General features: G+C 43.0%; 2 protein-coding genes and 1 long non-coding RNA gene across 4 annotated transcripts; 2 read left to right on the top strand and 1 right to left on the bottom strand.

Moving 5' to 3' along the window:
• Positions 1-2,241: 2,241 nt before the first annotated feature.
• On the top strand, positions 2,242-24,391 carry LOC311040872 (thiamine transporter 1-like). 2 transcript variants are annotated; one of them, XM_084051244.1, is made up of 7 exons: positions 2,242-2,463; positions 5,435-5,761; positions 6,788-7,018; positions 11,629-11,878; positions 14,193-14,385; positions 16,512-16,653; positions 17,764-24,391. In XM_084051244.1, the coding sequence occupies exons 1-7, from the start codon at positions 2,317-2,319 to the stop codon at positions 17,944-17,946; spliced, it is 1,473 nt and encodes a 490-aa protein (XP_083907370.1). In that variant the 5' UTR covers positions 2,242-2,316; the 3' UTR covers positions 17,947-24,391. The 2 variants fall into 2 exon arrangements, with proteins under 2 accessions (XP_083907370.1, XP_083907369.1); XM_084051243.1 differs by having other exon boundaries at positions 11,620-11,878.
• Positions 24,392-24,499: 108 nt separating this feature from the next.
• LOC311040944 lies at positions 24,500-25,646 on the top strand. The gene is made up of 2 exons (XR_014600342.1): positions 24,500-25,171; positions 25,207-25,646. It is a non-coding gene; the product is annotated as an uncharacterized lncRNA (long non-coding RNA).
• Positions 25,647-32,573: 6,927 nt separating this feature from the next.
• Positions 32,574-60,672, bottom strand: LOC311041074 (uncharacterized protein; the record flags this gene model as incomplete). Its single annotated transcript, XM_084051512.1, has 5 exons — positions 60,586-60,672; positions 59,545-59,644; positions 34,104-34,385; positions 33,504-33,875; positions 32,574-32,578 (listed from the first exon to the last, which is right to left on the bottom strand). The coding sequence occupies exons 1-5, from the start codon at positions 60,586-60,588 to the stop codon at positions 32,574-32,576; spliced, it is 762 nt and encodes a 253-aa protein (XP_083907638.1). The 5' UTR covers positions 60,589-60,672.
• Positions 60,673-62,211: the final 1,539 nt, after the last annotated feature.

The following is a 62,211-nucleotide window of genomic DNA, read 5'->3' as shown; positions in this document are numbered from 1 at the left end:
AATGGGGCACCATAGGACCACAATGGAAATAAGCCCCCAGGGCTTCTTGTGTTATCCTTTTAGCATTATTGTTTAACTGTACCTCTGTACTTTTTTTTGGCAAACTGTTAATAAAGTATTCAATCAATCAATAAAACCATTTCAATTATTTAACTTGTTATATATTGGTTCCTCATAAAAAAAAACATGATTTATTACGGTAATTATTACACCTAAAGCAGTGGTTTTCAACCTGTTTTTGCATCAAGGACCCCCAAATTGACACACATTAGCCCAGGGACCCCCATTTAAAAATATATGCCAGGGACCCCCAATAAGAGACGATTTTTACAGCTCTATACCAGTGATTCTCAACCATTTTAATTTCAAGGACCCCCAGTTTAACATGCATTAGGCTACGGACCCCCATTTAATGGCATTTCTATCTCTGGGACCCCAATTTATATTGTAAAATCAATGTTAATTTAACTCTCAGAGTTACAGACCCATAAGGGTCCATTTGGTTCCTATCCATCATTTAGCTGGGGACCCCCTGGAACTCCCTCAAGGACCACTGGTTGAAAACCACTGACCTAAAGGAATGGCAATGATCACTATTAAGTCGTGTTATATTATTAGAGTGTGAAGTGATAGCAAATTAAAGCCTATATGTAAAGCCCTATCGCACACACACGTGCGAGATGTTTCATTATTATGCAATAAATCTGACTGATAATTATCAGGAAGGTGAAACATAAGCCTTGAGGACTTAACATTAATACATTTGGGATGTGTGGATTAATAAAGTCTGGAGTGCTGGCAGGTGTGTGCCTGGCCTGGCACCCTGCAACTTTGTTGAGTTTGTGTATGCTCCAAGCAGCAACACTGGTGGAAAGATGCCACATTTGTCCCTTCAGGATATATAATATCTGATCTACAAGCTTAAAACGCACCTCACCATGACACGTTGTGAGCTTGTAGATCTGCTATTTTCTTTGTTTGTGACATGCCCAAAGTAAAAAATGTAATCATTTAAATGTATTTAGTTGGATTAACTGCTGCACTCCTAGATGGATGTTCTGGTCTCTACAGGTCAGGAAGGTCACATTGTACTGTTACTGTATAGAAACAATGGACAGTACCCGAGACCAACAGTGGGGGGCAGCAACACGCCAACTGGCGTCTAAACAGACTCTCTGGCGTGTTGACTGACTGTGTTGACTGTGTGTTGACCGTCTGTCACGAGCGTCATTGCTGAATTTCAACCTGGTTGTGGCACTTTCTCCATTTACAACCCGTGCATCTACCTAAACGTTCAAATTTCAAATATAAAGTGCTCACCCCACGGTCACGGATGTTACAATGTTAACCGGGTGGGTCTAAATACCCGTATCTTACGTATTGTTTAATAAAAAGCATTTTAATTTGATTGGCGGTCCTTTTTCTCATAGAGTTATAATGTATTAGCGTGCAATACACCTCCCAACCAATAAAGTCGCGTGGTTGAAAGCATAAGGAGACACTTCGAAGAAAATGGCCACTGATCGGATTAAAATCCTTTTTATTGAACACTACAAACAATACAGGTACTTAGACCCACCCGATTCAAATTGTATCATCCGTGGCCATGGGGTCAGTTATTTTTATTTGAAATCTGAACGTTTATGTAGATGTACGGGTTGTGTTAATGGAGAAAGTGCCAAAACCAGGTTGAAGTTCCGCCATAACTGTCTGTCATGATATGACGGTCATGTTTCAGGGCTATGTTGTCATACAGTTCACACAAAACCGTCACATTTGATTAGCCAGTCGGAGCGGAAACAACTCTACGTCATCAGGTGGCCGGAACCAACGACCCAACTACCAGAACCACGATTCTTCTTTCCCTTTTTTCTAAACCGGATCACACGGCTAGTAGTTTTAGAACGAATACCAGGCTTTCCTCCGGGGTGGAAAGTCTGGTCAGGAATGTAGAAGAGAGAGTAACGTCACGCTTTGATCTCGCCGCAAAGCGGGCCACTTTAGGGCTATAGTTCCAAACATTGGAACTATCTAATCGAGATTGAACGAGCATTTCCGCATTCCATTCTTACAGAGTGGGAGTCAACGCTAGTGTCGTGTCGTCACTCTCATATTAAATCACGCTGGTCTGGTCTGGTGACGCGAGGTTGCATTTGATTGGCCTGGTAGGAGAGGCGTGTCGTCAGCTCGTCATTTCGACGCGACGGCGGACGGGTCAGACGGAGAGGAGTGGACTACAAACACAAGGAAGAAGCAAGGTGGAGGAGGAGGTCGTGAATGAAAGATGAGGTGAAGAGACAGAGGACAGAGAAGTGAATGAATGTGTTGTGTGCCGGCATGTCTTCATGGCTGTGTCCCACCGTGCTGCTGTGTGTGTACGGCTTCTTCTCCAGCCTCAGACCCTACGAGCCTTTCCTCACCGCCTTCCTCCTGGAAGAGGACAAGAACCTCACTCTGACACAGGTATTAAAAATACTAAGGAGAGGACAAGAGCCTCACACTCACACAGGTATAATAATAATAATAATAATTATAATAATAATAATAATAATACGAGCCTTTCCTGAGGAAAGAGCCTCACTCTGACACAGGTGAGGTATTATAATAATACTAATTAATAAGGTGAGGACAAGAGCCTCACACTCACACAGGAATAATAATAATAATAATTATTATTATTATTTATAAGGAGAGGACAAGAACCTCACACTGACACAGGTACATTTATAGCCTTGGAATCAAGACTGTCATAGATGTATTTTATCGAGCCTGACTTTAACTTTCATATTTATGATATGCGAATGTACAAATCGATAAAATACACCTATGACAGTCTTGATCCAAGGCTAATACATTTACTAAGGCTGCGACGCGTCCGCCTGATAAGTCAGGGCATCTCAATTTTAAATTGGCTATTTTGTTTTTCCTAAGAAAACTAAACAAAAACAATATACATGCTGTGGAAAATGGTCTGAAGTAGCCTTGGATCAAGACTATGATCGATGTATTTTATCGAGCCGATAAAATACAGTCTTCCATTTGCACGTGTATCCTGTATGATGAAATTGGTATCCCGACTTAACAATGTATTTTGTGTATTTATATGAAGAGCTAGAGCGATTGGGAGACCCATTACTCAACACAAACACTTACAGCAATTATTACTATCAGAATATAGAGCTATTTAACCCTTTAAGACCGGGAACGCATCTGTTTGTCATTTTAAGATTTCTTTGGGCTATTCAAAAAATAGCAGATGTACAAGCTCTACGTGGCACCGAGTGCCAGTGCTACGAGCTTGTAGATCTGCTATTTTTAGAAAAATCGTGAAAATTCCATAGCCAATTGAATAGCCAAAGAAATCTTTAAAATGACACACAGATACGTTCCCGGTACAGGTTAACATGCATTTTCCAAGTAAGTCAGTCCTGCAGTGCGTTGGGACTTGGAGGTCAAATGTCTTCTCATGTCCTCATCCGTCCATTTTAGCGAGAGTTGGTGATGTTTCTGTGTGCAGTTCTTCACACACAGGATCTACCCAGGCCGGGTAATCCTTCAAGGAATGTCGTCGGAGCCCTTGAAATTGTTAATCCCCAAATAATGAAGTGCTCCATCAAGTCTAGCCTGGTAAACCCTCCCTCCAGAAATCTCATTTCCATTTGATTTCTGGAGTGAGTCTGGCCTGATCCGCCTTTCTGCAATATTGGCTCTGTACGCCAAAGGGACGAGCCTATCAGCGTCGTCGCTCATTGTTCTGTGATTGACAGCGACAGTTGGCCAATCAGGTGGCGAGTTCGAGTGAGCCCGAATGAAGCCGAGTGCAGCCTGAGTGCCTCCGACAAAAGAAGAACGGCAGCCATTGTTGTTGTCCGAGTGCCTTCACGTCTTACTTTCGTTTTTAAAACGGTCTCAAACTTCTTTTTTGAGGCACGGAATTTACTATTAAGATATCGTTTGGATAGAATTTAGTTGTTTAACTTCATATATGTGGTCAATTAATCATGACAGAGCCTATTTAAAAATATAAATTTAGAGAACCGGCAGGGGCGGGGAGTGACACGCATGTATCCCAATAAGGCAACCTATTTTGGGCATGGCCGTCTCAAAAGTCCCGTTGCGTCTGGAGGTGGTAAAAATGAACTGCTGATTGGCTGAAGGGGAAAAACGATCATTGGTTGAAGGGGTTGTCAGTCAACGGTATTACTCCCGCCCAACTCCAGCCCACAGCCAATATTGCAGAAAGGCGGATCAGGCCAGACTCACTCCAGAAATCAAATGGAAATGAGATTTCTGGAGGGAGGGTTTACCAGGCTACATCAAGTCATCTTAGCCTGGTAATTATTTTAGCAAGCACAAATTGTCACGGGGCAGCCCGTGCCCCGTAGACTAACACGGACCAACACACACAAGGGGAGGGGAGGTGAACCGGTGACCTTCTGATTACGAGACCACCACTCTCTCTCTATCCACTAAACCAGTGGTTCTCAAACCTTTTCATGTCAAGGACCCCCAAAATGACACTTATTTAGTCCACGGACCCCCATAAGAGAAGATCTTTACGGCTCTAGCAGTGATTTTTCAACCATTTTAATTTCAAGAACCCCCAATTTGACATGCATTAGGCTACGGACCCCCATTTAATGGCATTTCTATCTCTGGGACCCCAATTTACATTGTAAAATCAATGTTAATTTAACTCTTAATGGTTCCATTTGTACACTCTCAGAGTTACAGACACATAAGGGTCCATTTGGTTCCTAACTATTGCTCATTTTGCTGGGGACCCCCTGGGACAGGCTCAATCACCCCTGGGGTTCCCCGGACCCCACTTTGAGAACCGCCACACTAAACTACGGCCGCCCCCAAATCTACTTTTTACCCATAAATGCGTCCTGTCGTGTGTGTGTGTGTGTGTGTGTGTGTGTGTGTGTGTGTGTGTGTGTGGTGAAATTCGTCCTCTGCTTTTTACCCATCCTATAAAGGATAGAGGAAACATTTGGCATAAATGCCTAAATTAAGCCTAAAAATATCATTTATGAAAAGGCTACTATAGGCTACAGTGAAGTCATTATTCAGTCCGACTTCACTGTAGCAAAAGTAGTAGTAGTAGTAGTTGTGAATTAGCAAACTGGACATTTAGACTGAATGTTTCCTTTATCCTCATCTTGCGCTGATGCACGCAACTGTTTCGCCAAGTTTTATTTTTGTTGTTTCTCATAAGCGTGCATCCGTTGTCCGTCCAACAACACAGTAGTCTGTGTCTTGACTTCAGTGCGCTGACACTCTCCCCAACCCACCCCCCCCCCCCCCCCCTGCCCCCTTGCGCTTCAACAATATGGGATAAGGCAGTTCGCAGCCACGTTGCCACTCAGCTATGGCCGCCCTCACGTTACCACCTGAGAAATTAATTCGGTTTCCCTGTCGTTTCTTTCAGGTTGTGAACGAGATCTACCCGATATGGACGTACTCCTACCTGGCGCTGCTGTTCCCCGTGTTCCTGGCCACGGACTACCTGTGCTACCGGCCCGTCCTGCTGCTGCAGGCGGCCAGCCTGGTGGCCACCTACTCGCTGCTGCTGGCGGCCCGCGGCGTGGCCGCCATGCAGCTGCTGGAGCTGTTCTTCGGCCTGGCCACGGCGGCCGACGTGGCCTATTACTCCTACATCTACAGCGTGGTGGAGCCCGGCCGCTACCAGAGGGTGACGGGCTACTGCCGCGGCGTCTCGCTGCTGGGCTCGGCCGCGGGCTCCCTGCTGGGACAGGTACGGTTACAGTACGGTCGGTGGGACAATGAATGAATCAGGGGTTCCCCAACAGTGGTGTAAAGTAACTGAGTAAACTTAAGTACAATTTTGAGGTATTGTTACTTTACTGGAGTATTTCCAATGCTCCCATGGAAAGATGCCACGTTTGTCCCTTCAGTATAAAGCTGGTGTTCCGTTACGCATAGTGGCAGCATTAGTTGGTGTCAGCCCTGGTACCATTTACAAACTTAGGACCAAGTGAGACTTTCACTTCTGTGAGACTGGTGAAGACAAAGGAAGACAACACCCCAAGAAGACCGGTTCCTCACCCTCGCTTCACTGAGGAACCATACGTTTTCTTCCAGAGATTTACAGGCAAGATTTGCACAACAACGGTACCAAAGACAGAAATTTGCCGGGCCCATGCTCAGGTGCCAGTCACACACCTGTGACTGGCACACATCTGCCTGCAAATGGTACCAGGGCAAACACCAAATAATGCATAATCTGCTTAACGGAACACCAGCTTCCACTTGCTCTATTGCACAGGCCTTATCCTGAAGGGACAAACGTGGCATCTTTCCATGGGGGCAGTGTTGCTGCTTGGAGCATCAACACAAACTCAATAAAGTTGCAAGAACCATGCTCAGGTGCCAGTCACTCACCTGTAACTGGCACATACCTCTCAGAAGGGCAGGTGTGTGCTGGCAGGTCGCTCAAAACGAGAGCGATTACCAAGAGAAGCATATTGGGGAATGTTGGCAACTTTTTGAGAGGTGCTGCCCACATGTTTAGCTGTGTTGCTCATGCCACGAATGCCAGATTATTCCAAGCTGTACCGTAGTCGTTGTAAAGGTGACTAATCAACGATAAAAAAATGATATAAAACACAATACCAATTGATATTATTGAAGGGGACAAATTATCGACCGAAGTTAAGTTTCCGAAAAAAGAAAAAAAAAACGTTGTATGTAGTAGGATCAGTAATGGTGTAGTTCATGGGCTTTTAATGTAACCCCCCCCCCTCCCCTCCTCTCTGGACAGGTGCTGGTGTCAGTGCTCCACGTTCCTCTGTACTACCTGGTCGTCCTCACCCTGGCGTCGGCCGCCACAGCCTTCCTGGCGCCCTGGTTCCTGCCCGTGGCCAGCCAGAGCTTGTTCTTCCACAAGGGCCCCACGGGGACGGGCGAGGGGGCGGAGCCTCGGGGCCCCGGGGACCACGTGGAGGACGAGGAGAGTAAAGTGCCTCTGAGTCTAGAGGACGGCGTGACGGCGGTGAGTCACTCGTTTGTTAAAGAAATGGTGCCATGGTTTTGCACTTTTTCTGTTTTTCATGTGTCTATGAGGTTGATAGAGCTTCATTAAGCCCCCTGGTGGTGTTTTTTTATGGTGTTTTATGTCTTCTCTGACTATTTTGAGTTTCTACCTGGAGGCTGAAACCTTGAGGGTCAAACGTGCCAATAGAAAAACAGCACTTTAGTGACACAGAACATACCCTCCCCCTCATTATCATAACCAGGGGTGCACATAACTGGTGCGCAGGTGCGCATGCGCACCCAAAATAAAAAATGCGCACCACATCAGGCGACGCGAGGCGCTTTTGCGCACCAACAGCTGGGACAGGAATTTCCAAGCTTTTATTTTTTAGCAAAAATAAAAAATAAAAGCCTGGAGATCGAGGCTAGGAATTTACTTCCTGAAGCCACACTCACACAATCACTCTAAAGCACCCGTCGGCCCCATGTACAGCCATTAGGCGAAGGGGTAGAGATATGACTCGCGTCGCCTCGCATCGCCTCGCATTGCCTAGCTGCGTGCACGCAGCCAGCAGCGGCTGTTAGAGGCACTCGTCACCGATGATGAACGCACCGTAATTGTGCAAAATATGCCGTGAACGTCCCAATCTGGCGGATAAAATCAGCGCAGCAGCACAGGGCACCAACCTTGGGGGCTTTATCTAACAGCGTGAAAAAAAACGGCGAAAATCGGCGGAATTCAGAAGCAGAGCGTCCTTTGTTTTCTCGCCCCCCCCCCCCCCCCCCCCCCGTTGACAAATCTGTCCGGTGGGCACCGTGCTGAACTCCCCCCCCCCCCCCCCCCGTTGACAAAACTGTCCGGGCTGACCCCCCCCCCCCCCCCCCCCCGTTGACAAAACGGGACGGGCGCCATGCGCACCAAGTCACATGTCCAGGTGCTCTTCTGCGTACCAGACCTAAAAGGTTATGTGCACCCCTGATCATAACACAACAGGTGTGGGCATGAGGAGGAGGAGGGACTAGGACAGGTGGGTGGTGCTAAGGTGAGAATTAGGTATAGAGCGTCGCAGTTCCCGCCCACTTCCAGTTGCCGGAAGTAAATACTCAATGCATTTTTCCCATTGACTTTTCCGAAAATATTTATATAAATTAATTTAAGCCTAGAATCAAGCTATCCAGGATCCTGGTGAATCATGACCATAAAACGTTTGATTCTGTGAAAAAACTTTTTTGAAAACGGCAAAACAAAGGGTATTTATTAAACATAGTATATCATTAAATATAAAATTTTAAAAATCACAGAAAAAAAGGTTTTATGGTCATGATTCACCAGAATCCTGGATGGCTTGATTCTAGACTTAAATTCATTGATATAAATATTTTTGGAAAAGTCAATGGGAAAAATGCATTGAGTATTTACTCCCGGCACCCGGATTCTGCGCAACTGCGATGCTCTATACTTAATGAACTGGAGGCGTGTCCACATAAAAACATAATTTTAACAATTTCTGTACACTTTTTTTCTTCATCCTAGTACAACCATAATACCTGATGATCATGTTTTAGGGGGGGGGGAATCACGGCACCCCGTCTTTAAAAAGTGATATTTTTCACTGCTTCACAATTTTTTTTCATGATTTTTATGAATTCAGGTTTGACAACCAGTGATCTAGGAATAAATAAAAATGCCATTAATAATTCTTAATGTGCAGCCAGCTACAAATTATAATTTAAATAGTACAGCAAGAGTATAAAACAGTCGTGCAACATCAACTGAAGCGATCAAAATATGTCTGTAAATTAAATATCATTATGTGATGAATTACGGGGGATCGGATTGCCAGCATGTTAGGCCAGGGGTCTTCAACAGGGGGTCCGGGACCCCTAGGGGGTCCTCAGAGTTACTACAGGGGGTCCGCCAAAATCTGTGTGTGATATATTGTTTTTTTCCTTAACCACTTGAACCCTAGCATCCCTATTCTGAAGAGAACTTTAGCGAAGAGGTATAGGTGTAGTGGGGAAAGAAGAGCAGACCAAGTAAACAAAAAAAAGTTTAATCTGAAACAAAATTTGATACAATATAGAGCAGGGGTTCTCAACCTTTTCAGGCCGCGACCCCCAAAATAATGATATTATTTCCCGCGACCCCCCACGTGCACGCGTGCGGTCCCGTTCGCGCGTGCGAGCGGTCCCGTTCGCGCGCGCGAAGGTTATTTAATTATAATAGGTTATTTGATAATTGTTTATTATCAAAACATTTTTGCAAAAAGTGGGTAAATTGAGTAAATTAACTGATAAAACATGAATTAATGATAACATAAAAAAATATTTTGTAAAAAAAAAAAAAAAAAAAAAAAAAATAATTCATCAAAAAATCTGGCGACCCCCCCCAAATTATTTGGCGACCCCCCTGGGGGTCGCGACCCCCAGGTTGAGAACCACTGATATAGAGGGGGTCCCTGCTTCATCTCTCTTTCTCAACTAGGGGGTACTTGGGCGTTGAAGACCTCTTTTTAGGCAGTTTCGGCAGCTTTTTAGATACTGGTATCGGAACAACTCTAATGATTTTTTTCTCACTTGTACCCGCTCGTTCACTATGCAGTACAATGACGTCACATGCCTGCTGATTGACACATCATCAGAGTGACAACACTGGAAGCTCTTGCAAAACCTCCGCGAGGTCAAAACCAGTTGCTCCATTGCTTTACAGGAAGTTGCTTGTTAAATTTCGGTTTACAGTTGCCCAAGATGTAGGAATGTAGATGAAGCTGACCGAAGGACACACACACACACACACACACCGGAAGAAGCACAAGTGAAACACTGTTAACCGTTGTTGTTCTCTGAGAATGAACCACTTTGTTTGTATTCAATGTTTTATTAATGTGAACATTTCTTATGACACATTGATTTGAAATGGTGTGGTGTGGTGTGCTCAGAGTAGACAAAACAATATAGTGCAAGTACACTATATCATCATAAACGTAGCAAATACTACACAGCAAAACCAGGCCTGAGGCCTGACCGCCAGCTACATTGCTGCCAAGTCACAGTTAACCCATTAAGAACTGAGATATACGATTCTACAAATGTCTTCTAAATCCTAACAGTTTTCTGAAAACACTTCTGTTGCTATATCAGTGGTGATTAAACTTCAAGGACCCCCCCCCAAAAAAAATATTTTTTGGGGGGGACCCCCATCTCAAAATATGTTGTTCCAGGGACCCCCAAATATATATATATTCAAAGATTTGCACAAATTGTCAAGATTTTTCAAAAATAGCAGATCTACAAGCTCATAGTGAAAGTATGATCATAGTGAAAGTATGAAGCTTGTGGATCATAGTGAAAGTATAAACTAATGGTTTAAGTGGTTACACAGATGCGTCCCCGGTTTTAATGGGTTAAAAAGTGTTGCTCAAACAACCACTGCGTCACTGAAGGGTTGAATAGCACAGTGAACCGATGGCGGCAAGAACAAGGTTTTCTTCCTTAGCGGAACGGAAGTGTGGAGAGAAAGAGAAGGGGAAACAAATGGTGAAACAAAAACGTATGGTTTAATTGATGCTTCACAGCATCAGTGGAGCACTTGGGGAAAAGAAGTTGAAGCCGTGCTCAGCTATGTTATATATGTGTATGAGTGTCATGCCTGTGACGAGTACATTTGTCACCATTACAAATTTAAAGGAGTAGTTCACCCAAACAAGTGACACATTTTCTATCAATTACATACCCCATGAAGCCTTGAATTCATGGTGAATTCCTGAGCCATTCATTTGATGACCGGCGTTTGAGAAAAAAAAAGTGATTGTTTTGGGTGAACTGCTCCTTAAGTTGACAAATATGTGTCACTCAAATAATTACGATTAACTATTTAATTGTGTATAAAAAACATATTTTCTGTTTGCCTTTTAGGCTTCATAATAACAAAAAATGCACACAGGGTAGATATGGCAAATAACGTAAATAATAGTACGTCAGGCATTACTGACATGTAATATTATACTTTCAAAAAAATGTTTTAAAAAAATTGCAGAAATAGCTGATCTACAAGCTTACAACATAACATGTTGTGAGCTTGTAGATTAGGCAATTATGTAATAATTGTGACAGACCTACTGTAGTAACGAGTGTCCGGTATCACTTGGTAGCTCCATGTCGCTTCCAATGAAAATGACTTGAAGCCTGTTGCTTTGTCGCTGCCAGTGTGAACACAGCATTACAATGTGGATGTTCTAAATAATATCATCACTGATGCTATTAAGCAAATCCTGACCAAAGGTTTTTGATGCTGCTTTCTTTTATTCATGTATGCTTAGTAAGCGCCTTCCTGTTATAATTGTTCTAGTAGTGGTTCTCAAACCTTTTCCTGTTGAGGACGCCCACATTGATATGTATTTGGCCGAGGACCCCCATTTGCACACATTTTCACAATTTTTCCAAAAAATGGCAGATCTACAAGCTCGTATCGGTGCCACGCTACGAGCTTGTAGATCTGCTATTTTTGAATAGCCAAACGAATCTCACCGATGCGTTCCCGATCTTAATGGGTTAAATAAAGTTATTATCATTATTATTATCTGGCTTGTTTTGAATAAGTCCTGTCGTTTCCCCCCCCAGGTCCCCAAGGCCAGTCAGGCCACTAGAGGGAGACAACGCGGCGGTGGCAGGCTGGTGGACGTGCTCCGCCTCCTGTGGGAGGACTTCCTCCAGTGCTACTCGAGTCGCCCCCTGCTGGCCTGGTCGGCGTGGTGGGCCCTGTCCACCTGCGGCTACTTCCAGGTGCTCAACTACGCCCAGGCCCTGTGGGAGGAGGTCCTGCCCTCGCAGCACGCCGACATCTACAACGGCTACGTGGAGACGCTCGCCACGCTGCTAGGTGAGGCTACACGTGTCCCTGTTGTCATTTAACCCATTAAGAAAGTAATTTTAACATTTCTGTGGGCTATTCAAAAATAGCAGATCTACAAGCTCTGTGCCGCGCTATGAGCTTGTAGATCTGCAATTCTTATTGAAGAAAATCGAGGAAGATGGGTGCAAATCTTTGTGTATATATATATATATATATATATATATATATATATATATATATATATATATATATATATATATATATGTTTTAAAGCGAACACTCTTAACTCCGATCTGTATTTCTGGGGGATCCGTGGCCAAATACATCATCATTTTTGGGGTCCTTGACATGGAAAAGTTTGAGCACCACTGATATAGCAACATACTGTGAGGATATAGAAAACATTTTTAGATATGCATTTGGCCGCGGACCCCCATCTCAACATGTTTTGTTCCAGGGACCCCCCCAGAAGCAAAGATTTGAGTTACAAATATATATATATGTATCGCTTTAAAAATATATATATTTTCAAAGATTTGCACAAATGTTCAAGATTTTTCAAAAATAGCAGATCTACAAGCTCATAGCGCGGCACTCGGTGCCGTGCTACTTGAAGATCTGCTATTAAAGAAATCTAAAATGACGCAAAACATCTAGACATTCTAGACATCTACAACGGCTACGTGGAGACGCATTTCCTCGACAAACTGGGACGATAAAATGCTCGTCGACTACCTTTTTTTTTTCACTGGTGAAAACTAAATCAAAACTAAGCTATGATGACTAAAACTAAGATTAAATATATTGACAATTTCGTGAACAAATAAAAACTAGACTAAAAGGTTAGTGAGGGACTAGTGGAGAAGAGAAGAGATCCAGTAGAACTAAAAGGCAAGTCAGCTTTTTATGTTTGGTTGCACTTGGGTGTTGCACTCTGAAAATAGCAGATCTACAAGCTCACAACGCGTCGCAGCATGACACATTATGAGCTTGTAGATATGCTATTTTCAGAGTGCAACTAGGAGTAAAATCAGTCATAACGACGCCATCACGGTCCGGCAAAATATTTTTTTTGTCGACAATCAACTGTAGATTTAGTCGTATTATATTTAGTCGAGAAACTTCTCAGATGACTAAAATGTGACTAAAATTAAATGACATTTTATTCAAAATAAAAAAATGAACTGGAGGCTACGTGTCTTTTGATTGATTGATTGATTGATTGAATACTTTATTAGTCTGATTAGAAATGTAAACGGCACGAGGTACAGTTAGACAATAAGGCTAAAAGGATAAAAAAAAAACAGTCAAGGGGACTTGTTTGTTTCCATTGTGGAAATATATATTCAATTTTCATTTTTCACTAAAAATAAATAACGGTATGAACTTGTATAGAGTACAGAAGTCCTGACGTCACTCGTTCATCCCCTGGTCCGTAAAGTCATGTCTCTATGGAGAAGAACATTGGGTCACATCATAGAATCGTCTCATATAAGAATTGTGGTCCAAAAATAAACACACTGTCTCTGCGATATTGTCAGGGAGGAGGTTCTGTATCGTTTATGATAGTCAGTCACTCATATTTGATACAGTCTGTTTCTGGCGAAAATTTTACCAATTCGTCGGAAGTAACATTATCGTTTTCTCACCGTCAGTTGATGCTTCATATCCATAAGAGTCAAACCGCCGGGGTCATTTGTTTATTTTTGGAACACAGTTCTTATTTGACGCGATATTAAACACGTCTATGGGAATTCAGAACGGGGGGGGGGGGGGGGGAACCGCGACCCAGGTAGGATGTGTAAATTACGTCAGACTTCGGTGCTCTATATCTGCTATTTTTGTACAGCCAAAATATAAAATATGGTTAAATACCTAAGGAAACGTGAAATCTTGTCGGTGGCAGGCAATGAGTTAACCCATTAAGACCTGGAACTGTGTCATTTTTAGATTTGAGCTAAAAAGCTTTATTTTACACTTTTGGCTATTCAAAAATAGCAGATCTACAAGCTCATAGCGCGGCACCGAGTGCCGCGCTACGAGCTTGTAGATCTGCTATTTTTGAAAAATCGTGAAAATGTGTGCAAATCTTTGAATATATATATTTTTAAAGCGAATATTTTTAACTCAAATCTTTGCTTCTGGGGGGGTCCCTGGAACAAAATATTTTGATGGGGGTCCGCGGCCAAATACATATCATTTTGGGGGTCCTTGACATGAAAAAGTTTGAGCACCACTGATATAGAAACGTACGTTTTTCAGGGTTGAGAATCCCTTTGTCTACAGCAGACCTGTGGCTGTATTAACCCAGGTGTTTTTTGTCCTCTGGCTCTCTCCACAGGGGCGTTGGCGGCGTTCGCTGTGGGCTACGTGCAGGTGTCCTGGGCCGTGTGGGGGGAGCTGGCCCTCTGCGTGTTCTCTGTGGTCATGGCCGCCTCCGTCTACCTCATGGACCTGGTGAGGAACATCTGGGTGTGCTACGGCTCCTACGTCCTCTTCAGGGCCACGTACATGCTGCTCATCACCATCGCCACGTGAGTCACACACAATACAACCCTCTCTCCACCCACGTGGTCTTCAGTTAGCACATTAACACATTAATCGCCAAGAACGTAGTCCTACGGTCCGTTAAATCCAACTGTTAAGCGCCGAAACCGTAGTCCTACGGTGCGGGTGTTTTTTCCTTTTTTTCAAAAAAAAAAACTTTTCGGAAAAAAAATTCGGGGACCATTTTCAGTGTAACACCACCGGAAGTGACCCGGAATTTACCCGGAAGTAATTGTTTCCCGTCCGCCTCTATTCTAAGGCGCACACTATAACTCCATTTTGACTGTTGTAGTTTTTTCTCCTCGCATTTCCCATGTTAACATAAATGGTCAGAACTCATACTTCGCGGCTCCTTTTGACACGCGGTCTCGACGAGTACACAAAGGGACATGTGGACGATGTTTACAAACAGTGGATCGCGGATTCTAAAGGATTTTAACGGGGCCTAAAAAAAAAAAAAAACTCATCGCATCGCCGCACGGTAAATTGGGAGCCGGTGTGCATGAGGTCATAGAGAACCATGTTTTCATAAAAAAAAATGATATTGTCCGTTTTTTCCGTGCGAAAAATCGCACCCTGTCTGCAAAGGCCTTTAGACCAGGGAAGCATCTGTGTCATTGTTAGATTTTAGCCAAAAAAAAGCATTATTTTACACTTTGGCTGTTCAATAATAGCAGATATACAAGCTCATAGCGCGGCACCGAGTGCTTGTTGAATTATCAAACGGCAGTGTTTTGTGTTGTAAGTAGAGCACCGTTACAGGTCACATTTACTGTAGCAAATGTTTTGGAAATATGTTCTTCCGATTGTTAAATAATTTAGCTAATGGTGCACAGCAAAAATAAAATGCAATTAACCCATTTAGACCTGTTACACCTATACTGTACGTCATTATACCTTTCAAGCTGGGAAAGCCATTTTTTGCTATATTTGTTTGTCGGGCAGAAACCTCTCTAACGTTTTGTGTTGTTTGTAAATGAATGTCTGATTTGATCCATATACAGCGTCACGCAAAAGCATCAAAAGTAGCGGATCGCGCCGCGTTTTGAGCTTGTAGATCTGCTCCTTGTGCTATTTAATCCTGAAAAGTAACAGTTTGGGACATAAGCGGTCTCCACCCGACAGAGGCGATTATATAGCGACATAATTAAAAATAAATGTTTTTTAAATGTTTTTCACAACTTCTTTAAACTCTGCCTCAGATCTAAATGGGTTAATTAATAAATCCAGACAGGTTGATCACTACTGATCCCAATCTGAAAGCTTGATTGAGGTCATGTGATCAGTGACATACGCAGGGTGTACTTTTGGCTGAGGGGGTGGAGACCATAGTACACCCTGCGTATGTCACTGATCACATGACCTCAATCAATTATCCAGTTCTAGGCAACACATAAGGTGTTTTTTTGTTTTTCTTATTTCCGCACAATACCTCTAAGGTGTATTAAAGACATAGTTCAATGCGGTATGCCCCTTTAACCATATAAACCCTAAACCTGAGTTCCCAGAAGTTCCTCGTATCCTTATTCTGAGGGGAACATTAGTCCGAAAATAGCAGATCTACAAAAAGACGAGCATCGTGAGCTTGTAGACCTGCTATTCTCGGCAAAGAGGTTTGCTGTAGGGGGGGGGAAAGAGCAGACCAAGTACAAGTGTTCATATATTGACAAACGCTACACAATGATAGTTGCTGTCAAACGAGTCTATGAAGCTATCTATGAAAAAGTGTAATCTGCAACACAATTGTATACAGATAGATGAAGCTGGGACCCCCCCAGCTCCATCTCTCTCTCTCATTTAGGGGGTCCTTGGCCTGAAAAACGTTGCAGACCCCTGGCCTAGTGTATTGAGACAACGGTATGGGAGAAAGATGATGTCATTGAATCTTTGACCAGCAGGCTCACACATTTCTCCAGAGGCAGAGATTATAACTATTGCATCATCTCACTTCAGTGACATAATTAAAAATAAATGTTTTTTTAAACGCTTTTCAGAACTTTTTAAAACTCTGCCTCAGGTCTAAACGGGTTAATTAATAAATCCAGACCGGTTGATCACTACTGATCCCAATCTGACATTGCGTCCTCTTGTTTTTGTTTTTTTTCCCCTGCAGATACCAGATAGCGGCTAGCTTGAGCATGCAGCGCTACGCCCTGGTGTTTGGAGTGAACACCTTCGTGGCTCTGCTGCTGCAGTCGCTGCTCACGTTGGTGGTGGTGGACTCTGCTGGCTTAGGCCTGGACGTCTTTACACAGGTGAGACTCTGCCGGCTTATGGTAATAATAATACATCACATTTATATATCGCTTTTCATAGACGCAAAAGTCGCTTTACGGAACAAATCAAAACAAACAACTTTATTAAAGTCTTTCTCAGGCTCTTTTAGTCAATGTAGCAGCAGCGGACGTTTTGGCCGGAGCCTTCCTCAGCGTACAGATGAATCATTGCTCACGTTCATTTGCTGCTGCTGTTGCTGCTTAGCCTGGTAAACCCTCCCTCCGGAAATCTCATTTCCATTTGATTTCAGGAGTGAGTCTGGCCTGAACCGCCTTTCTGCAATATTCGCTCTGTACGCCAAACCGACGAGCCTATCGGCGTCGTCGCACATCGTTCTGTGATTGACAGCGACAGTTGGCCAATCAGGTGGCGAGTTCGAGTGAGCCCGAATGAAGCCGAGTGCAGCCTGACTGGGGCCGACAAAAGACGAACGGCAGCCATTGTTGTTTCTGCGAGTGCCTTCACTTCTTATTTTCGGTATTTTTCTTATATTCTCAAACTTCTTTTTTGAGGCACGGAATTTACTATTAAGATATCGTTTGGATAGAATTTAGTTGTTTAACTTCATATATGTGGTCAATTAATCATGACAGAGCCTATTTAAAAATATACATTTAGAGAACCGGCAGGGGCGGGGAGTGACACGCATGTATCCCAATAAGGCAACCTATTTTGGGCATGGCCGTCTCAAAAGTCCCGTTGCGTCACATAGTCTGGAGGTCGTCAAAATGAACTGCTGATTGGCTGAAGGGGAAAAACGATCATTGGTTGAAGGGGTTGTCAGTCAACGGTATTACTCCCGCCCAACTCCAGCCCACAGCGAAATGAAATGGAAATGAGATTTCCGGAGGGAGGGTTTACCAGGCTAGTTGCTGCTGGGACAATGCGTTTAAAGAACCATAACGTAGATGTGGTGCATGTGTTCTGAGGGGTGTGTGTGTGTTTGCTAGTTGTGTAAAGAACCGGGGGAAGATGTTGTCATGCAGTTCTTTCATGCACATCGCAGGGGCGAAGCAAAATGAGAAAGCCAAAGTCTTTGTCTGCAGTTCCTCATGTTCGGCTGCTGCTACTTTGTTTATGTGTTACAGTTCCTCATCTACGGCTGCTACTTTGCCGGCATCGCCGTGGTCTTCCTCCTGGCGGGACTCTACAGGCTGGCCACCAGGAGGCGCTCTACGCCGCACGTCCCAGACGATGGCCTCGAAGAACCCAGTTCGGACTCCCTGGGCCGAGACTCTCCTGCGCTCAGCGACGCCATCTCTAAAACATAACCTGTACGATAAGTGGCAGCCCCCAAGACGTTATCTTCCTTATCGACAGTAGCGCTAAAGCCCACATGCACTAGGAAAGGTGGCAATCGGTTACTCAAAGTGAGCGGTCGCGTGTGGAGAATCCAAAACGTTTGGCTTCTTCTTGGACGCCAGCACAAACGAGTCTCTACGTGGTTTCACACGGTAGAGAGCGAACGCTTATTGACGCACAGACAATCTATGAAGGTTCTAACGCTTGCCGTAGCTCTATGCACTGTAAAATACAGAAGGCTAATTTAACTCTTAAGAGTGTAAACATAGTACATGCAAATGGACCCTTCAATTAGTTTTTTATGTGTACACTTTCAGAGTTGGGTTAACACTCTGGGTTTTTGTGTTTAGTACATCACAGTGACCACATTGGTCCTAAACTCTGATTGGACATCTTAATGATGATGTCATTACTCTGATTCAGAGGTAGACAGTAATGTACTTTTTTTGTAAAGCAGTCAGCAGTTCTCCTTTCACTTAAGTAGATTTGTGTTCTCAGATACTTTTGGAAAAGCAATAATTAAAGAGTAGCCTACAGTTGTAGTAATAATAATAATAATAATGCATTTTATTGTAACACACTTTATATTTGACACGAATCTCAAAGTGTGACTTGGCATAAAAAGTCAAGAAAATGTATTAGATAGTTGTGCTGTTATCCAGTCAGGAGGAGAATCCATTGAAGTTTGCTTTTTAACCTCTTTTCTTTCAGAACGTGTTCTTCTAAAAGAAAAACATATTCTGAACTGAAGAGGGATTGTTTAGTACTGTAAGATGTATTCATATTGAAATGGTTACATCAGGATGTAACTAGAGATGTCCCATAATGTCGGCTCCCCGATATTAACATAAAAATGTGATATCGGCAACTATCGGTTTGTATTTAATAGTTCAACTGCTATATGCATTTATGAATGCATCCAGTGCGCCGTCACATTAAAAGTAGGCGTATATTAATTCCACGACAGGAGATATATGTGATGTTGTTATACCTGCATATATCAGTAATGAAGAGTTGGACAATATCGGAAAATCGGATATCGGCCAAAAAGCCAATATCGGACATCCCTAGATTTAACCATATGTAACTAAGTTACTGTTACGTCCCTGGATGTGGGATGTAACCATAATTATGCAACTACGTTACTGTTATATCACCACTGAACTGTAGAAGGATTGCTTTGTGGGAGGCATTCAAGGATGTAACCATAATTATGCAACTGCGTTACTCAGAGTAACCTGCAACTAGAGCTACTAGTAATGTTACTAATACTTGAGTTATATGTAAGTGACAGTGCTTCTACTTGAGTACTATTTAAGCGACAGTACTTCTACTCGAGTAAGATATTCTACTGCTGTCCACCCTCACTTGCATTGAAACCAAATGTGTATGTGGCGCGCATATGTGTGTGTGTGTGTGTGTGTGTATGTTTTTTTTTGGGCTAAGTTTCTCACTGACATTTTGGGTCACATGCTAAAAGTCAGCTATTGTGTGTCCACTCTCTCTGTGGATACTTGAAATCGGTGCCTTAGCTTTTCCATAGTGCCTAGGCCAACGGTTCCCAAACTTTTCAGGCTGCGACCCCCCCCAAAAAAAGAATCCTATTTGAACCGGGGACCCCCCCATCCTGACAAGCACTTGGAATTGTAGGAGTTGAGGCATTACATTTAAGTTTGGTTAAGTACTGCGTAGCGCTGTGTTGAAAGAGGCACTTACGTGCGCGTAATTTAAGGCAGCCTTCTTACCAGAGCCTTCGTAAGGACGGCACCTAACTCCCTACGTAGTTCTTTATTTGCGAAACCCGGCCATTAAGCGCACGCATGAGTTTGCTTTGCTTACATCATCATCATCATTGTGACGTGTAGTAATTTCGCTTCTTTAACCCATTGAGACCTGAAGCCGATTCTACATGTCTCCTAAATCTCAGTATGCTGAAAAACGTATGTTTCTATATCAGTGGTGCTCAATCTTTTTCATGTCAAGGACCCCCAAAATTATATTTATTTGGCTGCGGACCCCCATCAAAATATTTTGTTCCAGGGACCCCCCAGAAGCAAAGATTTCAGTTAAAAATGTTTGCTTTAAAAGTATTTATATTCAAAGATTTGCACACATTTTCATGATTTTTCAAAAATAGCAGATCTACAAGCTCGTAGCGCAGCACTCGGTGCTGCGCTATGAGCTTGTTTGTATTTTTTTCTCTCAAATGTTTTTCTTTGGTTAAAAAGACACAAATGTAACTCCATATAAGTGCGGCTGTATTGGATAAGGGAAGTCAGCATTATAATTATTAAAGCAAAAAAGGGTTTTATAAAACAAAAAAGAAAAAAAAAGTTGAATGTAAAATAAAGTTTTGTATACGCACCCGCACATGCACACACGTACATACGAACGAACGAACGAACGCACACACGCGCACACACGCACACACACACACACGCACACACGCGCACACATTTTAGCAATTTATTTATGTCCACACAAAAGGAAATGTATACAAGGACACAAATATTACGGTGCAGCAAAGTTACATCCACAAAGTCAAGGCATAATGTCCTCATGATACAACAATCACAATCACATGTCATGTGACCCAACCCTCCATGGGCACCAGCAGCAGTGTCTCCGCATGGCGGCTGACAATCATAGCAGAGACAGCACAACACTCTGCCAGCTCTCCTGCCTCGTTTCTGGGCATCCAAAGTTGTCGAACCCCGCTCTAACAACCAGTCCACGGGCATATCCCCGGCTGGACCACCAGAGGAAACAAAGTTCCCAGTCCACTCCCACCCGCACTGCCGCTCTGTGTCAAATCGCTCTCCGTAGCGTAGCTGCTCCCAGGAGCCCGAAAGTCTGTCCACCCATTGTTGTTCCTCAGCTAGCGGACACGCCGCTAGAAGGCCGGTGGGTCTTTATCCACCGCTGGGTGGTAGTTAGTTACACCGCCTCTCTAAAGCTGCTCAAGGGAAGCACCGCCAGGCAGCGTTGGCTGTCGGTATAGACTCCATCGGTGAGCAGCGTCTTCTTGTATGCAAACTTGTGATCGTAATGAAGCACATGGTCCCCAAAAGTTGCGAATGCATCTTAAATGTGCACCTACTACATTAACGGTGGTAGTTACAACGGGGCAGTTTAACGTCATGCCCAGGACACGCTGGGGGCTCGCCTCCCCGCCCGACCGGGTAAGTGGAAAAACGATAAGGACACGCATCTGTGTCGTTTTTTAGATCTCTTTTGGCTTTTCAAAAATAGCATATATACAAACCGCCCGATTAACCCATTAAGACCGGGAACGCATCTGTGTCACTTTAAGATTTATTTGTTTATTGAAAAATAGCAGATATACAAGCTCATAGCGTGGCACCGAGTGCCGCGCTACGAGCTTGTAGATCTGCTATTTTTGAAAAATCTTGAAAAATATCCATCATTTAGCTGGGGACCCCCTGGAACCCCCTCAAGTACCCCTGGGGGTCCCCGGACCCCACTTTGAGAACCAATGGTATAAATGAATTCATTATAATGATTCATAATACAATATATTATATTATTAAATATAATAATTTATTATTATATATTTTATAATCTAAATCTAAATCATATTATATTTATATAATACAAGAGGTTTGGGTGGCTACGCGGACCCTCTCTTGTAGTAGCCTTGCCCGCACATCGGAGACAGGCGGTAGAGATGCGCGGATGGGCTTTTTCGTCTGTCCGGACCGAATAGTTGGAACTTCAAAGGTCGCTCTCCCTTCATCCCCACGGGATGCTGCGCTCCTTGAGGTTTGCGGCTGGCAAAGGAAAGCTGAGTTTCCAGACTGTCAATCGTTGCCTGGGGATTCTGTTTCGTTCTTTTGCGAACGCTCCAGGTCCACCAACCAGCCAACAGCCTAATCTACACATTTAGAAATGTCGTTACCTCAGTGACCTTACGGTCCACCTCTTTACCGTCCTCGTAATACACATCTTCCTGGACGGTGCCCACATGTCTGCGATGGGTGGGGCCACTTCCAGTTCTTCTAAAGGAAGGAGTCTCTGCTTCCAATGGCTCCTCGTCAAAGGGTTTGAATACATTATACTAACTATAACCTTATTATTATTATATATTATAATATATAAATGATATAATATTTATACATTACTAGAGGTATAGACTCCATCGGTGAGCAGCGTCTTCTTGTATGCAAACTTGTGATCGTAATGAAGCACATGGTCCCCAAAAGTTGCGAATGCATCTTAAATGTGCACCTACTACATTAACGGTGGTAGTTACAACGGGGCAGTTTAACGTCATGCCCAGGACACGCTGGGGGCTCGCCTCCCCGCCCGACCGGGTAAGTGGAAAAACGATAAGGACACGCATCTGGGTAGTTTTTGTAGATCTCTTTTGGCTTTTCAAAAATAGCATATATACAAACCGCCCGATTAACCCATTAAGACCGGGAACGCATCTGTGTCACTTTAAGATTTATTTGTTTATTGAAAAATAGCAGATATACAAGCTCATAGCGTGGCACCGAGTGCCGCGCTACGAGCTTGTAGATCTGCTATTTTTGAAAAATCTTGAAAAATATCCATCATTTAGCTGGGGACCCCCTGGAACCCCCTCAAGTACCCCCTGGGGGTCCCCGGACCTTACGGTCCACCTCTTTACCGTCCTCGTAATACACATCTTCCTGGACGGTGCCCACATGTCTGCGATGGGTGGGGCCACTTCCAGTTCTTCTAAAGGAAGGAGTCTCTGCTTCCAATGGCTCCTCGTCAAAGGGTTTGAATACATTATACTAACTATAACCTTATTATTATTATATATTATAATATATAAATGATATAATATTTATACATTACTAGAGGTATAGACTCCATCGGTGAGCAGCGTCTTCTTGTATGCAAACTTGTGATCGTAATGAAGCACATGGTCCCCAAAAGTTGCGAATGCATCTTAAATGTGCACCTACTACATTAACGGTGGTAGTTACAACGGGGCAGTTTAACGTCATGCCCAGGACACGCTGGGGGCTCGCCTCCCCGCCCGACCGGGTAAGTGGAAAAACGATAAGGACACGCATCTGGGTAGTTTTTGTAGATCTCTTTTGGCTTTTCAAAAATAGCATATATACAAACCGCCCGATTAACCCATTAAGACCGGGAACGCATCTGTGTCACTTTAAGATTTATTTGTTTATTGAAAAATAGCAGATATACAAGCTCATAGCGTGGCACCGAGTGCCGCGCTACGAGCTTGTAGATCTGCTATTTTTGAAAAATCTTGAAAAATATCCATCATTTAGCTGGGGACCCCCTGGAACCCCCTCAAGTACCCCCTGGGGGTCCCCGGACCTTACGGTCCACCTCTTTACCGTCCTCGTAATACACATCTTCCTGGACGGTGCCCACATGTCTGCGATGGGTGGGGCCACTTCCAGTTCTTCTAAAGGAAGGAGTCTCTGCTTCCAATGGCTCCTCGTCAAAGGGTTTGAATACATTATACTAACTATAACCTTATTATTATTATATATTATAATATATAAATGATATAATATTTATACATTACTAGAGGTATAGACTCCATCGGTGAGCAGCGTCTTCTTGTATGCAAACTTGTGATCGTAATGAAGCACATGGTCCCCAAAAATTGCGAATGCATCTTAAATGTGCACCTACTACATTAACGGTGGTAGTTACAACGGGGCAGTTTAACGTCATGCCCAGGACACGCTGGGGGCTCGCCTCCCCGCCCGACCGGGTAAGTGGAAAAACGATAAGGACACGCATCTGTGTAGTTTTTGTAGATCTCTTTTGGCTTTTCAAAAATAGCATATATACAAACCGCCCGATTAACCCATTAAGACCGGGAACGCATCTGTGTCACTTTAAGATTTATTTGTTTATTGAAAAATAGCAGATATACAAGCTCATAGCGTGGCACAGAGTGCCGCGCTACGAGCTTGTAGATCTGCTATTTTTGAAAAATCTTGAAAAATATCCATCATTTAGCTGGGGACCCCCTGGAACCCCCTCAAGTACCCCCTGGGGGTCCCCGGACCTTACGGTCCACCTCTTTACCGTCCTCGTAATACACATCTTCCTGGACGGTGCCCACATGTCTGCGATGGGTGGGGCCACTTCCAGTTCTTCTAAAGGAAGGAGTCTCTGCTTCCAATGGCTCCTCGTCAAAGGGTTTGAATACATTATACTAACTATAACCTTATTATTATTATATATTATAATATATAAATGATATAATATTTATACATTACTAGAGGTTTCGGGCGGCAACGCGGCCCTCACTTGTAGTAGCCTGGACCGCACATCAGAGACAGAGAGGATGGGCTTTTTCGTCACCCTAATTCGCGCACACGTTCATTATCCATCTGTCATCCAACCGCGTTAATTATATCATCCTATTTATAGATCCGCAAAATAGCCGATCTACAAGCTCAAAACGCGTCGCACTGCGACACGTTTTGAGCTTGTAGATCTGCTATTTTAGCTATTTTTTAATTGGAATCCTGAAAAGTATTTTTTTTATTTCATTTCAAATGCATTTAGTTATACTTATGTTAACTTTATGAACTTAAATACAAATATATTGGACATAAAAAAAGACAATAGAATTGTAATACTAGTCATTAAGCTACTAATATAGACTGAAGTAATTAAAGCGGGTCATGTTTGCATGTTTGGAATTGTAACAGCTGAAATCAATAATATATCAGTATTCTGATATTAATGCGGGCCGCATTACGCGAAGGTGGGGGCCGCATGTTGCCCCCGGGCCACCCAGTTGCCCATGTATGCTTTAGAAGGTAACCATAACTTTCTGATAAGTGTTTTGCACTTTCTTTGGCTCTGGAGCTCTTCATGTCAGGCTCCATGACACAATCATCCAGCACAGGTATGACAGTGTTTGGGCAATTTGAGATGACAGAGATGGCTAACGTTTCTGGGGTGTCACATGCGTTGTTCTTTGCCAGACAGGACAGCAGAACTGATCCTGGTCCAGTTCACATCCCTGTTGTTGCTGTTGTGCCATTTGGCAACCACGTCAATGGCTCCTCGTCAAAGCATTTGAATACATTATATTATGTAAACTGATTTTGATGCTATATTAATTCAATTCTGCTGGGGACCTCCTGGAACCAGCACCGCACTTGAGAACCAAAGACAACCTTGTAGTCAGAACGTGTACGTGTTTATTAAGTCAAAACAATGCCATGTGAAAAAAGAAAGTCAGCTACACCATTTTTAAACAACAGGTCCAAACAAATCTAGATGCCATCTTTACTATAGCTTGGACATCGTTGCTATTAACTCTCGTCAGAATGGAGCGACAGATATAAAACTTAGATTGGAGCTTTAAGACATGTATTTTGCTGGGTGTAAGGGATTTCTGGAAAATGTTCAAAGAAGAGAAGATAACATGGATGACTGACTTGTCTTTCCCGTGGCGCTGCTCCAGGGTAATGGTAAAGATGGCGTGTCAACGTGGTGAGGCAGGGTTCATGGCTGTGGATCCCACAGTGCGAGCAGAGTTTCCAAACTCAAAGCAGCCAATCCTCTCATAGGCTGAGGACACCTCCCTCTCCGTCAGGCCTACAATCTGTAAGGAGTAGATACTTGTATTAAAGACGAATAAAAAACTAGCAAATGGTAAGCATAGTTTCTTCCAGTTAAAAAGAAAGTCACACAAAATGGTGCATTTATATGGCGCTTTTATCCAAAGCGCTTTACATAGATTACATTCACACTCGCTTTCATACACCGATGGTGGAGGAAACCATGCAAGGCACCAACCTGCTCATCGGGAGCAATTAGGGGTTCAGCGTCTTGCTCAAGGACACTTCGACATTGACTCTGACTGTAGTGAGCCCGGGATCGAACTGGGAACCTCACCGGATTTTATTGGAAACAGTTTTTCCACGTATCCTGGCTATTTCAGCACCCTTAAATCAAAACCCACACACATTACTATGCTAGAACATCAGGATAGATAGTAATAATAACAATAATATGAATACAATTCATTAATTATACATTTGAAAACCGCAAAACAAAGAATATTTATTAAATATTGTATATCATAATCATTGTTTTGTTTTTTCACAGAATCGTATGTTTTATGATCATGATTCACCAGGATCCTGGATGGCTTGATTCTAGGCTTAAATTAATTGATATCAATATTTTTGGAAAAAATCTTTTTTTTTTCTCCCAAAAACACGTGAAACATGTTAATGGCACGTTGCACCATAGCGGTAAAACACGTGAAACACGTTAATGGAACTCAATGAGTTAATAAACGTAAAATATATTTTCAGGTTGGACACCGATTTCATCCAATCATAAGAGAACCCATTTATGTGCTTCAATGTTATTTGCTAATGTTAATTTTATATGCAAACACGCTTATTATAGAGCCATTTCAAACTTTATATATATATATATATCACATCACACACTTTCCTAAATGTTTTACAAAAAGTATTATTTCAAACAAAAAATATTGTTTCAAAAGAAAAAACAATCAATCAATTTTCAGGGAAAATTCATATTCATACAAATACATTTTTCAAAATAAATTACACACATAAATAAGAACTTAAGAATGAGTTAAAATAGCAAATCTACAAGCTTGCTGTGAGCTAGATCTGCTATTTTATCTAGTTTGGGTCCCGGGGAGAAATGAATTGTTTGGGGTCTCGAACAAAAAAGTTGGGGAACCGCTGATATAGAAAATACAATTTAAAATGCTTCTGTTTTAAGCTTGACCAAATGTATATTGTAAAAGTTACAACTAAAAGGCAAATGTATCCAAATGCCAAGATGTAGTCATCACTGTTGAAATACTACTGAGAAGAAACTCTCCATGGTTCCATTTAACCCATTAACACCTGGATCTGTGTCATTTTTAGATTTGAGCTAAAAATCATTATTTTACACTTTGGCTATTCAAAAATAGCAGATATACAAGCTCATAGCGCGGCACCGAGTGCCGCGCTACGAGCTTGTAGATCTGCTATTTTTGAAAAATCGTGAAAATGTGTGCAAATCTTTGAATCTTTTTTAACCACTTGAACCCTGGCATCCCTATTCTGAGGAGAACTAACGCCAAAAATAGCTGATCTACAAGAGTTTGTAAATCGGCTATTTTCGGCAAAGAGGTTTGGTGTAGACTGTAGATGGAAAACAACCATATGACACAGTCATATTATACCATGTTGCTTATTTCTCTCACTAAACATGGCAATGTTTGTAGATCCCATATTCTGAGAGGACATTGAGCAACAGCGCCACTTACCATAGAGTTACATACAGTGGCCGAACACAGTATTGTGGGTCGTCTTTAGATCCCATATTCTGAGAGGATGTTGAGCCCTCATTGGCTGAAGGACCAGACAATGAGGAAAAAAGTCAGGACTAGCAAAGAAAGTCAGTACTAGCGAGTGTAGATGTAGACCAAGTTTTGCAACCTGGTCCCTTGCACAAAGGACAGAGGACCAGGGCTCTTAATTGATCCCTTTTGAACTTCACAGGGGTTGTGCACTGAGTTGATTGATTGTGCCATAAAAGTGTCAAACTCGTTAGTGCTCTCTCTAATCAATGAATGCGTCAAGGACGGGAATCACTTTGATACCTGTCAGAGGGGGGAGGGGGGAAGTGTGTGTGTGTGTGTGTGTGTGTACTCACACAGATCTGAAAAGCTACCTAGTATGCCTTTAAAACAAATGTAAATATGCTGCGGCTTCTGTAACTAAAACAAATGCATAGTCAGTGTTTTGAAGCACAATTATTTATCCAGATTCATTTTGAATGGAATTCCAGTATTTAATTTCCTAATCTCGTTGTTCTGTTCTAATGCTCATGTTTTTCTCTTGTTACCCTTGATGTGTGTACTTTATATTATTTGTTTTGTTTCCAGTAAATATGTATTTTTTTAGGATGTTAATAAATATTTTAGCTACATCAACAGCTGTGTGAGAGCATTCTTCTGTTCTAATATGTTCAGAATAAGAGCATCCTCTACAGTAAAAAGGAGCCATTGAAAAACGATTAATTTGCACATTAAAACTATAAATTAAGCATTTAAACGCCAAACGTGGTGGATGTGTTTCAACCATAGACTGTATAAAAAGAATGGACAGCGTCACGCCATTGGTTTCTACTGTAAATGAAGCCGATTGTTCAGGAATGTGCAATCCGCCATCTTTAATATATACCAAAGGGCACGTCGGAAATCAAACGCTATTAATTGAGACCAGACATGTGACCAGGGAACCGGAAAACGTTTCTAAACAGTGTCAATCCCCAAAGAATGCTATTAGTCAGGGGATATTTGCAGAATATTTTCCAATCTTGGAATAAATTCCTTACCAAAAAAAATCTTCACCAATGTGTTTGCAAAGGTGTCTAGTAACACATCACAACTTTATTGAAATTCAGTCCCCCTAGGAGAATTTTTGACAGCTCCTTAAAGTTGGGGTACCCACCATAACCTTGGTTAAAAAAAAATCAAAAAAAAAAAATCAAAATTTAATTCTGTTTTAAGTAGCATGAGAGGGGTCAGACTAGGGTGTTTTTATGATTCTGAATCCATTGCAATCATTTGTTTTGCACCAAAATCACTCCTTGGGCTAAAAACGGCCATAGCCATGTATACTTTTTGTGTAAAAAGCCCATTGAGATTGGTCCGTTTTTAGCCCAAGGAGTGGTTTTGGTGCAAAACAAATGATTGCAATGGATTCAGAATCATAAAAACACCCTAGTTTGACACCTCACATGCTACTTAACACAGAATTAAATTTGGATTTTTTTGGGGGATTTTTTTTTAACCAAGGTTATGGTGGGTACCCCAACTTTAAGGAGCTGTCAAAAATTCTCCTAGGGGGACTGAATTTCAATAAAGTTGTGATGTGTTACTAGACACCTTTGCAAACACATTGGTGAAGATTTTTTTTGGTAAGGAATTTATTCCAAGACTTTTTTAGTATCCCCTGACTATATTGCTTGGGTAGCTTGTCAATCAAGAGCGGGGGCGGGGAATGAATGCTATTGGTTGTGTAGGTTGTCAATCAAATCATCCCACCCCTCCTGGAGCATAGCCTACTTTATCGTCAATTTTAAAATAAATAATTTAGAAAAAACTAGGGTTGTCCGATATTGGCTTTTTTACAGATAACCGATATACCGATATTGTCCAACTCTTAATTACCGATACCGATATCAACCGATACCGATATATGCGGGGATTATTGTGATTAGGGTAAACTCAAATTTCATATCACACACACCATATACAGTAAGAACTCCTGTAACTTATTTATAAAGCAAAAACCGATACCGATATTTTCCCGATATCAATTTTTATGCTAATATCGGCCGATAATATCGGGAGGCCGATAATATCGGACATCCCTAGAAAAAACGCATATCATGATGATGAGACTTTAAACTAGCGACTGGAAGCATATAGTATTTATGACGATGTTTATTAAGGTAAGAAAATCTAGTCTAAAGTTCGTCAAAAACAATCCGCTTACAATGAGAGAATATTCTTTCCGACACCTGCAGGGGTAAACCAGCGCCATACAGGCCATTCATATGAACTGTGTCTCTTCCGCGTCGGCTTCAATGTAAATATGTCTGGCTGGCCCCTTGGTTTCAACCCGGACGAGAGAGAGGGTCGGACACGGTCCTCGGCCGTGCCCCTCTCTCTCTTGTCCGGGTTGAAACACACACACACACTATTCAGAGTTCCCGCAGAAGCCTCATAAATACCCTAATAATAATGAATAATGTACCATGAATTTCAAAGTGTATTCTTCAATAAAAACAAAAAAAACATTACAAATGAGTTCATCTTCTGCTGTGTTTCAGTGGTTGAGCTGCTAACAAACGTCCTCCTGCTGCTTAACGACGACACTGTTTAGAAACGACTTGTTTTAGTTGTCTTTGTGTTTTAAAGTGTCAACAGTCAGTCAACACACCAGAGTCTGTCTAGACGCCAGTTGGCGTGTTGCTGCTCCCCACTGTTGGTCTCGGGTACTGTCCATTGTTTCTATACAGTAACAGTACAATGTGACCTTCCTGACCTGTAGAGACCAGAACATCCATCTAGGAGTGCAACAGTTAATCCAACTAAATACATTTAAATGATTACATTTTTTATTTTGGGCATGTCATCACAGGCAAACAAAGAAAATAGCAGATCTACAAGCTCACAACGTGTCATGGTGAGATGCGTTTTAAGCTTGTAGATCAGATATTATATATCCTGAAGGGACAAATGTGGCATCTTTCCACCAGTGTTGCTGCTTGGAGCATACACAAACTCAACAAAGTTGCAGGGTGCCAGGCCAGGCACACACCTGCCAGCACTCCAGACTTTATTAATCCACACATCCCAAATGTATTAATGTTAAGTCCTCAAGGCATATGTTTCACCTTCCTGATAATTATCAATCAGATTTATTGCATAATAATGAAACATCTCGCACGTGTGTGTGCGATAGGGCTTTAATTTGCTATCACATCACACTCTAATAATATAACACGACTTAATAGTGATCATAGCCATTCCTTTAGGTCAGTCGTTTTCAACCAGTGGTCCTTGAGGGAGTTCCAGGGGGTCCCCAGCTAAATGATGGATAGGAACCAAATGGACCCTTATGGGTCTGTAACTCTGAGAGTGTACAAATGGAACCAAATGGACCCGTTAGGGTCCATTTGGTTCCATTTGTACACTCTCAGAGTTAAATTAACATTGATTTTACAATATAAATTGGGGTCCCAGAGATAGAAATGCCATTAAATGGGGGTCCGTAGCCTAATGCATGTTAAACTGGGGGTCCTTGAAATTAAAATGGTTGAGAATCACTGGTATAGAGCTGTAAGAATCGTCTCTTATTGGGGGTCCATGGCATATATTTTTTAAATGGGGGTCCCTGGGCTAATGTGTCAATTTGGGGGTCCTTGATGCAAAAACAGGTTGAAAACCACTTTAGGTGTAATAATTACCAAAATAAATCATGATTTTTTTTAACCAATATATAACAAGTTAAATAATTGAAATGGTTTTATTGATTGATTGAATACTTTATTAACAGTTTGCAAAAAAAAAGTACAGAGGTACAGTTAAACAATAATGCTAAAAGGATAACACAAGAAGCCCTGGGGGCTTATTTCCATTGTGGTCCTATGGTGCCCCATTGGGTGTGTAACTTAACATAGACACTGTAAAATTCTACCATATGAAATGTGTGGTTAATGAGATCATTTATAGTAAAAGTGAATAAAACCCCAAATAATTTGCAATACATATGACTGCAGGGTCTGACTAATATTAAGTTGTTTTTTTTTCACCCCTACAAGTACTTCCCCAATCTACTTCCCCCATCCACATTCCTCCTTGTCCTGCCTTATAGGGGGTACCGTAGTCAGTGGTGCAGTATGTACATTTCTCACATAATACACTTCTCAAATTCCATCCGATCGTGTGTAAAACAGTACAAAACATGAGTTTCTTAAATATACTTACTGGCACGCACACACACACACACACACACACACACACACACACACACACACACACACACACACACACACACACACACACACACACACACACACACACACACACACACACACACACACACACACACACACTTTACATCAAAAATTAATTCATTATATTTAATTGCATGCTAAAAGGACAACTTTCCATTGTGGTCCTGTGTATTCAATTCATCGAGGCAATTAAAGACACACAATGATATACAAGACATCATCAACACTAGTATCAATAAAACACGTATGTACTGTAAACATGGGGGGGGGGGGTTTCTGGTGTTAAGCTTAGACTTTACTAGGACTAGTTACAAATTGCAGACAGGTGCTCTTTAATGGTGGTTTTGAAGGAGGGTAAGAAGGCTGTGATGTATCGCGATATTGAACCGTGACGATACGTATCGACGTGACATCATACCGTATCGCTATATTTTAAATATTTGTTTAAAAAAAACTTTAATTTGATTTTTACTTTAATTAAATTAAGTGTAATAATTACTGTCATAAGTACTAAAACATACAGTTAACTGATTATTTAATGAGTAAAATAATTGAAATAGTGCCCCATTCATTGTAAATGTAATAGAATACAGCAAAGTTACATTGAATCATAATATAAAAACTGTAAGATTCTAGAAAAACTGTTGTTTTTTGGAGTTCAATGGACAGGTGGAGCCAAATTGGGAGGTTTTCATTTGTTACTTTCAATGTGACGTCACATTCTCTTTCTATTATAGTAAATAAATGTAAAATACCTCAAGGTAAAAAAAATCTATCTTAAAAACTGTTTGTTGAGGTTTTAAAAGAAGAAAACAAAAGAGCTGGGATATGTCTCCAAAAGACGAGTCATGGAAACTGTTGACAGCAGCAGTATAAATATCCATGATAGTTTGCTTTTCTATCCAACTCCCTGACAACATAGAGCTGTTTAATTTGATCCTCCCACCGAAGTAATTTATACTGGACATTTTTTCCCTTGGTGTGAATGCACTGATGTCTTTTCAGGGCACTTAACTGACTGAAACTCTTCTCAAACTGTTAACATTGTGACAAGAGTGTTATGCAGTGTGGACACGCTGGTGTTTCTTCAGGTCACGTGAATCAATGAAACTCTTGTCACAATGTTGACAGTGGAAACGTTTTTCTCTGGTGTGGATATGCTGGTGTCTCTTCAGGTCACCTGAATCAATGAAACTCTTTTCACAATGTTGACAGTGGAAAGGTTTTTCTCCGGTGTGGATACGCTGGTGTCTCTTCAGGTTACCTGACGCACCGAAACTCTTGTCACAATGTTTACACTGGAAAGGTTTTTCTCCGGTGTGGATACGCTGGTGTATCTTCAGGGAACCTGACTTGCTGAAACTCTTGTCGCAATGTTCACAGTGAAAGTTTTTTTCTCCAGTGTGGACATGCTGGTGTATCTTGAGACAATATGAACGGCTGACACTCTTGTTGCATTGTTTACAGTGGAAAGGTTTTTCTCCGGTGTGGATACGCTGGTGTGTCTTGAAGGAACCTAACTGATTGAACCTCTTATTACACTTTTTACAGTGAAAAGGTTTTTCCCCAGTGTGGATACGCTGGTGTCTCTTCAGGGAAGCTGACTCACTGAAACTCTTGTTACAATGTTTACAGTGGAAAGGTTTTTCTCCAGTGTGGATACGCTGGTGTCTCTTCAGGTTAGATACGTGAATGAAAGTCTTGTCACAATGTTTACAGTGGAAAGGTTTCTCTCCAGTGTGGATACGCTGGTGTGTCTTGAAGGAACCTAATTGACTGAACCTCTTATTACACTGTTTACAGTGAAAAGGTTTTTCCCCAGTGTGGATACGCTGGTGTCTCTTCAGAGAACCTGACTTACTGAAACACTTGTTACAATGTTCACACTGGAAAGGTTTTTCTCCAGTGTGAACACGCTGGTGTGTATTGAAGGAACCTAACTGACTGAACCTCATATTACATTGTTCACACTGGAAAGGTTTTTCTCCAGTGTGAACACGCTGGTGTGTCTTCAGGTGACTTGAGATATTGAATCTCTTGTCACAATGTTTACATTTGAAAGGTTTTTCTCCATCTGGTTGAGTTAAAGTCTTGGTAAACTGTTGATGACTGTGAGATCCTGGTTGATCAGTGTCTCCTTGTTCCTGGCTGCTTGTAGTGCTGGTGATTTGCTGACAGGCTGATGAGGTGATCTGTCCATTCCTCAGCATTTGGCAGTGGAGTTCATTGTGTCTCCTCCTGATGTGTTCATGAAGGAAGACCTGAGATGTGAAGGAGTATGAACACTCAGAACAAGAGAAGAACTGAGTCTGGGAAGACTGGAACTTCACTCCTGCGAGGGGTGGGGGGGGCAGAGGGGCAAGAGAGAGGAGGAGAGAAGGGGAGAGGCAGGTTAAAATTGGTGAGTACACATACAACTTGAAAGCTTCCATCATCAAACTAGTCCGTTGTTTAGGAGAATTACGGCTCCCCTGTTAATATTTCTGATTTATTTGTATTTTTCATCTACCTCTTTTATTCCAACTCCCAGTTTTCCCCACCCCATTTAACACTGACTGACCTCCACTGGTCTCCTCCCAATCATCACTGTCTTCAGTGACTTCAGTGTCAGATTCAAGCTCGACTTCAATTTCAGAGCAGTGTGAAGACATGTCTTCATCATCATCTTCACTTTTCACTGCTAGTAATGTCAACATTGACCCATCAGGCTCCTCTGGTCTTTGAAGTAGCTCCTCCTGTTCCTCTTTAATGTGTGGAGGCTCTGGTTCCTCCTGGAGCAGACTGGGGCTCCTCTCCTGTTCAGGAGAAACCTCCTCTTTACACACAACCATGTGCAGGATGTCTAGGAGCAGAACAATAACATGATAGTGAATAGTGGATTCCTAAAATGTACATATATTTATCCTTTGTACGTGTTCCCTGTACAACGTGAGCTATCATCTACTTTGATTGACCAAACATTGACTAACAACTACAGGTTAGTACAGGTGTTTCACTAAAAAAAATTTTTTAGCAAGGTTTAGGCAAAATACATGTGTTGTATTTGTAATTTGAATTCAAGTATTGAGTTACTTTACCAAACAATTGAATAAACAGCTAATTTTAATCATTAAATTATGAAACAATGTTAAACTATATAACAGGGTTTGCCTGTATGTAAAGTGTGTATGTATATATTTCCCCTCAAAAGTAGACCAATCACAGTGCATGACATCATGAAACAGAAACATCTCTACCCATGAAGTTGGGTCGTAGTTCTAGTAATGGATCTGTGAGTCTTTGAATCTGTCTGTCTCTGTGTTCAGTCTGTGAGTCTATGAATCTGTCTGTCTCTGTGTTCAGTCTGTGGGTCTTTGAATCTGTCTGTCTCTGTGTTCAGTCTGTGAGTCTTTGAATCTGTCTGTCTCTGTGTTCAGTCTGTGAGTCTATGAATCTGTCTGTCTCTGTGTTCAGTCTGTGAGTCTATGAATCTGTCTGTCTCTGTGTTCAGTGGGGTTCTCCTTCCATTCCGACATCTCGTCACTCCGACTAGTGGCTTCCGCGTGCGGTTAGGGTTAGGTATAGGGTTCGTTAACGTCGGAAAGGCGACATGTCGGAAAGGCGAAATGCACCCGTGCAATCTGTCTGTCTCTGTGTTCAGGGTGAATTACACAAACCGCTGTACCGATCAGCACCAAATTTCTGCACAATGCCAAGGCAGACCAAGGAAGTGTTTTTCATATCTGATAGAATGACTTAAACCTCTATACTTAGTGAGATATTGTGAGTGTGTAGATCAGCTATTTTCAGCAAATGGTACCCGTGAATAGGGATGCTAGGTTTCATGTGGTTACATTTTAAATCAAGAAGCTGAGACAACGATTTGTGTTATCTCACACAAATCAGACTAACAGACCCATTTCTAGATGTCACGCTTCCTACAGAGCCACGGCATAAAAATCCATTGACATGAATAGATTCTAAACTATGACCCAGGTTTCAACCAGGTATTGCAGGATTTCATGGCCAGAGGTGCTTCAGTTTGATGACATCAGCTGTGATTGGTCTACTTTTGAGCAGATTCACTTTTTGTTGCCACCGCACTCTGACTCCTCTGGTGCGATATCTGATATCTGATAAGTGATGGGTCGCACTCAGAAGGACTTCTCCATGTCTTTACAATGAAGGACAAATGTTTCGGCTATCCAGCCTTCGTCAGAGTACTTTTTAGTAGGCATAAAAACAGTGGATACATGTCTGTGATCTTACATACATTTCATGTATTCCCAATACACAGTCATTGATCATTCTGGACGACGCGCTGTGTAGTCACGACCTGCGCGGGCGTAAAAGTGCTCTAAACTCCGTCTGTACACACCCAATAATTAATTCCTAAGACTTGGAGTCAGATATTGTCCTCTAGTTTCATATCCATTTGAAAGTTCTGCCAGAAAACGTGTGTTTAGTCAAATATCTCCACTTTTCCACAAGCTGCACACGGACGGCTTTCTGTACGGGCGAGGGAATGAGTGCAGGACTGAATATATCTAAACTTCCTTTGGGACGCACAAATGTTTGGGGCACACAATTGGCAGATGGAGTGACTCATTACCCCGCACCAATCACAAGCACCTGTCAATTGTGTGCCCCATTCGTTTGTGCTTCCCTGTGTCAATTTGTGATGACGTTTGTGATGATCAGAGGATGTTTGGGTAAATTCAGTCCTTCACTCAAGTCGGGCCCCTCGCCCATATTTACTCGTTATAGCAATTCATTCCTCAACACACACATTTGTGTGTTTCCACTTACTGAGGTGTGGGTGGTCGTCAGGTTCCTCCTGTTTAATAGAAATGTCCCTGGATGAGTCTGGAGAGTTCATCTTCACCTGCAGTCTGGACTCAACACACTGGTCTGAAATGAAGCAAGTGAATAAGGACCTTAATCCAAGACCGGGAACGCTTCGTGTCATTTTAAGATTTCTTTGGCTATTCAAAAATAGCAGATATACAAGCTCATAGAGCGGCACCGAGTGCAGCGCTATGAGCTTGTAAATCTGCTATTTTTGAAAAGAAATCTTGAAAATGTGTGCAAATCTTTGAATATATATATTATTATTTTTAAAAGAACATTTATAACTCAAATCTTTGCTTCTGGGGATTCTAAAAATGTCAAATGTGTTTTTTATTTTTTTTAAACTTATGTTTCTATAATATGAGGACCACCATGTCAAGGACCACCCAAAATGATATGTAAATTGTGGACCCCCACCCCATTTAATTTGTTTTTGTTTCAGGGACCCCCAGAAGCAAAGATTACAGTTAATACATTAGTACAAAATCTATATATGTATTCAAAAACACGTTTTCGTGTTTTTCCAAAAAATGGCAGATCTACAAGCTCGTATAGCTTGTATATTTGATATTTTTAAATGGCCAAAGAAATTAAAAAAAAATGACACAGATGCGTTCCCGGTCTTAATGGGTTAATAACTGGAGACCCTTGGTGTCAAGAATAACAATAATATTTGCTGAAGGTAAAGGCAAAATAGCCTTATTTTCTAGTCACTGTTTTGGCCTGATGGTGGCGCCAGAAGAATCAGGTCATTGGGACACTCTGTTAGGATTAATCTTCCAGGGAGCATGCATGCACAGAGGAAGCTTCATGGCAATCTGTCCATTAGATTTATAGACATCTTGTGTGCAAGTGGCTTAAAAGTGGAGCTAAAGGAAAGGCATTTGAGCGCCAAAATCTGTCAGATTAATCCTTGCTGGGTGCATTTGAGCCAAGGACTATTCACTGTAACTGTTGGAAGAAGCTGCATTCAGTCAAAGTTGGCACTGTGTGCAATGTGTAGCGGAAAAGCCCATATGATCAGAAACAATCATCCAGACTATGGATTTGCATAAATGAACAATTCTAAATAACAGTGTACTGCTCTGGAAATGTTTCTTTGAATGTATTTGTATTTTTTCCCCCCCAATTACTATTTCCTTTCTATCCTATTTAATGTGTATGTTATCTTACTCCACACTGATGAAGCACAATGATTTCACTGTCAATAGTGCAGCTGGCAATAGTATTGTATTTGTATGTGACAATAAACACATTGAAGGAAGGAAAAAAGGGAAGAAAGAAAGAGACTGACAGAGAGTGAAACGTACTGAGGTCTGGCTGGTCTTCAGGCTCCTCCTGTTTCACTGAAACGGGTCTGGCTGGGTCTGGAGAGTTCATCTGCAACCTGCAGTCTGGACTTCACAGAGTCTGGAATGAAGCAATTAAAAGTGAGTTCAGATTTCATTTCGGCACCGAACCCTCCCGCTTTGAATAAGATCAAATCGGGGTGGGAACTGGGCATCACTTTGTCAGACACATTTTGGGACGCTGCATTAAAAACTATTAACTCAGCCTCTTCTTGTGCGAGACTATGTCTCATCCAATTCAAAGTACTTCATAGGATACATTATAGCAAAGCTAGATTATCGAGAATATACCCAGATCTCTCCGATGCCTGTGACAGATGCTCTCAGGCACCAGCCGATCTGACTCATATGTTCTGGTCATGTCCAAGCCTGACGGAATACTGGAGATCTTTCTTTGATGTTATCTCTGAAATATTAGCACTGAATGTGGATCCATCACCTTACATTGCTATATTTGGTGTCCCAGAAGAGGGGACCCGAATGAACACCAGACAAAAGAATATAGTTTCATTTGCTTCTTCAATTGCTCCTCGTCGAATCCTCCTCCTATGGAAAACCCACTTACCTCCTTCAAACGCATCCTGGCTGCGGGATTTAAAGGACAACTTCACCACTTTTCAACATATCTTAATATAATTGGTCCTCACTAACGCTCATGATAAAATGGTACAATTTTTTTCTAATCAGTCTGTCTCAGAGGAGGGCTGTACACAGTTCAGAAACCCATCTACCAGTGACATCATCGATGGGGAATCCAAGCTAATAGAAACTGCAGGCTTTGTATTCCTGGAAAGTTGCAATGCAATAATAGATCCCATTGTTCTCGCCTTAATAAAAATGTGAATTAAAAAATTGTAATCTTTTTGGGAAAAAAAATCCTGCCTAACGATGATGTCACTGGTAGACGGGTTTCTGGACTGTCCACAGCCCTCCTATGAGACACAGACCAAGTAGAAAAAAATGGTATCATTTTATCATGAGCATTAGTGAGGACCTATTATATGAAGATATGTTGAAAAGTGGTGAAGTCGTCCTTTAATGTCATTTTTGAAACTTGAAAAGATTAAATTTGCTGCCCTTGGCTCGGTTGAAAACTTTTATAAACACTGGCAGCCTCTCATCTCTCACTTTGATGAACTACAGAACATTTCACTTGAGTAGATAGACCACCCGGAATTTGGGGGTGTGGACTGTGAGGTACTCGCAACACATGAGGCGCACGGCACGCACCATTCGAGGATGAGTCAATGTGCTGTTTTCCCTCTTTCCCTTTGTTTCTCTTCTCTCTCTCTTTTTTTACTCTCCCTTCTCCCCCCCCCCCCTTTTTTTCTTCTGTTCTTAATGCTTTCTTTTTCGTTTTCCCTTTTCTTCTCTTCTAGTTGTAAGGGGTGGACAGGTGGGTGGGAAGGTAGGGAGGGAGGGAGGGTATTTAGAAGCAGGGGGATAGCCGAAGGGGACTTAAAAAAATCGAAAACCCACAAGAAAGCACTGACCTCGAAACCGCCATGTACTGTCATGTACTATGTATACACATATAGTCATGTGATGTATCTGTCCAAATATCTAATCAATCACACCCTATGTAATCGTAGATCTCCCTTTGGAAAGGGAGATCTACGATTACATAGGGTGTGATTGATTAGATATTTGGACAGTTATAAACCATCGTCGCCTCCGGAGGAGGAGAACGTGTGGAACAGACGGCGGGGAGAAAGCGGACGTGACGACCGGACCACTTTCACTCGACGCTGCACGGCGGAGAAGCCGTTAAAGGGAAGTAAAATAGCGCTCATATTGACTAACAGTGGTAAAGAAGGCTTGAGGACCATAAGGAGAGAAAGGCTGTAAGCTAAAAGACGTAAAGTGACTTTTTCTGTGGATGCTGCTGCTTACATGCTAAGTGCTAGTTCCTTGGATGTTTTGCTAGAAGGCTACGCTACGGGTGCTATGCTACGCTGCTACATGCTGAGTTCTATTGTTTCTTGGATGTTGTGCTAGAGAAGGCTACGCTACGGATGCTATGCTACGCTGCTACATGCTGAGTTCTATTGCCTCTTGGATGTTTTGCTTAGACAGCTACGCTACGGGTGCTATGCTACGCTGCTACATGCTGAGTTCTATTGTTTCTTGGATGTTTTGCTAGAGAAGGCTACGCTACGGATGCTATGCTACGCTGCTACATGCTGAGTTCTATTGTTTCTTGGATGTTTTGCTAGAGAAGGCTACGCTACGGATGCTATGCTACGCTGCTACATGCTGAGTTCTATTGTTTCTTGGATGTTTTGCTAGAGAAGGCTACGCTACGGATGCTATGCTACGCTGCTGCATGCTGAGTTCTATTGTCTCTTGGATGTTTGCTAGAAAGCCATGCTGAGGATGCTATGCTATATTGTCTCTTGTTGAAGATACAACACACTGTAAGGAAGCCGCAGCAGCGCTCTGTTGGCTTTGCTGCTATTGACTTTGCTGCTATTGACTTTGCTGCTATTGACTTTGCTGCTATTGACTTTGCTGCTATTTGGCTCTCTGCTGCGATCTGCTACTTAGTGAGCCGTAATCAAGCTTCCGGGGTCCCTATATGTGCGCTGAAAGCCAGTAGAGGGGAGCAATAAGACGGAAAGCAATATGGGGTCAAGTGGTGACATAAAGAAGAAGCTAATCAATGCAGTGACCACATACGGGAATATAGCAGATCAGATCGACGATGCTATTGATCGTGCGCCAGCCTTGGAACTGGACAGAGAGAGAAAAGCACTCCAGGATGAGTGGAAGAGACTCTTGGGGTTCTGGAATGCATATGAGATAGCCTTAAAAGAGGAGGATGAGACCGCAAACGCAGGAGCGATTGCAGAAGTCCAGACGAAGAGGGCTGCCGGTAGACAAAGGCTCAAAGACACAGATCAGAGGGTCCGGGCGGAACTATGGACCCGCTGTGCAGAACCGAATGTGAGAATCCTGAGGGGGGAGTTTGATGATGCTTTGGGGAAGGTCCAGGTGCGTAGCTTGCAGGCGGCATCCGCAGAGCAACGAGAGAGAGAGAGGAGAGGTCTAGAGAGGAGACTCTATGACTTTGTACAAGTGATGAATGAGTGGTTAGCCGTTGTCCCTGTGGATAAAGCAGAGGAGATGCAGACTACTTACAGGATCCTAAAGGACCAAAAAGAAGTGCTACTGGAAGACTGGGCCGCGCTCAGGGAGGTTAAGGGAGCTGACGAGAAAGACGAATCGTCAGTGGTGGTGGTAGATGAGGGACATAACGACCCGTCAAAGCATACTACAACCCCAGCCAGCCCGCAAGTGCATAGCCTTAAAGACCGGCCTGCTGTATCCAGTGGCAGTGTCTATCCTAAGCGTGCATATGTGGGGCCACCCGCTCCGGCCTGGACAATGCAGCACCAGTCCTCAACACCATTGAGAGACGATGGGACTCCGCGCTTGTCTTTCCCAGCCTCAGGCATACCACCACATCAGCAGAGTGGCCGTACAGGACAGCACGGCGTCACTGAAGCTCCGCAGGCAGCGTTTGAATCCCACGGTTGGTCAGGCATGGCATCTGGAGGAGATGGCAGCGCCCAGTACTACAGGCCCAAAGTCAAGGTGAAGCCGATTAGTCTGCCTATGTTCTCCGGGGACAGAAGGACCTACTGGAACTGGCGGAACAATTGGGAGAAACTCCAGGGACATGCAGAACCCTCAGGGTTAGAAGTGTGCAAGAGGGCTCACCTACTTGACAGCCTGGAAGGGGCACTGAAGACAGAGCTTCGATTAGATACATGCAGAACGTCAATGGATATCTTTAGACTCCTGGATAACCGGTTTGGAAACAAGGGCACTACTGCTCAGGTGATCCTGGAGGAACTGGAGGAAATGCCTGCGGTGAAGGGCAACCAGCCTAGGAAGGCAATAACCTTAATCCAGACGGTGGAAAGGGCACTGCGCGATCTAGAAGACCTGGAAATGGTGGGGGCCATCAAAAATCCTTTGATGATCAATAGGATAGTAGGGAAACTTCCCGCGGAGGTCAAGAGGAAATGGATTTCCCATGAGCAGAACGCCATGAATGGTGTCAACCAAGGGAATCATTTCGACAAGCTCTTAACGTTTCTGAAAGAGGAGGAGGGGATCCTCGAAAGGCTAGCAGAGATGGCAGGAAAAGCAGTCATTCACCAAGACAGCAGTGAGTGAGATCAGGAGGGAGCCCCGGCGAGAACTGTGCAACATGTGTGGGAATGGAGGACATGGAGGAAGACTCTTCAGCTGCCGAGCTTTCAGGCAGGCTAACCTGTCAGCTAAGAAAGCCCAGGTAAAGAAGACAAAAGCGTGTGTCAGGTGCCTGTGGGTTCACGAAGCTGACGGAGTATGTTTACCGGATGCACAGAAATTCCTCTGCCAAAAGGAAGGGTGTGTAGGGGAGGACGCTCCTGCATACCATCATTTCCTCATCTGTCCCAACTCAGCAGGGAAAGGGGCGTCAACCAGAAGGGAGACCAGGGTCGAAAAGAAGAGAGGGCCTCGTGGCCTGACAGAGGAACAGGAAGCCGTCGCAGCCAGACTTGCAACTAAGTTGAGTCCGAGAGAGATGGAGGATTTTAAGAAAGCCTTCACTAACAAGGCAACCTCAAAAGTATGCTCCAAGAACAGTCTGGTGGAGAAGGAGCTACCGGTCCTCATGATGCTTGTGGATGTCACAACAAGAGGAGGAGACTATATTGGAGCCCTGATTTACCTCGCCTCCGACACCAACTATATCACGCACCAAGCCGCTAAAAGACTCGGACTGACTGGTGAACCAATCACACTGGTGGTTTCTGGAGTCGGGAAGATGGAGGTAAGGGTCGACACAAGGAGATATCTTGTGGCAATCAAAGTATGGACCCCAAGAGGAACCCTAAGATCCCACGAGATGATCTGCTACGGTTTAGATGACATCGCCAAAGTGGATCGAGTGGTGGAATCAGAAGAACTGGAGCAGTTCTTCCCAAGGGTCAGGCCAGGAGAATTGGCCCGTCCCGAGAAGATTGAACTTCTCATCAGCACTCGCGAAGGCCGACTAGCACCGCAAAGACTGCATAGAATCGGTGATCTAGTGCTGTGGGATGGTCCCCTGGGCAAGACCGTGAGTGGTGTGCATCCGGACCTCTTTGAAGAGGTGGAGGTGACAACACGCCATTCATTAACACACTTTGCTCGTTCCATGAGGACGGCAGCCATTAGGGTGGAGGAACACCTTTTCAATGTCCCAAAGCCTGTGGGCAATGTGGAAAAGGAACACCTTTCCAATGTACCAAAGCCTGTGGGCAATGTGGAAAAGGAACACCTTTTAAACGTCTCAAAGCCTGTGGGTAATGTGAAAAAGGCAACTACCGCTGCAAGCGCTACCGATGCCATAAGTTGGTTGAAGATGGACAGCATTGGAGCAGCATGTAACCCTGCATGCGGGGGCTGTCGTTGCGGGAAATGCTCTCCAGGAGGAAAGGAGATGACGCTGGTTGAAGAAAGGGAGATGGAGCGTATAAAAGCAGGCTTGACCTTCAAAGAAAGGGATGAGCACAGTGGAGAGCCCCACTGGGATGCAAAGTACCCCTGGAAGGAGGATCCGGCATCACTCCCCAACAACCGCAAAGTAGTGGAAGCAACGTTCCTGCGAACAGAGAGGCGCCTTGAAAAAGATCCCAAGTGGAAAGAAGCCTACACCAGGCAGATCCACGAAATGATTGAAAGAGGAGCAGCGGTGAAGCTGACAAAGTCCATGATGGAAGAGTGGCCGGGAGCAGTGTGGTGGGTGAGTCATCTGACAGCACCCAATCCCCATTCAGTTACCACGCCAGTGCGTATCGTCTGGGACAGCAGCCAAGAATACAGGGGAGTGAGCCTGAACAACATCCTGCTAAAGGGTCCAGACGTGCTAAACCCCATTCGGGCAGTATTACTCAGATTCCGGGAGGGAGAGTTTGCTGCTATCGGCGACATCAAAAAGATGTACAATTCAGTTTGGCTGGAAGAGCAAGAAGTCCATCTTCACCGATTCCTGTGGAGAGACTCACCACAGGACACGATTGAAGACTATGCCGTTGTAAGGGTGAACATGGGAGATAAGCCAGCCGGATGCATAGCGCAAGTGGCTATGAGGGAGACTGCCAATCTTCCTCAGTTCTCCCACCTTGTGGATGAAAGAAGTGTCATTCAGGAGAACAGCTACGTGGATGACATCTTTGCATCAAATAATGACCCCAGCAGACTTGAAGAGATCCTGGAGGGGGTTGAAGCTATACTGAAGACAGGAGGCTTCCACCTCAAGCCCTGGGTCCGGTCTGGGCAAAGTGGGAGGATTGATGCTACAGAATCCAAACCTGAAACACTGATTCTTCCTAACCAGCTCAAAGAAGAAGACAACAAGGCATTAGGGGTGGGTTACCTCGTCCGTGACGACAAGCTCTTTGTCATGGTATCCATCAACTTCTCTAGAAGAAAGGGGAAGATGAGGACTGGAGAAGACCTGAGCGAAGAGGAAGTTGTGGAGATGACGCCAAACCCATTGTCACGTCGGGTGCTACTAAGCCAAGTTGCTGGACTGTACGACCCTCTAGGTCTCGCAACACCAATGAAGCAAAAGGGAGTGATTCTCGTGAGGAGAGCCTTCCAGGAGGCCGGAAACCTGACGAGAGACACCTGGGATGAACCACTGTCTGATGACCTCCGTGAAAAAGCAGTAGAGCTATTCAAGGAGTTCACAGGAGCATCACGCCCTCCGGCTGGAGGGGGAAGCCCTGGGGTATCACGTTTTCGGATGGAAGCTGTGAGTCCTATGGAGCTGTACTGTACCTAAGGTGGAGGACATCCGATGGTGTAGTCACCCGACTGATAGAGTCAAAGGCAAAACTAGCCCCTCTTGACCAGAGGGGTGACGCGGTCAAGGCCGAAATCTGTGCAGCTGTATTCGCCTCTCGTCTAAAGGGCTACGTGCTGAAGCATGGAAGATTGGAAGTGGAGAGATGGTTCCATTTTGTAGACAGCCAGACGGTGCTAGGTGCCATCCAAAGAGAAAGCTACGGGTTCCAGACGTTCTTTGCTAATCGAGTTGGGGAGATTCAGAAGGCTGGCCCCGTAGAAGACTGGTGGTGGATACCTGGAGCACTGAACGTTGCTGACTTAGTGACAAGGAGCGGCTGCACCCCTGAACTGCTCAAAGAGAGCTCTGTATGGCAAAATGGTCCTGACTTCCTGGCCGATCCTGAAGAAGAATGGCCCATGAAATCCGCCTCCGAAGTAGTGGCTGTTGCTAGAGACGTCGTGAGCAAGCTCCAAAGAAAGTCCTTCTCAGCTGTAACTACGAGAGCACAGGCCAAGCTGATGACTCCCCCTGACAGTCATGAGAAGAAAAAGACGGACGACGGAGCGCCACAAAAGTCTCCAGACACGACAGCCCTTCCCTCAGAAGAGAGTAAAGTTCCCCAAAAGCTCTGGGGCGCTGCGCTTGTGGACCAAGTTGACCCAAGAAAATACAGCACGCTGACCAAGCTCTGTAATGTGATCGGCTTCGTCAGAAGAGCAGTGAAGTTCTGGTTATCGCGGAAGAAGAGAACCTGCACACCAGTAAAGTGGGAGGCCTTGACAGTGACTGAACGTCAAGCTGCTTTCGAAGAACTAAGCCTGGCAGCTCAGAAAGGAGTGAAGTTTCCTGAAACTACACTAAACAGGCTTGTAGTCCGTGTGGAGAAAACTTCTAAATTGTTACTGTGCCACGGCCGAGTCCAAACCATGACTGAAGGACGGCCCGGAGTGCCCTTGATTCCCTACGGGGAGTGGGTTAGCATCCTTCTGGCTGAAGAAGCCCACCGGGCCAACCATGAGGGAGTAGCTGGTACCCTCTTACGAATAAGGGAAAAGGCGTGGATTGTGCAAGGACCAAGAGTTGCTCGAAAAGTAATCGACTCCTGCATTCACTGCCGGAAGAACAGGGCAAAAATGTGCCAGCAAGTTATGAGCGACCTCCCGCCGGAGCGCACAACGCCAGCTGCACCTTTTGAATACACAACGTTGGATCTCTTCGGCCCTTACACCATCAGAGATGCAGTGAAGAAAAGGACTAGCAAGAAAGCCTGGGGCATTGTCTACTGCTGCATGGCATCAAGAGCGGTGCATGCTGACGTCGTAGAAGACCTATCAACAGAAGGTTTCCTGAAAGCATTTCAACGCTTCACTGCCCTGAGAGGCCATCCGAAGAAGCTCTGGTCTGACCAGGGAACCAACTTTGTTGGAGCTAAGCCAGTATTGGAAGAACTTTACAAGTTCCTGGCAAGTGTCGACAAGGAAAAAGTCCAAAAGAGAGCTGCCGAGACTGGCACAGATTGGACGTGGGTATTCCACCCAGCCGACTCGCCACACCGAAATGGCGCTGCAGAAGCAGCAGTTCATGTAATGAAAAGAGCGATGAGCAGCGTGGGAGAAGAAGGAAACATGACGGCACTGGAGTTCCAGACGCTTCTATACCTGGCCGCTAACCTGTCTAATGAGAGGCCTATCGGCGCTTTGACCCAGCTGCAAGACGGGAGCGTTGAGGTCATCTCCCCCAACTCCCTCCTGCTGGGGCGCGCAGGGCCCAGTGGCGACCCCGGAGGGTTCGAATCCACTGTCTACCCATACGTCCGTCTGAGAGCGATCCAGATCGAGGTGGACAAGTTCTGGAAACGGTGGAGCCAGCTAGCAGGTCCAGGACTCTTCATCCGGAAGAAGTGGCACACCCCTGCCAGGGACGTCACCGTCGGAGACCTGGTATGGCTCGCTGACCAGAACGCACTCAGAGGCCGTTTCAGACTGGGTCGAGTCGTGGAGGCGTTTCCTGATGAGAAAGGTGTCGTCCGAGACGTGAAGGTGAGAACCTGCCACAGCCTTCCTGCCGGCACCAGCCCTTCCAAGAGTGACCAGCCCGTCGCAAGTTGCCCGTCCACCATCCTCCACAGGGATGTTCGGAGGCTGGTGGTTCTTCTACCAGTAGAAGAGCAGTAAAAGAAGAAAAGATTCCCCACTGCCATCCTCCCTGGAGGTTGGCGGTGTGTTTCGGTAAGGCCAGTTCCGTGCCGGTGCAACTTGGTACAACTGTGACTGGACATGACCGAGGTCTAAGCCCACCTCTGTGCGGGCTTGTACTTCTGTATGTTTAGTTGGCAGTTGTGCGTTGTTGCATCTGCTAGGGCTGCGCTTAAAGGATTGTATGCTGCATCAAGGACCACGAGAAGGATCTCACCATTTTTGTAACGTATTTTTCACCTTTTACAGACAATATTTCGCGTATTTTGCGTTTTCTTTACAGACACTGTTGGATCCCACCATTTTGTAACATATTTTTCACCTTTAACAGACAATATTTCGCGTATTTTGCGTTTTTTACAGACACTGTTTTGCGCCTTTTACGGACAATATTGACGGCCTAGTGCCCATTATTTTTCCCTTGGAGAAATGTTTCAAATGCATGGACTAAGGGAGTTATGGGTGGTGGTCCTCTTGGGTCTTAAAGCCATAGGACCAAGTGGGAGGTGTGGAATAATCTATGATTATGATGAGGGTGGAGTGTTTATTGACATGTAACTACTTATATGGCCCTCTAGCGCCATCCCGTGGTAAATGACCGTTTGTTCAGAAATGACGGAGTGATGACGCACTTCCGGTTTAGCGTGATTTAATTATATACTTTCATTAAGATTTAGGTAGATTAGCGGCTTAATCCGCGCATAGAAAGTATTGTCCTAGTAGTGGGGTGATTTATGTATTTACTATCTAACGTTCTGAGGGTTTTTTAAGCTATTTGTTATGCCTGCCATCGTGACCAAGTGTACTGCGCATGCGTCAGCTTTCCTAGCACCGGGGTTTTTGGTTTAGTATCTCAGTAACAAAGAAGAGCCGCGGTGGGCAGATGGTATGTAAAATTAAGCTCCGACCTTACACGACATAACTTATTTCTTGCATATATATATTATACCTTGTGAAGATGTATTTCATGTCGGTAATGATTGCTATGTTCTATGTTTTTATCTGCAGGTTTATAACCTGCTAACTACCGTTGTAACGACCAGTATAGTGTTAGATATGTGTGTGAGAGTTTGTGTGTGAATGAAACAGAAATAAAACGCCATAAAAGACACTTGTTTGAGTTGTATCCACTGGCCACGGCTCTACCTACCTTTCCAAAGGGAGATCTACGATTACATAGGGTGTGATTGATTAGATATTTGGACAGTATCATTGCAAAAATGTGGAATAAAATTTAAATATAAAGAAGATTTCATTACAAATACTTTAAGAGAGACGTCTCTTACACTTAACTTCAACAATAACAGACATTAAAATAGGACTAACATAGTAATCACTTGTCAATTGGGCGAGTAACTTCCCCAATTTGGGGTTAAATTCTTATTTTAAACAACAACAACAAACCTTCCTCAGTAATGTATCCTGGTAGTAAACACACTTGAACACCTCTAAAGCTAGCTTAGCATTAGCATTAGCATTAGCCCACAACAACAACAACAACAAAGCAAAGTCTTTGAACGTCGTGTGTAAATTCCTCTCGTTTCACAACGTGCCAGCCTGTCACTCTTTACACAGACTGTCGCACAAAGACACACTCAGACAGAAGTTACACAAAGGTTTGTTCACTGCAAACTTATATTATAACACAGACTTTCTCTGTATCAGTTCGTTCACTCTCTGCTCTGTTTATTTGGCTCTAATGGGTGTGTTTTCAACCCGGACGAGAGAGAGGGACGGACACGGTCCCCGGCCGTGCCTCTCTCTCTCTCTCTCGTCCGGGTTGAAACACACACTATTCCCGTAGCCATGGTTCACATGACGCTCGTCTGTCACAAGCGTGACGGAACCACTTGTTCCTGGTCTGCGATTGTTTTACATTTACAACTGCTACATCTATATAAACGTTCAGATTTAAAATATAAAGTGCTGCTCCCCATGGCCACGGATGTAACAAGTTGAGGCATACAGGTCTAAGTATCGGTATATTCCGTATTGTTCAATAAAAAGCTTTTTAATCTGACCGCAAGTCATTTTCTTGGAATTTCTCCGATGCTTTTAATTACGCGACCCTATTGGTTGGCAGGTGTACTGCACTCTGATACAGTACAAATAATAAAATAGAAAATAGAAAATGGCCGCTGATCGGATTAAAATGCTTTTTATTGAACAATATGGAGGATACGGTAGCCCCATATAGTACCTCTCCCTCCGCTATGTAGCTCCGAGATGAGGTCCTATATCGTTCTCTGCCGTTCGGCTGAAAAATGTCCGCACATTTGCCACTTTACATGTTTCTTACCCCTTTCTGCACATCCGATCCAAAAAGTGAAAGTATTCTGAAATGATCATAGATGTTTGAAATTTTAACTCACCATAAAATCTAACAAACGAGTTGAAAAAAGCACTTTATTCGCCTCTCTCCTCAGCCGGTTCAATAATATTATGCATTAGAAGATGCAATTCAACATTTGACCAGTAGGGGAATCAGTAATGTTATCTCTATGGGCGCAACTCTTGCGCAATGTCTTAAAAACATGTAACCGGCGGAGGAGAGAGGCGAATAAAGTGCTTTTTTCAACTCGTTTGTTAGATTTTATGGTGAGTTAAAATTTCAAACATCTGTGATCATTTCAGAATACCTTTACTTTTTGGATACGATGTGCAGAAAGGGGTAAGAAACATGTAAAGTGGCAAATGTGCGGACATTTTTCAGCCGAACGGCAGAGAACGATATGGAACCTCATCTCGGAGCTATACAGCGGAGGGTGAGGTTCCGATTGGAGCTAAGGATACGGGTACTTAGACCAGTGCGCCTCAACTTGTTACATCTGTGGTTTGGGGTAACTTGCTCTATATTTGAATTCTGAACGTTTATGTAGATGTGACAGTTGTAAATGTAAAAAAAAAAATCGCAAACCAGGAATAATAGTGGCTCCATGACTGTCATGGTATGACAGTCATGTTTCAGGAATATATTCCCGCAGAGTTCCCGCAGAGTTCCCGCAGAAGCCTCATAAATGAATTAATAATGTTCCATGAATTTCAAAGTTTATTCTTAAACAAAAATACGTTTTAAAAGCTTTACAAATAAATGAAACACAACGTGAATGAGTTCTTCTTCTGCTGTGTTTCAGTGGTTGAGCTGCTAACAAACGTCCTCCTGCTGCTTAACGACGACACTGTTTAGAAACGACTTGTTTTAGTTGTCTTTGTATTTTAAAGTGTCAACAGTCAGTCAACACACCAGAGTCTGTCTAGACGCCAGTTGGCGTCTTGCTGCCCCCCACTGTTGGTCTCCGGTACTGTCCATTGTTTCTATACAGTAACAGTACTATGTGACCTTCCTGACCTGTAGAGACCAGAACATCCATCTAGGAGTGCAACAGTTAATCCAACTGAATCAATTTAAATGCTTATCATTTTTATTCTAGGTCATTACAGGCAAACATATTTAAAATAGCAGATCTACAAGCTCACAACGTCTCATGGTGCGTTCCGTCTTGAGCTTGCAGTTCAGATATTTTCCAAGTCTTGCACATAACACTGTTGTGCAGCATAGTATAAACTGATGTAATTGATCAATTTGTTGAGAAATAAATAATACCTTCTCAATTCTCTGATTAATCGGAAAATGCATCTACAGATGAATTGCTTAGAAAGTCATGGCACAACAGCTTTCATCACTGCACGTTGATGCTGCACAGGTCTGATCACGTCTCATAGAAATGCAGGATACAACATATCATGTTACATGACACAACAACATACCATGTATTAAACATGTTAACCATATACTTTTCAAACTATGTAACTATATCAATATTTCTATGATGAATTCAGACTGTGACACAGTAAGATTATCACAAGTTATTTCAAAGCAACGTGTGTTCCAAATAGTTCTGAGTTTGGTTATTGTACCAGAATGTTCTGGGAAAACATTCAATGGGTCAGGCTGACCTAAAAATGGTGCAACTAATCATTGAATGAATACTTTATTAACAGTTTGCAAATAGTGCAGTGGTACGATTATACAATGGTGCTAAAAGGATAACACAAAAAGCCCTAAGGGCTTATTGTGTCCATTGTGGTCCTGTGTATTCAATTCATCGAAGCATTTCAAGACATAATAATATACAAGACATCATCAACACTAGGGGGGGGGGTCATTTCTGGTGTTAAGCTTATAGTCTTTACTAGGACCAGTTACACACTGCAGACAGGTGCTCTTTAATGGTGGTTTTGAAGAAGGCACAGTTTTTGAAAAGTGAATTCTGTGATATATCACGATTGTTGCAGGCAATTTGATGTGGTTTAATATTTGTATTGTGATGGTGCTGTGATACTACTGAATTAGTCTCGCGTCACCAGACACATTTGTAAATTGTGGGAGGCAACAGTCTGGCCACGCGAGAGTCTCCAGGGGCGTCACAGGGGGGGTGTAAGTGGGGACAGAGTTACTAGGGCCCAAAAAATAAATAAAAAAAATGTTGGTCTTTTTTAAAGAAAAAAAATCTTAGGGGGGCCCACAGTGAATCTTTTTCCCCAGGGCCCAGAATTTGGTGCTACGCCCCTGCGCGAGACTACTACTGAATTGACCTGGGCATAGGCGGGGACTCAGCCAATTTCAGGGTACAGACTACTATTTTGGGGTGTCCCAGGTGCACAGCATTAGGGATTGGGAATCACCAGAGGGAAGCCATACAGTGCGTGTTTTAGTTTGTTTTGAGTTATTTTCGGTTTCCGGTTAGTTGTTTAGTTATCAGTTAAATACCCGGCTTTTGTTTTGCTGTCATCATCATGCAATCCAAATAAACATTTTAAATGCTCTCAAGAGAAGACCTGATTTACTGTCAACACCACGCGTCTGGAAAAGCTTCATACCATATCCCTCACTAGCAATTATTTGTTGTTAGGTTGCCTTTACAACGATATTGAAACGTGACGATACGTATCGTCGTAACGTCATACCGTATCGCTAGATTTAAATAATTTGTTCAAAAAACATTGTCATCTTTAATTTGCTATCACAATCTAATAATGTAATACAACTTAATAATGATCATAGCCAATACATAAAGTTTAACTGTTTTAAGTAATAAAAATACATGCAAAGTTTAGTTTAGTTTATTTTGATCCACATCAACAATTACACCAAACGTACCACACTATAATCCAACAGTTCATGCTGATTGATCAAAAAGGCATAGGCTGAAGCTCAAAGCTTATTTAAAGTGAAGTGGAAGTGGAAAAGTATTTCTTCCTTAGTTAACTGATTATTTAATAATTGAAATAGTGAGCCATTCATAGTGCATGCAATAGAATACATCAAAATGACATTAAATCATAATATTAAAACTAAGATTCTAGAAAAACAGTTCTATACAATTGATATAGTTTACATGACGTCACATTCTCTTTCTATTATTGTATAAATGATGAATAACACCACATTTGAAATACCTCAAGGTAAAATCAATGCATATATATATATTTTTTTTTTACATTTAACACTATTTGTTGAGGTTTTAAAAGAAGACAACAAAAGAGCTGGGATATGTCTCCAAAGGACGAGTCCTAATGGAAACTTCTGTTGACAGCAGTATAAATATCGATGATATTTTTACTTGTCTATCCAACTCCCTGACAACATGCAGCTGTTTAATTTGATCCTCCCAGTGAAGTAATTTATAGTGGACATTTTTCCCCTTGGTGTGAATGCAGTGTGGATACGCTGGTGTGTCTTCAGGTTACCCAAACAAATAAAACTATTGTTACAATGGTTGTTGTTTTTTTAAAGGTTTTTCTCCAGTGTGGATACGCTGGTGTCTCTTGAAGGAATATGACGAACAGAAACTCTTGCCACAATGTTTACAGTGGAAAGGTTTTTCTCCAGTGTGAACACGCTGGTGTTTCTTGAAGGAATATGACCAACAGAAACTCTTGTCACAATGTTTACAGTGGAAAGGTTTTTCTCCAGTGTGAACACGCTGGTGTCTCTTCAGGTGATCTGAATCAATGAAACTCTTGTCACAATGTTTACAGTGAAAAGGTTTTTCTCCAGTGTGGATACGCTGGTGTTTCTTCAAGTCAGATGACTTACTGAAACTCTTGTTACAATGTTTACAGTGGAAAGGTTTTTCTCCGGTGTGGATACGCTGGTGTGTTTTCAGGTTACCCGAATGACTAAAACTCATGTTACAGTGTTTACAGTGGAAAGGTTTCTCTCCAGTGTGGATACGCTGGTGTTTCTTAAGGTCAGATGACTGACTCAAACGCTTGTTACAATGTTTACAGTGGAAAGGTTTCTCTCCAGTGTGGATACGCTGGTGTCTCTTCAGGGAACCTGACTGACTGAAACTCTTGTCACAATGTTCACAGAGGAAAGGTTTTTCTCCAGAGTGGACACCCCGACTTTTCTCCCCCCAATCATCACTGTCTTCAGTGGCTAGTAATGTCAACGTTGACCCAACAGGCTCCTCTGGTCTTTGAAGTAGCTCCTCCTGTTCCTTTTTTAAAGCTTTTTCTCCAGTGTGGATACGCTGGTGTCTCCTGAAGGAATATGACCAATAGAAACTCTTGTCACAATGTTTACAGTGGAAAGGTTTTTCTCCAGTGTGAACACCCTGATGTTTCTTCAGGTGATCTGAATCAATGAAACTCTTGTCACAATGTTTACAGTGAAAAGGTTTTTCTCCAGTGTGGATAAGCTGGTGTCTCTTGAAGGAAACTGACCAACAAAAGCTCTTGTCACAATGTTTACAGTGAAAAGGTTTTTCTCCAGTGTGGATACGCTGGTGTTTCTTCAGGTCAGATGGCTTACTGAAACTCTTGTCACAATGTTTACAGTGGAAAGGTTTTTCTCCGGTGTGGATACGCTGGTGTGTTTTCAGGTTACCCGAATGACTAAAACTCATGTTACAGTGTTTACAGTGGAAAGGTTTCTCTCCAGTGTGGATACGCTGGTGTATCTTCAGGTCAGATGACTGACTGAAACTCTTGTTACAATGTTTACAGTGGAAAGGTTTTTCTCCAGAGTGGACACCCCGACTTTTCTCCCCCCAATCATCACTGTCTTCAGTGACTTCAGAGTCAGATTCAAGCTCAACTTCAACTTCAGAGCAGTGTGAAGAGATGTCTTCATCAACCTCACTTTTCACTGCTAGTAATGTCAACATTGACCCAACAGGCTCCTCTGGTCTTTGAAGTAGCTCCTCCTGTTCCTCTTTAATGTGTGGAGGCTCTGGTTCCTCCTGGAGCAGACTGGAGCTCCTAGTCTCCTGTTCAGGAGAAACCTCCGCTTTACACACAACCACGTGCAGGATGTCTAGGAGCAGAAAAATAACATGATAGTCAACACTGGGTTCATAAAATGTAAATTCATTTTTCTATATTCCATGTTCCATGTGCAAAGCTATTGCCTACTAAGACTGACCAAACAGTTACTAAATAAGAATCTGTCTGTGTTGGGGGCTGTGAACAAAAAAGGTTTTCAAAGAAGTACTGCTTAACTCCTAAATGGTGTGGACTGCAGACTTGCAAAGAAAATAAATCCATGGCACTCCGTCTTTGATGAAAAAATATACTAAGGATCTATTTTGAGCAAAAATATGCAACAATAGGCAGCAATATGACCAACGCGTATCGACCTAAAAAGGTCTTCATCAGGGTCTGTTTCTGGGGCCTGGTCATACCAAAGACTATAAAAAATGGGACCCATTGTCTCCCTGCTTTAGCCTGCAAAACGTTCACCCACAGGGTTCCCACACATGTTTAACTCATTCAGTGCCAAGTAAATAAAAAATGATTGCAGAGCAAGATCTGCTACTTTTGACGGTTTTGCGTGACACTGTAGATGAAAGGTTTCTCCCCGACAGCAACGAAATACATTGTTTTTGTCAAACATTACGTGAAAGACAGGTAAAATGTGGTAAAAATGTGGTAAAAAAAATGTTTAAAAAAATTGCTACTTGATACGTTCTTAGCTTGTAGATCTGTTCTTTTTGTCGCGTGACACCTTCGCTCAGTCTGTCTTGGGGCATTGATGGGACACTGGTTTTAGAGTCTCATTATTGCACTGTATGATTTCTATAGTCCTGGAAATGGGGTAAAATAGTTATGGAAAAGTTATGGAAAAGTTTTGAAAATTCATTGTTAAGAAGAAAAATCCTCTTATACTCAACCTCAACATCACTAGCCTGGCGTAGACAGACTATATCACTGCGTGGATATGAGTCTGGTGCTTCCATGAGGACGTTTTTTTTCCCAAGGGGCGGGATCAAAACAATGGCCCTCGACGCAATTATACATCGTCTGCAACTTGTTCAAAATGCAGCAGCTAGGCTCATCACTGGTAACAAGAGATTTGATCACATAACCCCTGTTTTAGCTGCACTTCACTGGCTGCCAGTCACCTTTAGGATTGATTTTAAGATTTTACTACTAACTTTTAAAGCTCTTAATGGTCTAGCTCCTAGCTGTTTATGTAATTTGGTTGAACCTTATGTACCAGGGCGCACCCTTACATCATCTGACCAGGGTCTACTGGAGATTCATACGGCTACTTTGATGACCAAAGGAGGTCGGGCCTTTTCTATAAAGGCCCCCAGACTCTGGAACAGCCTACCAGAGCAACTAGGATAACCAGATCATTTACGAGTTTTAAATCCCTGTTAAAAACCCATTTCTACAGAATGGCCTTCTTAACTCCTTGAGATAAACGTTGTTTATTATTGCTCTGTTCTATTGTAAATGTAATATATCACTGTTATTTCATTATTGCATTGTTGTTGTTGATTGCTGTTTTGATTGTTCAAGCACTTTGTAACTATGTTCAAATAAGTGACACTATGTTAGGGTTCATCCACCAGGGAACTACAGTAGGAGATGGTTATGAGAGAGGTTATGGTGACACTATGTTAGGGTTCATCCACCAGGGAACTAGGAGATGGTTATGAGAGAGGTTATGGTGACAATATGTTAGGGTTCATCCACCAGGGAACTAGGAGATGGTTATGAGAGAGGTTATGGTGACACTATGTTAGGGTTCATCCTCCAGGGAACTAGGAGATGGTTATGAGAGAGGTTATGATGGTTATGAGAGAGGTTATGGTGACACTATGTTAGGGTTCATCCACCAGGGAACTAGGAGATGGTTATGAGAGAGGTTATGGTGACACTATGTTAGGGTTCATCCACCAGGGAACTAGGAGATGGTTATGAGAGAGGTTATGGTGACACTATGTTAGGGTTCATCCTCCAGGGAACTAGGAGATGGTTATGAGAGAGGTTATGGTGACACTATGTTAGGGTTCATCCACCAGGGAACTAGGAGATGGTTATGAGAGAGGTTATGGTGACACTATGTTAGGGTTCATCCACCATGGAACTAGGAGATGGTTATGAGAGAGGTTATGGTGACACTATGTTAGGGTTCATCCACCAGGGAACTAGGAGATGGTTATGAGAGAGGTTATGGTGACACTATGTTAGGGTTCATCCACCAGGGAACTAGGAGATGGTTATGAGAGAGGTTATGGTGACACTATGTTAGGGTTCATCCACCAGGGAACTAGGAGATGGTTATGAGAGAGGTTATGGTGACACTATGTTAGGGTTCATCCTCCAGGGAACTAGGAGATGGTTATGAGAGAGGTTATGGTGACACTATGTTAGGGTTCATCCACCAGGGAACTAGGAGATGGTTATGAGAGAGGTTATGGTGACACTATGTTAGGGTTCATCCACCAGGGAACTAGGAGATGGTTATGAGAGAGGTTATGGTGACACTATGTTAGGGTTCATCCACCAGGGAACTAGGAGATGGTTATGAGAGAGGTTATGGTGACACTATGTTAGGGTTCATCCACCAGGGAACTAGGAGATGGTTATGAGAGAGGTTATGGTGACACTATGTTAGGGTTCATCCACCATGGAACTAGGAGATGGTTATGAGAGAGGTTATGGTGACACTATGTTAGGGTTCATCCACCAGGGAACTAGGAGATGGTTATGAGAGAGGTTATGGTGACACTATGTTAGGGTTCATCCTCCAGGGAACTAGGAGATGGTTGAGAGAGGTTATGGTGACACTATGTTAGGGTTCATCCACCATGGAACTAGGAAATGGTTATGAGAGAGGTTATGGTGACACTATGTTAGGGTTCATCTTCCAGGGAACTAGGAGATGGTTATGAGAGAGGTCATGGTGACACTATGTTAGGGTTCATCTTCCAGGGAACTAGGAGATGGTTATGAGAGAGGTTATGGTGACACTATGTTAGGGTTCATCCACCAGGGAACTAGGAGATGGTTATGAGCAGGGGTGCACATAACTGGTGCGCAGGTGCGCATGCGCACCCAAAATAAAAAATGCGCACCACATCAGGCGACGCGAGGCGCTTTTGCGCACCAACAGCTGGGACAGGAATTTCCAAGCTTTTATTTTTTAGCAAAAATAAAAAATAAAAGCCTGGAGATCGAGGCTAGGAATTTACTTCCTGAAGCCACACTCACACAATCACTCTAAAGCACCCGTCGGCCCCATGTACAGCCATTAGGCACAGGGGTAGAGATATGACTCGCGTCGCCTCGCATCGCCTCGCATTGCCTCGCTGCGTGCACGCAGCCAGCAGCGGCTGTTAATAGGCACTCGTCACCGAGATGAACGCACCGTAATGGTGCAAAATATGCCGTGAACGTCCCAATCTGGCGGATAAAATCAGCGCAGCAGCACAGGGCACCAACCTTGGGGGCTTTATCTAACAGCGAAAAGAGAAAAAAAAACGGCGAATGAGAAAAAAAACGGCGAAAATCGGCGGAATTTAGAAGCAGAGCGTCCTTTTTTTCTCGCCCCCCCCCCCCCCCCCCCCCCCCCCCCCCCCCGTTGACAAAACTGCCCGGTGGGCACCGTGCTGACCCCCCCGCCCCCCCCCCCCCCCCCGTTGACAAAACGGGACGGGACCATGCGCACCAAGTCACATCTCCAGGTGCTCTTCTGCGTACCAGACCTAAAAAGTTATGTGCACCCCTGGTTATGAGAGGCTATGGTGACACTATGTTAGGGTTCATCTTCCAGGGAACTAGGAGATGGTTATGAGAGAGGTCATGGTGACACTATGTTAGGGTTCATCCTCCAGGGGTCAGTTGCACCACCTCACACTAAGTTCAAACTTAGCCTAGTTGTAGCTTAAACACATTCAATTCGGGAAAGTATCTCTGTCATTTTTAGATTTCTTTGGCTATTCAAAAATAGCAGATATACACGCTCATATATGAGCTTGTAGATCTGCTATTTTTGAAAAAAATCGTTAAAATGTGTGCAAATCTTTGAATACATATATACGTTTGTAACTCAAATCTTTGCTTCTGGGGGGGGGGTAGCTGGAACAAAAATATTTTACAAATGTTGGCAAAAAAATATCGGGTTTTGGTCAATGCCCACACCCCTGCCCGACCACTCCGGTCTGCCACCTCGGGGCGACTGACTCCCTCGCCACTCAACGGTCCTTCTGGTCGATCGACACGGTCACGACTTTTTTCTGTTCTGGCCCCACAGTGGTGGAATGAACTTCCCACTGATGTCAGGACAGCAGAGTCACTGCCCATCTTTCGCCGCAGGCTGAAAACCCACCTCTTCAGGAAACACTATCCTTCCTCTTTGCCTGGCCTACTTGTTGTTAACTAGTTGTACGAACTCTTGTTTTATTTTTGTATTGTTTTATTGGATCTTGTTTAGTCGATACACTTATTTGTTTTAGCTCGTGCTCATTTGATTTTGTCATTTTTGTCTCATCTGTTTAAGAAAGTAGGTAGCTGATATATTGCACTTTTACCTTAGCGCTAGGTATACTCGTGGTTGCTTGTTTTTGCAGGAAATGTACTTAAAACTTCTGGTGATTAGTAGTTTTCGTTCCCTACCTATGTTGAATACACTTATTGTAAGTCGCTTTGGATAAAAGCGTCTGCTAAATGACTGTATGTAATGTAATGTAATGTATATATTTAAAGATTTGCTAAAATTTGCACGATTTTTCAAAAAAATAGCAGATCTACAAGCTCATAGCGCGGCACTCGGTGCCGCGCTATGAGCTTGTAGATCTGCTATTTTTCAATAGCCAAAGAAATCTAAAAATGACACAGACGCTTTCCTGGTCTAAATGGCTTTTTTAAAGCCATTAAAGCTAACTAGGCTAAGTTTGAACTTAGTGAGGTTTGGTGCAACTGGCTCCAGGGAACTAGGACATGGTTATGAGAGAGGTCATGGTGACACTCGGTTAGGGTTCATCTTCCAGGGAACATGCATGAGCAGAGCAAGTTTTATAGAAATCTGTCCATTAGACGTTGAGACATCTTGTGTGTGAGTGGCCTAAAGGTGGAGCATTTGGGCACCAAAATCAGTCAGATTCATCCTTGCTGGGTGCATTAAAGGACTATTTACTGTAACTGTTGGAAGAACCCGCATTCAGTCACAGTTGGCACTGTGTGCAGTTGAAAAGGCCACATGACCAGAAACAATCATCCAGACTATGGATGTGCATAACTGACCAATTTATAAATACAACATTCTACTGTTCTGGCAATCTTTCTATGAATGTGTCAATATTTCATTTTTTATAACTACCATTACCGTTATATCCTATTCCATTTTTTGTGTATCTAATTCCACACTGTTGAAGCAAAAATAATTCCGCTGCCAAAGTATAGTGCACCTAAAAACTGTATTGTATGTCTGTGTGACAATAAACACCTTGAAGCTAGATAAGAGGAAGAAAGAGAGAGACAGAGAATGAAACGTACTGAGGTCTGGCTGGTCTTCAGGTTCCTCCTGTTTCACTGAAACGGGTCTGGCTGGGTCTGGAGAGTTCATCTGCAACCTGCAGTCTGGACTCCACAGAGTCTGGAATAAAAAAAAAAAAATTCCAGAGGAGTTTAGGATTTATTAACTCATTCAGTGCCTATGACGTGTTTTTTTTTCTTCTTCTTTTTTAAAGGTAAGAAAATCGAAACATTGCTGGCACTATCGGCAATTATTTTTTATTTACTTGGCACTGAATGAGTTAAGAAGAAGACTCAACTTCAACCATAACAGACAGCAAGGAAGGAGTAATTCATTGTGTTAATAAGTTGTCAACCGGGTAAGTTACTTTTTCATAGAATACTTCAATTATAATTCATAACCTTTTACACTTCAAGTTGCCAAGGATCAAAGTATGTTTTGTCAGTATTCAACATTATGTGAAAAATATAATTAATATCTTAATGCAATCCTCTATCTGATAAAGGCATTCTATGGATAATAAGGGGTTAACCTAGGACAAATTGCAACAGACACTCTGTCAACTTTTTTTGTTTCATAAAATATGTTACTAATAACAAATCAAAAGTCCTAAGAAATCCCAGTGGTGGATCATATTGAAAAATGCTGAAAAAGGTGATTTCACAATTTCCCATTGACGCATTGATGTTGAAAAAGGATTTAAGCATGTTTTCTTGTCACACAAAAGGCTCAATACTGTCCACTAGGTTCAATACTGTCCACTATCAACCAGAAACTGTGTTGGATGCAGTACAGTGCTTGTAAAAAAAAAAGAAGTAACCCTTCAAGTGTCATTTTTGTATGTTATGCATTTGTATGCACTCGGTTTTCATGTTCATTCATATACTTTCTTATGTGAAGCACTGCACTGCCACTGTGCATGTGATTTTGTTGATGTAAAACATTGCCTTTTCTGTATTAAAGTATAATTCCTTTCTTCTGTGAGGAAAAAGCCCCCCAAAAAAACACGGTGAGGCCTTTAAGGAGGGCCTTTCAGTGGAGCCTGCAGTACCACCACGGACCATGACACCATCACGCCGGAGTGAAATATTTGTAGCGGGGGAGTCTGGTGCAACGCACAGGTCCTGGACCTGGTGAGACGAAGGAGGAGCCCGGACAGGGGGCCATCCACAGAGCCTAGTCCCTCCACGTGGCGAACAGTCTTCTACCTGGCTGTTGAAGGCGCAAGGGGGCGGGGGGCGGGTGGGGAGAGAGTCAGCGCACTGAAGTCAAGGCACAGACTACTGTGTTGTTGACAGACAACGGATGCATGCTTATGAGAAACAACAAAAATAAAAGCTGGCAAAACAGTTGCGTGCATTAGCGCAAGATGAGGATAAAGGAAACATTCAGTCTAAATGTCCAGTTTGCTAATTCACAACTACTGTGCCAGATAATCACCAAGAGAGTAAAAAAAGAAAAAACGTGTCAGTCATTCAGTCCGACTTCACTGTAGCCAATAGTAGCCTTTTCATAAATGATATTTATATTACGCTGCCCTGAAAGTTTATAATATTTAGAGGAATTTAAAGTTTCAAATACAAAAGTAGTGGTAGTAGTTGCAAATTACTATACATTTAGACTGAATGTTTCCTTTATCCTCATCTTGTGCTAATGCACGCAACTGTTTTGCCAGGATTTATTTTTGTTGTTTCTCATAAGCGTGCATCCGTCTGTCAACAAGTAAAAACACAGTAACAGTCAACACAGTAGTCTGTCACATAGAAGACTGTTCGCCTCCAGCGAACGTGCCAGAGCCTCCCCCGGTCCCGGCAGAGTAGTTCCGGATAAGCGGACTGAGTGGCCCTGTCTTTAAGAGTGACTGACCGTGGGTAGCTACTGGGACGTAAGTCGGGGCTTGATCAACCCCGGCTGGGTCACCTGGGCGAGGGTGTATGTTGTTGCGAGACCCGAAACACCCGATGACCCAAGGCTACAACACTGATGATACGTCCCAGGTGCATCCATGTGATGTTTTTTATTTAATAATGTTTATTATTATTATTGTTATTATTACTGTGTACCACATTCAATATGTCCAATAATGGAACAATCACCCAATGAACCATCACCATATGTTATTACTTACATATTTATGAAACAAAAAAAGGTGTAAGAGTTTATGTTCTGCCTGTACTATAAGTAGGATCATGAAATTTCACAAACTCTGTTTAATTTGTATTATTTTTTTCTTTTCTTTTCATTATTCAATTATTTATTTGTGCAAATTACAATAAATGAAACAATATAAATGAATGTACAAGTTTTCTTTTTTTCAGGAAAAACACTGTTCAGGTTCATAACCGTAATACTGAAATGCCCCAATTCTTTCAGGTCAACATTCCAAGTTACACAATATTATTTTAGTATAAACAAAACTCTCTCTCTCTCTCTCTCGCACGCAGGCATATACACGCACGCACGCACGCACGCACGCACGCACGCACGCACACACACACACACACACACACACACACACACACACACACACACACACACACACACACACACACACACACACACACACACACACAGCAGTGTGGTACCTTTAGTTAAAGTTCCTGGACGTCCGAAGACGACAGAAGTTACACAAAGGTTTGTTCACTGCAACAAGCTCATATTATTCATATATATTAACACATTTATAT

The sequence above is a fragment of the Gymnoscopelus microlampas genome (assembly GCF_963454915.1).
Source record: "Gymnoscopelus microlampas genome assembly, chromosome: 24".
Taxonomy (NCBI): domain Eukaryota; kingdom Metazoa; phylum Chordata; class Actinopteri; order Myctophiformes; family Myctophidae; genus Gymnoscopelus; species Gymnoscopelus microlampas.
The sequence above is the reverse complement of the archived record's forward strand: the minus strand, read 5'-3'. Positions and strand labels throughout refer to the sequence as shown.

Bases quoted from the DNA above. Each gene is read 5' to 3' on its own strand.
- LOC311040872 (XM_084051243.1), top strand. From the start codon at position 2,317: ATGAATGTGTTGTGTGCCGGCATGTCTTCATGGCTGTGTCCCACCGTG. The intron at 2,464-5,434 runs GTATTAAAAATA...CGTTTCTTTCAG, and splicing joins AGAACCTCACTCTGACACAG to GTTGTGAACGAGATCTACCC. The intron at 14,386-16,511 runs GTGAGTCACACA...TTTCCCCTGCAG, and splicing joins CTGCTCATCACCATCGCCAC to ATACCAGATAGCGGCTAGCT.